The sequence below is a fragment of the Trachemys scripta genome, chromosome 1 (genome assembly GCF_013100865.1).
Source record: "Trachemys scripta elegans isolate TJP31775 chromosome 1, CAS_Tse_1.0, whole genome shotgun sequence".
Classification (NCBI taxonomy): Eukaryota; Metazoa; Chordata; order Testudines; family Emydidae; genus Trachemys; species Trachemys scripta.
The window spans coordinates 40,486,009-40,549,107 of NC_048298.1; the positions used below are offsets into that span (position 1 = coordinate 40,486,009).

A 63,099-nucleotide genomic window follows, 5' to 3' on the forward strand; every position below is an offset into this window, starting at 1 on the left:
TAATTGTTTAGGACAGTGTCTGTTCTAGTTGTTCAAAAGTCCTGTCAGCAGTCTAGGACATGAAGGGAGCATGGCAAAACTGGTGATGAGCAGATGTGTAAATCTTGCCTGGTTGTTTTCAGATTTAAAAATCAATGCTGGTGAATTGAATAGGAAAACTAATGGGTGTCAGCCAGTTTGTTGGAAAACATGATGCCCTTCCTATAATATGTGTAAGATGACTATCCCAGCTAATTGTATTGTGTGGCCTCACAGCCTCTTCCCAAGGGTTAGCACACCAGGGAGAGTCCCTGGAATGATGACATAGGCATGAACTCAGGAACAAAAGAACATGTGTTTATTACTGGAAGAAGGTATGTAGGCAAATCCCCTCCTGCTGCTGACTTTGCCTCACCCTGGCTGGGAGCACCCCTTCTGACCTTTCTATCAGGGTTACTTCCTGAGCCTGGGGTCCTTCCCCTCTGGAAGGAGCCACCATATGTGCTGCGCACACACAGACCCAGCCATCCAGGGGCGGCTTTAGCTTTTTTGCCGCCCCAAGCACGGCAGGCAGGCTGCCTTCAGCGGCATGTCTGCGGGAGGTCCCTGGTCCCACGGATTCGGCGGCATGCCTCCGGGAGGTCCGCCGGTCCCGCGGATTCGGCGTACCCGCTGCCGAATTGCTGCCGAATCCGTGGGACCGGCGGACCTCCCGCAGGCATGCCGCCAAAGGCTGCCTGACTGCCGCCCTCACAGCGACCGGCAGGGTGCCCCCTGCGGCTTGCCGCCCCAGGCATGCGCTTGGAGCGTTGGTGCCTGGAGCCGCCGCTGCAGCCATCACAGTATCCTTGTATAGCCTGGTATCCCATTAAATAATTATACTAGCCAATCCTGCTGTTTTATCTGCAATCATGGAAAATCCCAGCTGCTTCTATCTCTTTCTAGTAGTTTTGCATTATTGAAACTTTCCACCTATATTTTTTTCAAGAGACTTTGTGACTGTTCGTGCCCCTTTTGTGTTGGCTTCCCATGAATATTCTAGTGAGCAAATTTATTGACCACAATCATTGAGGAAGCAGGAAATGTTAAGTGAAAATTGGAGAATTATTTTCAAAAAGTGAATCTTAAATGCTTTTCCCCTTAGCATTTGCACTGGGAACTTGATTTTAAGAGTTACATTCATCCAGTCAGGAAAGAAAGAGGCACCACATTACTTGGGAGTCCAATCACAGAAAGAGGCATAAATCCATTGACTATATTAGGTTGAGTTATCTGACCAGCTCTGTGAAACATGAGTTGAAATAGAATGATTTTAATTAAAAATGCAGATATATTGTAACACAATTAAAAACATTGTGTGATGACTCAAAGGACAGGCAAACGCTGGTTGTTTAATGCAGTGGTTCTCAAACTTGGACTGCCCCTTGTTCAGGGAAAGCCCGTGGTGGGCTGGGCCGGTTTGTTTACTTGCCGCATCCGCAGGTTCAGCGGATTGCAGCTCCCACTGGCCGTGGTTCAACGCTCCAGGCCAATGGGGGCTGCAGAAAGCAGAGTGGGCCGAGGGACATGCTGGCCACCCGTCTTGCGAACCACTGGTTTAATGGAGGCTGCCTTCTATTAAAGATAGAGCAGAAGTGTATTCAGTACCTCTGGTGATACTTTAGGGATGTCTCTCCACACAGGAGGTTTTCTCTTGTGCATGTTTCACTGTATGCAATAAAATATTCAGGAGATAGGTAAGCCACAGTGTTCACTGTATATTCAATAGTGCTGTTCCCAATAAGTACACAAATCAAAATAAATATTTACCACGTACTAGGCTCGTGAGAGAAGTCTTAAAAGCAGTGGGAGGTTCAGAATTCTCCACTTCAAGTGGCAATAAATTCCACAGAAGTCTTGACCCCTCTATGACTGCTGTTTAAAACATGCAGTACTCGCAGTGTTGTAACCCCAAGCTTCAGAACTCATGAGCCAGACCTCAAAAGAATTATGGGACTGGTTTAAAGATTGAGATTTTTTTAAAATAACTGTTGGGTTTTTAATTAGCTTTCTGGGTTTTGAGCCCTTAGGGTTCACATTTTCAAGCTTTTCTCTACAAGCATGCAGGCCAGATGCTTACTTTTTTATATATAACCCTTCTGTCCGTCTGAGTTAGCAGCAACAAGGGCCAGGTTCAGTGTCTAGGGGTTCCGTTTCAATAATGCAATGCAAAACTGGCTCAAGCCCCCACCCAGTGACCTGGAACAATTACATACCACCCCCCAGGCGCCTCTAGGAGGCCATACTTCCCCTCTCGCAAGCACTGAGTCTGAGTGTAGCAAAAACCTTTTAATAAATGAGGGAAACAATGCGACATTACATTGGGGAAACACCACAAACAGGATTCATAACACAAACCATGAGCAAAAGACCCACCTCCAAGGAAGTTTGGCAGTGTCCTTTTCCCCTCAGGGTCTTAAGTCCAATCACCCCAAAGTCCAACAACCCAAAAGACTCTGTCCCTCGTCAGTGCCACCCCAGAGTTCAAAAGTTTATCTGCAGAGTTTTACCCCCCCAGCCTGGGTGGAAATGGGGGGAGCGCACACGGGGTGTTAAGGGGCACCTTACGTGTCCAAGACCGACTGCCACGCCTCTCCGTGGAGTTCTGCTGCAGCCTTCACCACGAATGGCTCCGCTCTACCAGCCGCTCCGCGTTGCTCCGCTCCTCCAGCTGTCCTGTGAACAGTTCCAGCCGTCCCCGCAAACTGCTCCACTCCACCACGGTCGCTGTTCCGTGGGCCGCTCCAACCCTCCCACAAACTGCTCAGCTTTACCAGCCGCTCCACTCCCCGAGCCATTTTATGAACCACTCCAGCTGCCCCTGCAAACTACTCAGCTCTGCTCCGCTCACTGTTCCATGGGCTGCTCCAAGCGTCCTGCAAACTGCTCCACTCTGCCAGCTTGTTAGCAATATATCTTCAGGCTCCCCCACTAGTTAACACAGCACTCAGTGATTTCAGCTTGTAGTAGGGGAGCCCCAGTGCTGGTGCACCATTGGCCCAAAGTGAATTCAGCTCAGCAACCTCTAGCTAGACTCTTGATGGAAGCAAAAATTAGCTCTGCTATTCAACAGTGGAGAGCAGGTAGTGCAATTGGTGTTCTAGGCCCTCAAAGGAAACCCATACACATACCTGTCCCCAACCTCTCAATTCACTGGGTTTTGGAACCCATGTCCCTTGTCTAGCAAGTGCTACTTAGGTGATGGTGAGACCCTCTGTCATAAAACAGTTTCATTGTCCTTGATTCACATAATCAGGGTAACAACACTTTATTCCTCCTGCCCCAATAACAGAGAAACTGGGGATCCCACAGCTGCCAAAGTGACCATTTTGGGCTGCCGTGGGCTCATGCTAGACGGGGTGGGTGTGCCTATGCAAACAAGAGCATCCTCTAAAGTTCTTTTCCACACGCCATAATTCACCACCAGATGTCAGGGTAGAGCTCATCCTGACTCTGCTTATTTCTAAATGAAAGCTGGGATTCTCATGCGAGCACATATCTCCATCAGCTAATGCTTTAAGAAAACCCCCAAATGTTACAAAATTGATCATAAAATCAGAAGGGTTGATAACATGTGTGCTGATATACACCAGCTGAGGATCTGGCCGGGAATTGTCATGAAAGCTCAGCTGTCAATGTTTCATCTCCATTTCATAACAAGCTACAGGCTAGAATCATATGGTATGTCTTTCCTTTCCCCTCTTTATATTCCTTCTTCCTGCCTCCAAATGCTCTGTCTGAATCCAACTACAGCACTCTAGAGCCTGTCACTGCAGTGCTTTTACTTGCTCAGATGGGTTTGCCAGTGTGGAAGATAGTCATGCAGAGATATGTAAGTGAAGCAAAAGCTTTAAATTCAGTTTTCAGCTCCCAGCTCCAATTCCAAGCTAAATGAGCTTTGTATTTCATCTCGCTGTTGCCCTCTAGTGCTTTTCTTTCAAATCTTTCCTATAACTATTGCTATATTGCAAGGGATGAACAATTTAATCATTACAAAATTCAAAAGCAAAGATATTCATTTAAAGGTCCTGTGTCCTCCAGTATTGCACAGGAACTACCTTGCTGGGTTCATTAGACCTACTATTTATTTAATGAAACAAATTTCACTGAATACAGCTTTGTATTTTCATAGCCCTTGTAATAGAACTTATTAGTAATAATATTGCTTCTTTGTATCGCACTTTCCACCTTCAGTGTGCTGTGCCAACAGTAACTAATGACTGCATGTTCTAGGAAATTGGCCCATTTGGATTTCATGCTCCTAAGCAAATGGCTTTAATCCATGGGGAAAGGAAGGAGAGCTTTTTTTCCTTGGAGAAAAGTGATGTTCTTATAAAGTTCTGTAGTACTCCCAGATACTACAGAGGTCACCACCTCAGAAATAGACATAATGGCCATGTCATTCCTTCAGTTTGTACAGAGAGAAGGGACCAAGCATAGGAGGATCTTCCCCTCACTCATGGAAAGGGGGAGTGCCACCTCAATGGCCTTACCTCCTCCTCAGAACCCGCTGGGACTCCTCATGGAAGTGATTGTGAGATCTTTCAGGTGGGAGGTGTAGAGCATGCACTGACCACAGACCTCCAACACCTGAACTAATGGTAACAGGAGTAAGCTGATATCCTTGGTGTGGACCAGCCACTACAGGGAGGATGAGATACACACTTTACTGTGCACAGAAACCACCTGTGACACCCTGGCACCCCAATATTCACCACTGTCATGTAATTAGGATATGTTTTGTGCAAAGTATACCTTGTGAGGTATCATTCTAAAAGTCATGATCTGCTCGACATTAATATCTAATTGGATTGTATCATCATATGTGAAGCTATGAAGTTTGGCTATGTGTGTGTTACTGAAACATGTTGTGAGGTTGAAAACACCCACAAGCAGCCTTTCAGGTACAACAGTAAAAAGGCCAAACAATGTTAATGGCTTATTGAGGAAATGTGCACAAGCACAAGGATTACCCTAAGAACTGTGTACAATAGAAACCTCTCAGAGATAGCACTACACAATGGGAACTGTTTGACCCAGGTCACAACAAAAGAGCTTTCTAGCAAGTGGGAAGAAGATATAAAAGGGGGAAATGACATCATGATGGTATCTCACTCTTCCTACAACAATCCACCTGGAAACGCCTGAGGGGCAAGTAGAACTGTGGGACGTGATGGTCCCAGGCTAGAGGGATTTCTAGCCTGTGTTTGAAAACCTGGGAAAGCCAAAGCAACTTGTGCCTTAATAATCTGCCAGCCTGTTTATCACTCCAGGTAAGAATTTGCTAATTCATATCCTACCTATATCTAGTGTGTTAAGGTTAGTTTGTGGTTTTATTTATTTACTAAGATAATCTGCTTTGATATGTTTGCTATCTCTTATCACTTAAAATCTATCATTTGTAGTTAATAAACTTGGTTTGGTTTTGTTTAAAACCAGTGTGTAGAAATCACAACTTGGGGCAGAAAGCTGTTGCATAGCTCTCTCCACATTGAAGGAGGGGGTAAGCTTCATGAGCTTATGCTGTACAGTTCTCTGTGCAGTGCAAGGCAGTATAATTTTGTGTTTACACTCCAGAGGGGGGTGTGCACTTGAGTAACTGGGTAGTTCCTTAGCTGAGCCTTCCCATACACACAGATGCTGAGATCAGCTCTGTATAGCTGCAGCTGGTGTCCCTACCTGTATGTATGCTGGTAAAGTGCAGTCTGAAGCCTGAGGGAGGGCTTGGCTTGCTTGCCTCAGCAATACAGTGTAAAGGGAGCCCAAGCTGGTAGGTCAGGCAGACTCAGTGGTACCCCAGTCCCAGGTGGCACCCTGAAGAGGGGAGGGGAAGGAACCCATCATACCACCATTACTATTTCATTACTTGCTGAAGATCTCAGTAGAGAGGCCAAGGACAGAATTGACACTTGAATTCTATTTTGTAAACACCAACCAGCCTTAAGTTTTAACTATTTATTGGCCATTAGCCTGGGTTCTTTTTTTTTTTTTTTTACATTCAGGGTCAGATTCCTAGCTGGCATACATCAGAAACACTCCTGTAAATTTAGTGGTGCTACTCTGATGTATGCCAGCTGGGAATCTGGTCCATAGTTTTCAAAGAGCTTAAAATCTCAGTAGGAGTTTTGAGCACTGGTGTTAATTATAATTATATTATATAAAAGATAATATATTATAATCAAACAGCTGGACAAAATGGGAAGTATCTGAAATAAGAGCATTCTTTACAATATTCTTTGACATAAAACATTTCTTGCAAACGAGAAAAAATACATAGAAATACCATTGAAGACACTGCTGAAGTTTTTTCCAAAAACAGACCTGACCAACCCTGAGTTCTGGGAATAAGGGTTGCAATGTAGAATCAAATTTTGCATTTTTGGCCCTTCTCTGGGGTTCCAGTGTGTTTTGTTTTGTTTTATGGGGGGGGGAGTAGGTACAGTCTTTAATACCTCCATGGAAGTGAGGCCTCCATCCAGCTCCCATCAAAACCAATGGAAAGATTCACATTAACTTCAGTGGGAGCTGGTTTGGTCCCTTTGTGATGTTCAAAAGCCCCATCAAGAGTACATGTCATCTATTTGGAAGCAGCGTAGTACATTTGTTGAATTTTTGTTGGATTGCACTTTTGCTTTTCACTGTGTTCAACTTTTTAATATTTAAGACTGAATTATTTTAATGAAAATTCAAAGTCTATGTGGCCCTGGCAGAAGTATAACAAAAGGTTCTAGAATGTAGGGAAAAGATCTGTGATGTTCCAGAATCATCATGCCCTCTTTGATAACAGAGGGAGGTGTAGTCTAGATAGTATGAGCACAGAACTGGACTCCACAAACTCTGGGAGGCGGACACCCAGTTTCTGCTAACAACCACAGTTCTGAGCAAGGCTTTTGGGGGAACGAAAGGGAGTAACTGCTTCTTGTTTTTCCTATCAGTCCCTTTCCTGATATAGCTTTTATTACTTCTTTTAAAGCCTAGAGAAAGGTAGAGCAGTAATTGGGAGAAGCAAAGGATGTGCAGTAATCATTTGTGTTTGTGCATGGAGTAGAGTAGAGTATGGAGTACATACATCTGCTGTACCAGTACTCGTGAAAAAAAGCAAACTGTGTATTGGTAGCTGTAGCATAAGGAATAGGGGTAGTAGCTCTTTAATTGGTTTGTGAACCCTCTAGCAGTAGTCACAATGTTCTATGTTTCAGAAGCCCCCAGAATTCCATCAGAGCAGTAGTAGTATACATGTAGCTAGGCCTCACATTTGTGTATGTTTAGTAAACATAGTTGTTTCAGTTCCAACTTTGCCTGTTTGGTTTATTCATATTGTTCTTGTTGTGTAAACATAAAAGAAGAGCTAATCAAAGGACCAGAATAAACAACAAAGAGTCCTGTGGCACCTTATAGACTAACAGACGTATTGGAGCATGAGCTTTCGTGTATCCGATGCATGTATCTGACGAAGTGGGTATTCACCCACGAAAGCTCATGCTCCAATATGTCTGTTAGTCTATAAGGTGCCACAGGACTCTTTGCTGCTTTTACAGATCCAGACTAACACGGCTACCCCTCTAATACAGAATAAACAGGGCTCTCATCTTGGCTGTGGGAAAACTAAGATCAAATCTCTGCTCCAAATCAGGTAGAGCAGGAACTTGAACATAGGTCTCTCACATGAGTTTGGGTTGGGTGGGCCTTTCTCTCTTTATATTTACCAATGAGACGACAAAGGATGTATATAAGGACTCCCCAGCCAGAAGAATGGAAGGAAAATTGAGGCTCCAAGAGAACAAGGCTGGGTCCCACACCTATAATGCTTTGCTATATATACAATTTTAAATATTATGAAGATTGAATTTAGTTTTTAATTTGTTGATTTAAATTAGGAATCTGTCTAGAGTACCAATTGTGTTCACACATTAGTTTGCACACCCATTGTCTTGCAGGCTCAGGGTCTTGATATGGTAGAGAAGAACCAGAGCTCAATTAGATAAAGATTTGTATGTCCTTTGTCTGATTTTTAGCTGGGCCTGTCAGTTACAGATAGTGCCCTAGGTGAGCCCTTTGTAGATTCAAAGTTGTTAATAAATCATGAGTTTAGAGTTTAAATACATGTAAGCAGAGTCAGGATGAGCTCTACCCTGACATCTGGTGGTGAATTATGGCGAGTGTGGAAAAGAACTCCAGGGGCTGATCTGGTTTGCATAGGCACACCCACTCGCCTGGCATGAAACACCAGCAACTCAAAGTGGTTACTTTGGCTGGTGTGGGATCCCCAGTTTCTCTATTATTGGGGCAGGAAGAATAAAGTTTTGTTACCCTGATTCTGTGAATCAAGGCCAGTGGAACTGTTGTATGACAGAAGGACTGAGTGAGTCCTTCACCATTACCTAAGTAGCACTTGCTTGACAAGGGGCATGGGTTACAAAACCCAGTGAATTGAGAGAGAGAGAGAGAGAGAGAGGGAGGGAGGGAGGGAGGGAAACAACAACAACAACACCACCACCACCACCACCACCACACACACAGGTATTTATATCTGATGGGATGGGTCCCTCTTTGAGGGTTTGAAACACCAATTGCACTATCTCCTCTCTCCACTGTTGAATGTCAGAGCTAACTTTGATTCCATTAGAAGTCTAGTTACAGGCTGCTGAGCTGAATTCACTTTGGGCCAATGGTGCATTAGCACTGCGGCTCCCCTACTAAGAGCTGAAATCACAAAAGAGCTAAAGTTATTAAGAGCTGAGATCACTGAGACTGTGTTAACTAGTGGGGGAGCCTGAAGCTATATTGCTAAGTGGCTGGTGGAGCAGCTAGCCGAGTGGAGCCTCACGGGGACGGTTGGAGCGGAGCTGAGCGACTCAGGTCGGTGAGCAGGGTGGAGTGGCTGGAGAAGCAGTGAGCAGAGCAGAGCGGAGCCTTGTGGGAGCGGCCCAAGGAACAGCTGAAGTGGAGCAGAGCTGAGCGGCTCACAGGTTGGTGAGCAGAGCGGAGCAGCTGCCAGAGCAGTTCGTGGACGGCGGGAGCGGCTCACGGGATAGCTAGTGGAGTGGAGTGGAGCGGCTCATGGAGAAGGCTGCAGCGGAACCCCACGGAGAGGCAGCCAGTCGGCCTCGGATCACGTAAGGTGCCCCTTAACACCCTGCGTGCCTCCCCCCCCCCCCCGCTTGAACTCTGGGGCTGCACTGACCAGGGACAGAGACTTTGGGGGGTTGTTGGACTTTTGGGACTTTAGTGATCCTTGGGTTGCTGGACCCAAGAGACTTTGGGGTTGTTGGACTTTTGGGACTTTGGTGATTCTTGGGTTGCTGGTTTCAAGAACCAAAGAGAAAGGACACAGCCCAATTTGCTGGGGTGGGTTTTTGCTCATGACGCCTGTTTGTGTTGTTTTTCCAATTTAATGCTGATGTCGTTTACCTCAGGTTATTAAACATTTTCTGTTACACTCAGACTCCGTGCTTGCGAGAGGGGAAGTATTGCCTCCTAGAGGCGCCCAGGGGGTGGTATGTAATTGTCCCAGGTCACTGGGTGGGGGCTCGAGCCGGTTTTGCATTTCGTTATTGAAACAGAACCCCTAGATACAGAACCCGGCCCTTGTTTGCTGCCAAGTTAGATGGGCAGAAGGGTTACATACAATAGGTTTGTTTGACTGTAATTTTTTCAGAAAGGACAGAGCTCTGGCTTGTGCTCCAGTAAAGAGTTAGGCTGAGGTACAGGCAAGGGAATCTAATAGACAGGATATATAATTTCCCCACATACCCCAATATTCTGTAGCATCTGAGATTAAATTACTCCATGTGACTATAACATATTGTACTATAAATCAGGGTACTAAGTCTCAGTGTAAACAGTATAAATAAAAATGTTTTAACCCATGCCACACCACAACCAAAAAAATTAAGTTAAAGCAACTATATTGTGTATCTGTCTGTTAAACTGATATGCATCAAAGGCCTTGCCAGAGCACCCATAATTTGGGATTAATTTCCTGCTAAACTTTTCTGATGCCCACATCCAAATAAGCCAAAAGGGATGAGTAATGAGGGAAAACCTGTAACTCTCGCTTGATTATCTAGCCAGGAGTTTAACTGTTTAAATCAAGAAGATGTAATAGTACTCTGATGTAGTAGTTGGGAGGAAAATAGGCCCAGATCCACAAAGGGCTTTAGGTGTCTAAACTCCAGATATAGTTGCTACTATGATCCACAAAACCCCAGTTCAGCTGTTGCCTAAACTCACTCAGCACCTACATTTTTGCCATAAAAGTTCCATAGGCACCTACGTTTCTGCTTCTGTGCACAAACGCAGTTGCCTTACCTTAGGCATTTGGATACCTATCTCATCCCTAAGCTCTAGTGCCATCTTCAAACCAGCTCAGAATAGGCCTCCTATCACCCCCCATGAGGTCTGATCCAGAAGGAGGAGCAGCCTCCCTTGTGACTATTAGCCCAGTAGTTAGAGCATTCACCCAGCATGTGGGAGACCTGTATTCAGTTACCCCTTCAGGAGGAGAAGAATTTGAACAGTGGTCTCCTGTTTCTCAGGAGAGTACCATAACCACTGGCTGATTTGGGGGGGAAAAACCCCCTCTGTCTCCTGTTGAAGCGCTTCCATTTTGAATACTTAGATAGTCTTGGGCTACAGAGCTTATGAAAGAGAATAGCACTATAGCCTGGTGGTTAGGGTACTCCTCTACAAGGTAGGAGACCCAATGTCTGGTTCTCCTGCTCCAATGACTATTTAATTATTTATCCGTAGTGGAACTGCTTCAACAGGAGAGAAAGAGAGACCCCAGCTCAGAATATCCTAGTGGTTACAGTATGCTCCTGTGAGATAGGAGACACCTGTTCAAATCCTTTCTCCCCATTAGGCAGAGAGGGGAATTAAACCTTCTGATGAGTGCTCGAATCCTTGAGCTAAAGGTTATAAGTTGAGAAGCTGCCACCACCGCCTCCACTTCCTCTGGCGTGTAGTGTTAGGTGTGCACCAACACTGTTCTTACTTAAGGCACCTCCCCACTGTGGATCACAAGCAGAGAGAGGCACCTCCTTGCAAGCCCAGATTTAGGTGCCAAACTCCCTGGGAGGGGCAGGAGTTAGGACACACCCCTTTCATTAGTATCTCCCATTGGCTCCTCACTTGGTGTGTTGGCTTTTGTGAATCCGAATCTCAAGTGCCTGTTTCTTCCCATGCATTGTATAGGGAGCCTAAGTGCCAAACTCAGGCTTAGTGGATTCCAGTCATTTTCCAGCTGCCTAAAAGTTAAGTGTTGCAATGCTGAATGTCACAAAGGCTAAGTCCCTTTGTGGATTTGGATCCAAGAGTTTAACAATGAACCAACTAACCAAACTGTCTCAGATTAGGAAACTCTGTCTTTGCTGGGTCAGACAACTGGTTTATATTTTGATCCAAACAACTCTTTTTTCCCCTTTTGAAATAGAATGAGTGACTCTGTCCTCTGACGTGCAACTAAAAATGCAGAAATATCAGCATCTTTCATAGTATTTGACCACTATATATTTGAGTGACTGCCAACCCCATTATTATTAGGTCCTGATCCGGTAACTAGGTCTATCTGTGCAGGATTCTGCCTGAGCAAATCCAGTTGAGGGATCAGGACCCACATTTATAAACCCATGATTAGAACAATTTTCCAGGCTCCACCATCTGTTCCCCTGCCTTTTACCATGATGATGGGAAACTGAAAAAACTAATGGCATTTTATTCAGCTTAGACAAGTGGGCAAGACTGGACTGCATGTCTGAATTAAGGGATAACTGATACCACAAACAGAAATTTTAAATCAAATTGAAGACAGAGCTAATATCAGAGTATCTCTCTCTACAGGGACTAGTATTGTCAGAGAATAACAGAGTTCTCACTTTTTGTTTGGGTACAGCAAGTCAGATACTTTATTTTCTCTCTATCAATTGCATAGAGGGAGAGAGCTAAATGGGTCTCTCAACAGGTAAACAATTACAGCAAGCATTTATACCTTTTGTTACAGACAATGAGCAACAGCTGCATTTTGTTTATACATAGGTCATTCTGAGATCTTGTTTTGCTCACTAATTTAGATTCTTAGTCTACATTCCATATTATCTACACAAGGTCGCAACAACTTCTCACACAGTTCTTTCCCACTCGCCTCACACATTCCTCTGTCGTACAGAAGAACTGTCATGCATTGCATCCCCTTCCTGTCAGTTCTTTCTCTGCTTCCACAGTATGTAGAATAAAAGACACTGAGAATATATCCTTCTGGTAACAACATCACAATACTCTGCCCACATTTTTCTGGTCTCTTCTGATCTAAACCTCAGCATTCTGTTTCCCTGTATCCCAGCCAAGTTCTATACCCCAAAACCATTTTTTAATAACCTTGGTTACCTTTGCTAGCAGGCTGCACATACAGAAGATCTCTGCCAGACTGTTTCAATAATTAAGGAGTTAAATGCTGTTTTTATGCTGATTGTTCAATGGTTGTTAGCTTCCTAGATAAATGAAATAATAATTATGGTTATTTTGGTGTCTGGTGCAAATCAATAAATATTCTCAAATACCAGCTCTAATACATAATTTTTAGCTATTATAATCCTTTTAAGCATCTTGTCAAGGCTTCTGACAACTTTGATAACAAGGAAAATGGTATTTTGGTATATTTTTGTAATAAATGTCCTTAAGAAATCAATAAGCCTTTCTAAATCCTATTTCCCCCTAAATTTTATGTGATTCTGCAGCTGATCTATTATAGAAGAATTCAAGCATGAGAATAAGAGAGGAGTTTATGAAAATAACAAGGACACTAGGTGGCTTATGTCTGGATAGTTTTCAGGCATGCACATAGGATTTGATTCAGTGCATATTGAAACCAAGGGAAAGAATCCCACTGACTTCAGTGGGCTTTCGATCAGCCTGTATTAACTGGAATACTTTATTTTTAATTACACTATTTTTATATGTCATAACTGAGCCACAACCAGCTGCACAAAGAATAAAGTGGGAAATCACAAATGTATATTGTAATAGGAGAAAGTGTGTTTACATGTTTTACTCTCGAGATAGGAGGATGTATTATTTTAAATATATAAAGTAAGATTAGTGGGTTTTGTAGCTGCCACTTAGTGAGTTTAATGATCTACATTGAATTTTAATTCACATTAAAGAAAAAAAACTACAGTTAAAATAATTTGTTCCACTCTCTTTTGTTATGGCATGTCATAATACATACTATTAGGCTACGTCTACGCTACTGTCTCTGTTGGCAAAATTTATGTCACTCACGGGTGTGTGAATATAACATCACACACACCCCCGAGCAACATAGGTTACGCTGACTAAAGTGCTAGTGTGCACAGTGCAAAGTTGGTGGGAGAGTTTTTCTGGCTGACGTAGCTTATGCCACTCACAGAGGTGGTTTCTTTATACCAATGGGAGAGTTCTCTCCTGTCAGCATAGAGCTTCTTCATTAGATGTGCTGCAGCGGCACAGCTGTGTCGGTACAGCTGCAGTGCTGTACATGTAGACATGGCCCAAGTTAACCAGCTGTGTAGTTAGCTTAATATAAAGTCACTATATTCTTATGGCAATCTTTAAACTATTACATTAAGATCCAGTTCTGATGGGAAATCATATTTTTTGGTATAATTCTGTGGTGTGTACCACATGTCAGGAAACCCTGCCACTCTTCCTCTTCAGAGCCAGTGTGCTCATGTGGGAATGTGTGCACATGCAACAGTAACTCCAGCACATAAACAAACCTCTAAACTTTCTGATCAGAGCACTGATTTTGTCTCCAAATGAGACAAATAATGAGAGCTCAGCTCTTCAGAAAGTAACTCAGAGTCTGAATGACCACCAGACACTTTTTGAATTAGTAAGAAGCAAGGGGTTTAATATACAAAAACCAGGGGCAGTAAAAGTCTAAAGAGGCAGCATTCAAGTTAGGGAGCGTCCTTCATGGAGAATGGAGGGCTTTGCCAGAGCTCTCTGCCTATCCTCTCCTAGCTCCCTGATAAAAGGAAGCTAAAGCCCAGCTCCATGAAGGGATTTAGGCATTGCAATGCCTAACTTTTTTAGACCTCTAGAAAACCACTGGAACAACAATGGCATCCACAAAGCCTAAGTTAGCTGCCAAGGTTCCCTACACAATGAATGGGGAGAGATAGGTGCCTTAGAATGGAATCCACAAAAGCCAGCATGCAAGGTGGGGGAGCCACCTAGAGAAGACAATGAGAGATGCCAATGAGAGGGGTGTGCCCTAAGCCTTGCCCCCTCACTGAGTTAGTTGCCTATGTCCAGGCTGCAGGGAGATGCCTATATAGCCTAGCAATCCACAGCCAGAAACTCGTCTCCTTGCAATCAGGCGGCTTAGGTCCCTCAGTCATTTCTTGTGTGAATGCGTTGAGGCACCTGCCGCACTCCACAAAAAACCTGTAGGAGGAGCCCACCAGATAGCTTTTAATCTGGTGGTGAGAGCACTCACAAGAGATTCAAGGTGTGAACAGGGGTCTTCTACTTCTCAGGAGGGTGCTGTAACCACTGAACTCTGGGATGTTCCGATGTGGGGTTCCCTCAACCTCTCCTGTTGAACCTTTTCCTAGGTGGATTAATAAGTAAAGAGTAAATGGGCCACAGAGACAGAGCAAAAGGTAGAATGATTTTGTAGCCCAGTGGTTAGGGCTTCTGTAGCCCACCAGGGAGGGAGCAGATTGAGGGTCCACTCCCCCATTCTGATGACTCTTTAATTATTTATGCACAGTGGAACAGCTTCAACAGGAAAGACTGAGAAGACCCTGCCTCAGACTATCCCATAGCTCAGTGATTTGAGTTTGACACCTGTATCCCATATCCTGGTGAGTTCTCTAATCAGTGGCCTAAAAGTTATAAGGCACCACCAGACCCACCCCCTCTGGTCAAATTTTGAGCATGCCTACCAGCCTGGGCCCTCCAAGTGAGATAGTCACTCCTCCACCTATCTTCCTTCAGTTTGTGGATGGCTCTGGGGCTTGGGTGGGAGGTAGGCAGCCAGATATCTAGAAGGAGGTAGCAGTGCGTGTGCTTAGGGACAGAACTTGGGCTCCAAGGGGACTCTTACCCTAGAAATTTGAGAGCTGAGTAAGTTTAGCAGCCTACGTGGTTAGGCAGCAACTGACCAGGGGTATTGTGTTTTGCAGCAGAGCCTAACACTGGATGTGTCTACATTGCAAAGAAAATCCACGGCACCAAATCTCAGAGCCTGGGTCAATTGACTCAGGCTCACAAGACTCGTGTTGCAGGGCAAAAAGTAGCAGTGTGGATGTTCTGGCTCAGGGTCTCACACCATATCACCCTCACCAGGTTTTCAGCCCAGGCCAGAACATCTACACTGCTAATTTTAGCCTTGCAGTCTGAGTTCTGTGAGCCCGAGCCAACTGACGTAAACTCTGAGATTGGGCACCATGAGACTTCTATTGCAGTGTAGACCTACCTTTAGGTACTTAAATCTCAGGGATCTTTATGAATCTGGGCCTTAGGCACCCAAAGTCGAGATTGCAGTGTCCAAGTACCTTTGTGGATCTGGGCCTAAGATCTTTGAGTCCTGCCTAAAGGGAAATCATCAGGCTAGAGTCCGAGGGGCAGAGCATCAGCTGGTGTAAACTTACACCAGAATTTACACAAGTTTAGGATTTGCCCTCAAGAGAGGGGTGATTAGAGGAGAGAGGGACTGCCTCATCCTGCCCTTCTCAGAAGCACCTAGAGCTCTGTTCCAACCAGAAGAATGGAAATTGTGCGTATAGCTGGGTAACCTCCTGCCACGGTTAGTGTTTTAGAGTGGACTCCATAATCCCACCCTTACACACAGCCTCAATGGCACGTTGATGTCAAGGGCTCCACACTGATTTACACCAGTTAAAGATCTGGCTCAACACTGTTCCCAATTATGGAGATGCTGAAGCAGTGACAGATTTTTCTCTGATATCTTTTTAAAATTCAGTTTTTGCAGTATGTTATACAATCCTGCACATAATTCTTTAGCTATCTAAGGTATTATAAGTAAGTGCTTTGATTTTCCTTGAAGCTTGGATAAAGCTCTTCTGTGTTAAATTACAGCTTTGAAACCTGGACATTCAAACAATAGATAATAAAGAAAGTAACACCATAAGTTGAAGGATTGTATAGAATAATTCTGAAAATGTCATGAATAGACCATGTAACCGGTGAAAAAGTGGTGGAGATGATTGGATCTCAGCAAACACTAGTCAGATTTTATGAAACAAAACATTCGATTTGCTGGGCATATTTTAAGGGGTTCAGTAGGAGTTTCATGTTTCTGGGCACTGGAAGAGAAATTTGATGGCAAAACAAAACGAGGCAGAAAAAGAAGATCTTGGATGGATGATGTAATATCTTGGGTGGATCAAAAGGCCTATTCATCCACACGGAGATTAGCAGAGGATCATACAGAATGAGCTACCATGGTTGGAAATCTCCACTAATGGTGATGTCACATAAGAAGAAAGCTCTTCCTTTCCTTGGACATGTGTAACTTTCTCTGGAATTTTGAAGTGGGGGGAGGAGCATTAGAAGAATTTGTTTAGATTACTCCAAAGATTCTCAGTCAAGATTGTGGAATCTCCATCTCTGGAGATATTTAAGAGTAGGGTAGATAAATGTCTATCAGGGATGGTCTAGACAGTATTTGGTCCTGCCATGTAGGCAGGGGACTGGACTCGATGACCTCTCGAGGTCCCTTCCAGTCCTTGAATCTATGAATCTATAAGGGAAGAGAGCAGCACAATGCACCTATGGTTTGCTTTGAAAAAAAGGAAAAATTATTGCACCTGTGCCAGTAAAGAGTAACTTTATTCCAAGTCCTCCTGGTATCTGCAGTTTTGTTCAGACATGCTAAGAGGTGTGGCTCCACATTCTTAAGAAATTCAGCATTAATGCCACAGATTAGTTGTTTTTCCAGTCTTCAGCTTCAAGGCTACAGGGTATTTTGAAAAAAATACATTCAGAATGACAGATGGTATAGAAGAGAATATGGGTAGTCTGGTTCCCCACTCATGGGTCAATGCATGCCTTAAAAAAAGCTAACACACTTCTAAACTGAGAACATTGAGGTTGTATATTATTTGTTTATAAACTGGTGGCTAATGGTGGAAACCATCACTCATCACTGTGCCCTATTGTAACTTTAGAACATGTAAATATTTCCTCATCACAGACAGTAGCTACAGCATGATTAAATGCCATATTTTTGTAAGTGTTCTTAACAGAAACATTGAAATATTAATAGCAGTAAAACAGGTGTGACAAATCAAAGAAACAGGAAATTAATCTGTCTTTAACTGTGTGTGCCTTTCAAACATCATTAGGTGACGTTCCCTAGCGTACCGTGCAGTATGTGCTGCAATACCTAGGCACATCACAACATCTCACGGGTAGGAGCTCGGTTTAAATAGCTTTGTAAAAGAGTCAAGACCTGACTGAAAGTGCCCAGTGTAATTCTTATTTATTATTAGTAGCATTAAGGGTGTAATACAAACCAGAAAGCAAGAAAAATTCAAAGTTAAGATTTAACTAAATGCTACTCAGGCGTTATTAGGAGACATTCTGTGCTATATAGTATTTATTGCAATCCTTGGACATAACAAGGTTAGTTAAAGGTAGAGAAGCAGATTTAATCATGAATTTCCTTGCTTTTGTCACCTTGTTTTACAATAGAAACATTCGATGATTTTTTTTGATTAAACATATTTTTTATATGATCGTAATGTCCAGGAGCCCAGATTAAGGTCAGGGCTCCATTGTCCTGGGTGCTGTACAAACTGTAATTGCATATCTACACTGCACACTAAGTCTGGGCTCTGACTCAGCTTTGAACCCAAACCCCTCTTCTGTCCACACACAAATCAGTCTGACTTGGGTCAGCAGGCACTCAGGACCCAGGTGCTAGGACCCGGCTAGAAAGGTGGGTCAAAGCCCAAGTTCCAGTGTGACCTGGATCCAAGCCATGCCATTTTGCAGTGTGGATGTCAAGCTGCAGACCCAAATCGGAAGGTCTGCATAGAGCAATATGGATGCATTAACATGGCTGCAAGGTCTGGGTCCAGCACTTGTATAATGCAGTGTAGATTCCCTGCGCTGAAGAGTAAAGTGATGTGAATGTGCACAAGAGCTTTCTCGCTAATGGAGTCACTTTAGATTATTGAGTAAAACCAGCCTCACTCACAATTTTTTAACAAACACTAATGGAGTCTGCACAATTCTTTTTTAAAGACCTTTACATGGGAGCTGGCCAGAAAATGGAATTTCCATCTCAACATGCCAAAAATTGTTTTTGTTCCTAATCAGAACAAAAAGTTGAAATTTCAAAATGTACCACAGAATGAAACTTCTGAAAAAAAAAATTATTTGGAAACATCAAATCATTTTTTTTCAATAATACTGAAGTGTTTCATTTAGACAATGCTGAAACATTACAATATAATATAAAACATTAAATAATACATAACATATAATAATAAAGTCAAAATGAAAGAAAATTGTCAAAATGAAACATTTTTACCTTATTGAAATGAAACATGTCAACATTATCGAAATGAAAAAAGAATGTCAAAATTATTAGTTTCAACACTTTACTGGGGAAAATTTTGCTGAAATTGATAAATTCCCACAAAACATTTAGATTTTGACACCATTGCATTTGCTGATGGGAAAACTATTCCACATTTTTTTCTATCAATTCTAGTTGCTAGCAAAAAAAAAAAAAATTGCTTTAAAAAGTTCTTGGCAGTTCTTCTGCACTCATTTATTAAAAGAAATATTCTTCATTTCATCTGTGTTTGTAAAATATAGTCTTAAACACAAGTCTTGCTTGTCTGTTTTTTGGCCTCCCTCAATGGGTTTTGACATATTTCATTCAACAAAGGAGTACAACCGTTCTGTCACAGATTTTCTATGGCACTTACATGGTCTCCATTGCCAAAGGAGCTGAGTGCCTCACAATCCCTTTTTTAAAGGTTTATCCTGACAACACCCATATGAGATAGGGCAGCATTAAAATATTCTACAGATGGGGAATAGAGGCACAGATTCCTCTATTTCAATGGCAGTTAGGAGCCTAAATACCTTTGAAGCTCTGCACCTAACTGATTTTTACCCAAGGCCACACACAACATTTGTGGCAACGCAAGCAGTTGAACCTCCATCTCCTGTTTTGCTGGCTAGCCCCTAACCACTGGACCATCCTTCTTTCCAGTACCTTGCCTGCTGTGTAATGACATAATTTGTTGTGTGTATATTTTTAAGAATGCATGTCATTATTCACCAAATAGATTGTAATTGCTCCATTCAAATAAATCCACATTTCTACACTTAACCCTAAGAAAACTGTTAATATCCACACATGCAATACTGTGAAGACAGGCCATTTTCCAGAAGTTTTTGAATAGGCGCAAGAGATGTGTGTGCTAGGACGGAAGGAGAGTTTCTGGACTCTGGGAGGCAGGGCAGGTTAGAATGTTTTGGAAAAGTGAATACCACAACATTCCTTCTTTGCTGAAAACATCCCTCAATTTTCCCTCCCAGTCTGCCCCTTGACATAGCCCATCTTCTGTAGCCAATTCCTGGCCTTTCTTTTGCACTGGGAAGCAAAAGACAGCAGGGGGAAATGGCCTGGCTGGAGGGAAATGTATTATACAAGGAGAAGGGGAATATTCTAGGATGGGTCAGGACAATGGGGAGAGGTTTATTTGGGCATGATGTGAGTTGAGAAGCAGGAAGGGAGTTGCTAGTTCCTGCTAGTGAGCAAGAAGATGAATTAGGGTTTCTAGTGATGCATTAATTTGTCAGCAGAATGTAAATCTTGACATGTAGTATAACATAGATACGGAATTTAAAATAACATTTAACCCCTGGTCCTACTATGCTGGGTAGAACATACATAAGATCTCTTCCAAGCCAAAAAAAGGTGCCCGATTCTGTGTTGATTGATTTTAGGTAGCACTCTAATAGTGTTTTCATTGCTACAATATCTCACTTGATTTTTAAAAGACAATGGAGTATTGTCATAATCTCTCTTATCAAAGTTGTTCCTCTGAACCTATGGAATCTAGAAAGACTGTATTCAGTATGATTACTCACAAGTTAACACTCAGAAAATAGAAAGGCAAAGAAAGCAAACTTATCATTACTAATGTTCTGGGTAAGAGGAAATCTGCAGAACTTCCAGGTTGCTTATCTGAAGTCTGAACTTTCCGGCAATCAGCTCCTTCATAGCCCTGATAACAGTGACAGATGAATTTCTGTGACATTACTTCCAGGTCAGTACTTGATGCTTCTCCTCTCACTGTAAATTCTTGGTCCTCTGAAGCTTCTATTTTGAAGTTTTTAGGATTCAAATGAAGGTAATCCAGGGCTTTCCATTTTCTTCGTATACATCGCCCATTATTCTGACAAAGATGCTTGCTGCACACCTCTGCTGCTTTGGTCACATTGATGATGTAGATCCCTAATTCAGTAGCAACAAATTGTTTCACCTTTGTACAGTTGCCCTGTAAATAGCAGAGAAAACAACTTAGCTGAAGAGAAACTCACTAGTCTGTACTCTTTGTTCAAACTGAGAAATATGTAAAATGTAAACAAAAAGCTTTACAATTGGAGCTAGAATTAGTCAACATAATTTCAATTTTAATAATCTATCTAAAATAGTACTAGATATATACACTAAGAGATTGTTTATTTTAAAAAATAACCTGATAGTGTCTCATTAAGATCTTTTAATTTGATTGGAGCCACAGCTCTGTGTTCAAATAACTGGCTTCAGAAATCGATTTCAATACTGACAGTTGAGCATATCTACTTTACTCCTGGGGGAATTCTGTGCCACTGCACATGCACATAATTTATGTCCCCTGTAGATTTCTTTGCTTCCCCACAGAAAAATGATTTTTTGATGGAGAAGCAAAGGGATGCCACAAGAGCAGTCATGCGACCCTCCCCAGCAGTATGGTTTGGGTGCCCTGGGCAGCCAGCAGAGATGTAAATCACTGTGGGGCAGAGGGTGGGACTTGGGAAGACCCGGCTGGTGGCTCCTTTCCTGCGCCAGTTTCAGCTGTTAGTCCTCTTCCCCTGCACAGCATCCGGGGCCATGTCAGACCCACCCCCAAATTTCTCCCCTGGCTGTAGGAAGCTCTGTAAACTCCCCTCCATGCTTCCTGCACACATCATTCCTCAGCTGCAGGGGGAGGGATTACTTTACAGGGAGCTTCTCCCGCATCCACCCAACTCCTGTGGATCCAGACCCCCTCAAACCCAGACCCTCTCTCTGAGCCTTACCCTCCTGCACCCAGAAACTGCCCCGCCCTTATGAGCCCCACTCTCCGTGCCACTGGACCACCCCAACGAGCCACCCGCACCCGAATCCCCACCATTCCATCATGATCTTGATTGGGTGGCTAAGGGGACTTTATGAGCTATCACACCAGCTGGAATTCAGAACTCAAAGGAATTGATGTATTTGGAAAATGTTGTTCATATAATGGAATGAAGATATATGCTGTGCTAGTACATTTGAATTAGCATTATGGCACTGACTTACCTCTGATGACGTTAAATTCATATCTCCCCAAATAACAATTCCTGAAGCTCCCAAGGCAGCACTTTCTCCAATAGTGCTAATAAGATCTTGCTACAGTGAAAACAATAAAGACATCACTGTCAGTCTAATTTATTGCTTTCACAGTTTGTGGTTATTAAAGCCAGGCAAGTGTTAGCGTTAAACAAAATGTAAGTGTTATACAAAACTCATGGGACTATATGGATTTCTAGTCCAGACAAAAATAGAATCTTCTTGATATTTTATTGAAAACACTGTGCATACTTTTTATTGCATTCACCTCTCATTTTGTAGTATGTGTCACAGTGCTAGCTCACAAAGGGCCAGCTCCTCAGTGGGTGTAAATAGACATAGCTTTATGGACTTCAATAGATCTGGTCCATAATTTCTGTAAAGATCTAAAATGCTATTGAAATAGGGATGGACTCATGATGTAAAATTGTATCTCAGATCTGGAACATTCCAAAGTCTTGGGATGTTTGGATCCAAGGTTTTGCTTTAATTCATTAGGACTGCAGGATCAGGCTCATCTAGGGAATATTTCTTGGGTGGAACATCAAGAGAAAGACTTTCTGTTTCTGATGGCAGGAGAGTGGTGCAAAGTCTATGTAGATAAATATGAAACAAAATTTAAAGAAGATTCTTTTTGAGAAATTGTTTGCCCACAAGCCTTAATTTTCTGGATACAAAGATAATTAATAAATATCATTAAATAGATCCTTGCAAATGTACACTAATTGCTGGCATAGTGATGGGGAATTACTGAATTTTTCAAGTGAACAATCAAACCAGGGAAAATAATTTTATTTTCATTTATGTTGGCAATAGTATAGTATTAATTATTTACTACATAGTGTAGTACATTTACTAGAAGTCCTGAGATTTTTTTTTTACATGAAAACTCCTTAAAGAGTTCAGCTAATAAATCTTGGCTAAAAACAAGGGAGAAGCAGCCACTTCTGTACACCAATCAGTTCCAGTCTTTGTCAGATTTAGAAAGATGTAATTCCAAGTCCAAGGTCATGCATTGTCCTTGCTTTTTTTCAGTGTGAACTCATTCAGGCCTTCATATAAGATTAGCAGTTATCATGAATGGACAGCAAATTCAAGGAGGGAGAAGACTGGCATTGTATAACTTAAATAAAAGAGAAAGTATGACAATTTGGGAATCTATGTGAATTTATAAATTCCATTCTGATTTTATGTTTATAACCTCAGCAATGTCTTCCACTGTATCCTTACATCATCCCTCTGGTATCAAAGGGAGGGAATGTTGCACCTGGGGATCTATCTCTAAATGGAACAGACATTAAGGTCCATTAACAATTGAATAGCCTGGCCCTAGTAGAACAATGGAAACTACCAGCCAAAGGCTATTGACTTGCTAATGACTCCTGTAACAAACATTGGGGATGTTGAAAGCCACAATACATTGAGGATTGGACAGAGAATGAAAAACTGCAAGGGAAGTACCTGAAGAGTTAAGATGTTAGGAGCTTCTGTTTAGAGGGAAACCAAAACCATAAGGCAAGACTGGGCAGAAGGCGTAGGGGTGCAGGCAGACCCTGGGTTCCCTGAAAGATGCTGACTAATAATAATACCTAGTTCTCATATAGCACTTTTCATCAATAGATCTCAAAGCATTTTACAAAGAAGGGTAAGGAAACTGAGGGAGAGTCTTATGTGCAGGTGTTTGTTATTTTTCTACAGACCTATATATCTCTTGTGCTTACCTATCAGTAAGATGTATGTTTCAGAAGTTCCTTTGCAAAGTGTGTGTGTTACTTGCTTTAACTGTCAACGTCCCCAAAGGGACCCAGTGTACCCATAAGGGTAAAGCTCTGGAGACAGCATGTGAGCCACTGGAGAGACTCGGGAGGGCCATATTGGTCTTGGTGGCCTAGCAGAGTTAGGCTGTGAGGTCCCACATCCCAAGAAGGTGTACAAGCCTTGGACTATGTTCCTTGGGAATATGCCTGAAAGGCTTTATGAAGTGCAGTTGTAGCCATGTCAGCCCCAGGATATTAGCGAGACAAGGTAGGTGAGGCATATCTTTTATTGGGCCAACTTCTGTTAGTGAGAGAGACAAGCTTTCAAACTACACAGAGCTCTTCTTCAGTTCTGGGTGAGGTACTTAGAGTGTCTCAGCTAAAAACAAGATAAAATAGATATGCTAAATTATTTAGCTGTGACACGCTGAGTACATTTCCCAGACTTGAAGAAGAGCTTGTCTCTCTCACCAACAGAAGATGATAAAATGAAAGATATTATCTCACCCACCTTGACTTTCTGAAAGGCTTGTGTGATGGGGTGTTGGCTTCACACTAGCCTGTAGGGGATTGATAGAACCCTAGGGAGGCTGTGCAAGAAACAGCCAATAGAGGAGGGGCTGTGAGGAGCAGCCAATCAAGGCCCGGCAGGCCCATATAAAAAGAGCTGCAGGGCAAAGTGGGGTCAATTACTCCTGGGAGCTCAAGGAGGGAGGACTGGATGCCTTGCAGGTAGAAGAAGTGGGCTGTAGTCCACGAAAGCTTATGCTCTAATAAATTTGTTGGTCTCTAAGGTGCCACAAGTACTCCTGTTCTTCTTTTTGCGGATACAGACTAACACGGCTGCTACTCTGAAACTTGCAGGTAGAAGGAAGCTAGCACCCTGGACAGAGCAGCACTGGGCAGGACCGGGGGAGTGAGAGGTAGCTCCTGGCTGGCTGCTAGGACTGGCATGCTGAGGCCCTGAGGTAAGGGCAAAGAAGGTGCTGGGGCTGCGGGGAAGTGGCCCAGGAAAATATACTGAGGAGTTGGAAGGAAGGCAACACCTGACTGCCATCTAAAGTGTCGGGACCCAGGGTCTAGCACCCCTACCTCAGCCACTGGGGAAGTGGCTGGACTAGAAGTTAAACTCCCCCAGAAGGGGGGATCACAGACAGTGACACAGAAGAAGATGCTGCGATTCCTGAGGCTGCAAGAGGGGCTGCAGGCTGATGGCGGAGATTGGATGACGGTGTGCAGACTGCTGATGGTGGTGTCAGCGTTGAGCTAATCCCCAAGACAGCCAGCAGGAAGTGCCAGCCCAGTGTGGTGAGTGACATGCACTGGGACAGTGTAACATACAGCCAGTGTCTGGATACTGCTCAGACTCAGTAAGCTTAAAAACCTGTGGGAGCCAAGGTTTGAGTCTAATACAGCAACCTGGTGGCTGTCGATAATGTGGAGTTCAGCCAGAGCTGTTACAAGAAGATTACGTTTGTTATTAAAAAGAAGATTATCTTTTTCTGAGAGGATCTCTGTACCCAAAAGAGAAGAATGGTCTCATATAAGGCCCTGATCCTGCAAACACATACACACGTTTCACTTTAAGAATGTAGTCCTACTGGCTTCAATGGGACTGCTCACATGCTTAAAGTTAGGCACTTGACTAAGTCTTCGTAGGGTTGGGGCCTGGGGCAGCAACTCCCAAGTTTGAAACCCAGCTCCCATATAGACTACCTATGTGGTACTGGGCAAGTTGCTTAACATCTCCTCCTCAGTTTCTCTCCTGTAAAAGGCGAATAATACCTACCTAACAGCTATGAGAATTAGTTAATAGCTGTATAGTGCTTTGCAGAAGAAAAGCATTTTGTGTTAATTTATTAACCATTTGCATTCCAGCAAAGTAAAATCTGTAAAAATTCTCTAGCTTTCTCATATCCTGACAGGACTATAGCACAGTGCTGAACTGGAGAAAAATATATACATTACAAAAATGTTAGAGATACATAGTGGCTGAGGTAATATATTTTATTGGACAAAGTTCTGTCCACTGCAGATTTTTTTTTTTTTTTGTAGTGTATTTCAGATGTTTACTGCTGAACTTTGGCTGTTTTAAAAACATGTAGTCATTTAAACATTAATCAGCAGAGTAGACCCATATACAAGCCTTTACAAATGTACAAAGCATCTCTGCAATAATGATGATTAGATCTGTTAAACAGCCTCCATAACTCCTAACGTTGGCTTACCTTAGAAAGAAATAATAAAGGATCATCTCGGTAACTTAGTCTAGTATAGACAAACACAGGCAGAGCATAGTCATGAGATGTCATGGAGGAGATCCTCATGGACTCAGTCACCCTAAATTGTGAGAAACGTAATATGTTTTCACTGTTTCCAAGGGTTTTCTTGATGCCAATGGAAGGATACAGAGCTGCACTGCTATCCCAGAGCCAGGAAAGTTCATTGTTCCTCAAAACTTCACTCTCTGGGCAGGAACCAGTGTAGTCCTGGTCATGAAAATTATAATTGTGGCAATCAGGGTATAAATAGTATCCCCAGAGCCCCAGAGGTCTGCTTTTAATCCCTAGCTCAATTGTCTCCTTCATGAAAGCCTTTGCACTTTCTTCAAAGGAGAGTTTGGCCAAATTTTCAATGTCATTTGTTGAAATATTGCCTTGCATTTCAGAAATGAGCTTCCGTGACTTTCGCCTGTAAATATCTTTTGTGTTCCAGTTGCGTGCCCACTGAGGCCTCCAGTATTCCCAGTCTATGACAGCTAATCCTTTAAAGTCCTCAGCAGGAATGTAATATTGAATGTCTTGGCCAGCTTTTTCCAGATGAGTTTGCAAGCTGAAGTTTTGAGGTAGGCCACCATTTACAGGGATTTCCTGCGATGTGTACCATGGGTAGTATCCCAGTCTATTCACATAAAATATAGTCACATTCTGCCCTCTTGCTCTGGCCAGTGGGCTTCCAATCACATGGAACATTTTCAGGTTCAGAGTTATGTTATATTTCAGTGAGCATTGATCTGTGGGTGCATTCCAGGCAGCTATAAAAGGTTTTCTCTGGAAAACTAGTGGTTGGGCTGGTTTCATTGCAAATGTGGAACTCCAAATAAATGTAATCTGTAGCCACACAATGAGCTGAGCCAATTGGATAATATGTAATAGTATCTCACTTTCAAACAGTATTCTCATGATGTAAGAGGCTACTGTAGAGATCTCCTAGTTCAATATTGTCTGCAAAACATAAGAGAAGGGGCATTATTTGTTCTTTACACAGTATTAGAAATGTGTTGAGGTATTTCTAAGGCATTTGCAACTGTAGTACTTGAGAGCCAAAATGTATATGATACTTTACAGACAAACTAAAAACAATGGGCCAGATTCTCAGCTGGTGTAAATCCATGTAGCATTGTGGAAGTCAATATTACTATGGCAATTTATAGCAGCTGTAAATCTGCCCCACTGAGCCAAATCCTGATCTAATTGAAATTAATAGTTTTGCCATTACTTCACTGGAATCAAGAGCTGTCTCCCTGTCCCTGCCCTTAAATATTTACAATCCAAATTATCCACATTCATCTCCCTTTCAAACATTTTTTTTCTTTGGAGAAGGGCAATCCCCAGACAAGTGGATTTAGGGCCAAATTCTGCTCTCAGCTACTCTATGCAACCCTCTTAATTTTAGCTTGGTTTGATTTAACTTTAATGGGGCTGCAGGAGTACAGTCGAGAACAGAGTTTGGCCCGTGCACTTTAATGTTAATTTAATTTCTCCTGTGCCTGACACAGTAATCTTGTAAGAATGCAAAATATTTATGACAAGATTACTATGAAGAATTGTGGGCAAAGAGAGGATGTTTGTAATTATTTTTAACAGTAGGAAAGAATGAGTAATGAAGTTATTTTCAGTTTTGAAGACAATAACCCTAGCCACTGCTTATCCTGGGGTCCATTCAAGTACTCTCACTACACTATGTCCTCTCTCATTTTCTTCTGCCCATACTTGGTGCCTTTGCATAACATGAGAGCTCCATAAGTTGGCTGTCCATGCACTATTATATCAAAGTTCAGCTTCTTGTTGCTTCCTTCAAAGCTCTATAGCTCTGCCCCTCCCTACTTAAGATGTGTTGCTTCCACCTCCTCTTCTCTGCAGATGTTCCCATACTCATCCACCTATTTGTCAGCTTCTTGCTTAATTGCCTCCATGTCTTGTACCACATGCCCCCATCCACATATAAGTCCCTCTTAAAGACCCACTTCTGCAATGCTGCCTGCAGTGAATCTATTTGACTTGTATTAAAAAGTCCCTACCTCTTGTTCCCCTTCCCCTAATCTCTGTTTACCTATCTGTCTCTCCTCAGACTGGAATCTGCTTCAGGCAGGAACCATCATTTCTTCTTGACTGTTTGGAAAGTGCCTAACACATCGTGGGTGCTATCATAAACTAGAAATTATAATTGGTTTATTGCTCAACAAGCATTCAGGTTGTCCTTTCTTGACCTCAGAATAGAAACCCAAGCATGCTAAATTCTACAGGTCCAGATTAACCCATCACTGGGACCTAGGCAAACATACAATTCTGAGCTCCTCTACTGGCCAGCTAAACTAGATACTCCCACAGTATGGATGCATTTATATTAACCTTGTCCTGGCCAGCACAGATACAATAGTGATCTAAAACCCAAGCATGTCTGGCTTCCACTGCACAGACGTAGCTTAGTTAACCCTGTCCTATAGTGACTGGATGGATGGACACTGCCCTGTTAACCCCATCGTGTCTGCACCTGCAGGGATAGGTTGACCAGATGTCCCATTTTTAAAGAGACAGTCTCGTTTTTTGGGACTTTTTCTTATATAGATGCCTATTACCCCCCACCCCCGTCCAGTTTTTTCACAGTTGCTATCTGGTCACCCTATGCAGGGATCTCTGCCACCCCTCTTCTGCTGGCTCCTGTGTGGGCAGTCTGCAGTCCCCCATACTTGTGGCAGATCTTGAGGCTGTCACTGAGTGACTCCTGTGGGCAGAGCAAAGGGTATATTGGAAGCAGGATGAGGCCAGGCAGGCCCCTGTGAGGGATCCAGGGTGCAGAAGCTGGCCTCTCAGCAATGGCAAGAAGGAGAAGTGCTTCCCACCCTGCTACCCACTCAGATTTGACCCAACCGCCCCAAAGGAGAGTAAATGGCATTTCAACTTGCCTGGAGCAGCCGGGCCAAACCTAAGCAACACTGTGACTCTGTGCGCAATGCCACTCTTTCAAATTCAGCCTGGCCACACTTTTGTCATGAGGAAGGGAGGGCCAGGCCAAATCTGAGACAATGGCATCACCACATGGGGTCATAGCACCACTTAGGTCAGGTATGTGCCTAGTTTGCCTGTGTGTTTGCCTTTTTATATGATCCCTATCACTGTAATATTTGAGTGTTCCATAATCTTTAATGTATTTATCATCACTACACATCCGTGAGTAGGGAAATGCTATTATACCCATTTCACAGAGGCACGGATTTTCAAGACCAGTGTAGGCAGTTAGACATCCAACTCCTATTGAAAATCAGTAGCAATTGGGCACATACGTTCCATTTGTGCTTCTGAGATCTCCCACAGAGAGACTATGGTCCAGAGCCTGAAAGGTATTAAGCACCTAACTCTCATGGACTGGCCTAAGTGACTTGTCCAAGGTCTCACAGGAAGCCTGTGGTAGAACAGGCTATTGAACACAGGTCTCCCATGCCACTGGCTAGCACCCTAACTACTCAACCATCCTTCCTTCTGGAAGCATAGGCCATCCTGCACGTGGGACAGCTGTGCTGTATTCACACAATATTCTGACAATTCAGAGAGAATCACAGAAGTTAGCAATGGGGACATCCTATTAGAGGCAGCCAGTCCATCTCCTTGCACATACAGGATTGTTCCCTACTGTCAATTTTCAGGTGTCCTGTGTAGTTTAGTGTTAAGCCACCATTGGCAGAACCATATCACTTCCCTATTCCTCTCCTTCCTGGCCTTTTGAAACTCTAACTTGAAAATGTGTCACTGAAGATGATTTGAGTGTATACTCCATGTAATTCATCCTAACCATTGATTTTTGCCACTAGGTGTCATCATGCACAAAACTCCACGGTGTTTGCTTTCTAATATAATACAAACGAAGGTACATCAGTTTCTTGCAAGAACAGCTTATGTATATCTTGACTTACATAGGTGAATAGCTAACCTAAGCCAGCCCACTTACACATTACATTGAAACATGGTTTGTTTTTCAACATACTTGAGTTTTGCTATGAATCTGAAGCGGCAATTTTCAAAACTGCCACTTGTCACTGATTAGCACTTGCATCCGGGTCAGGGTGAAGTCGGTGTAATTAAGTATAGGGTCTTCTGTGTTTGGTATTATTTTTCTTCGTCAGAATACCTTAGATTGCTGCTCAGTGAAAATGAATATCTTATTGAACATTGGGGAAATAGGGCTAGCATTGCACTGTAACAGTGTGAGCTGATCAGCTGTAAACATCACCCCTGGGCTGAAACTTATCATAAAGGGTCATAAATGGAAGCATACTTTTACCCTCTCTTCTCTTTTGGAAATTGCTGCTTTTTGTGCCTGCTGATTGGCCCATCTGGAGGCTGGATGTAATATACACTTAGTTAATATTTTGTGTTTCTGCATGAATGCATAAATAAGTTTACTCATTTTTTATTTTTTTCCCCCTCCATCACACTTACACATAAACATCCAGCCTCCAGGTGGGCCCAGAGTCTGAAGGTGTTCATTTGCAAACTGCCTACTAAAGTCAGGTGCCAAAGTCCTACTCTGCTGCCATTCTTATCTCTTACTCACACTTTTGGAGTCAATAATTAGTAATAAACTGTTGCAGAGTTACTGAGCACACAAGAACCTTTGTTTCCTCTTCTCCACTGCCCATTGTGTCTGCTTATTACTGCTGGACACTAGAATGAATTTACCCAATTAGGACCTGAATCTTAAGCCATTCCATCGCAAGTCTCTGAACAAAGTGACTACAGAAGCAGACTATTCTGTCCAATGTCAATCAGCAGGCACAAAGAGCAGCAATTTCCAAAAAAGAAGAGAGAATAAATGTGTCTCCTGTAATCACTAAAACTGATAGCTAGGACTAAGCAAGAATTGACCTGAAAAAAAAGTTAAGCATTTGTGATAAAGAGGACATTAGTGTCACAAGATCTGAGTATCCTGCTGCTAAATAAATGATGGCAAAGAAGTCTAGGCATGGATTAGATTATAAAAGCCCCCAAATTAATCTATAGTTGAGGGATTTATTTTCAAACTTTACGATTTATCCTGTAACAAAATTTCTGTTCCAGTGATTTTACTTTATTCACATCAAGGGATTAGGAAAACTGCAACTGATGAATCAATAACAGCGATTTTTTCATAATGGGCATAGTTGAAGTGGGGTGACATTGGCTCATTGCATGGTTCTTGAGAAAGTGAATGCTAATTGGCCAATTAACATAATTTTATTCATCAAGGTACACATTTAAAAAATCACATCCCAAATGTGTAAAAATAAAATAACCCCCTGAATTTAAATTGTAATTAAAAATTATTCTTTCATCAAACTTTTATCTGCAAATTAAAAATGACATGCTCAGAAATATGAGGGGCTGATGCAGGTTTTATTGAGTTTAAGTTATGTTTGGTGCTAGGGCAAATCTTGCCTCCTCCATAGGATTTAAAGCAGGATTTGAGGGGCAGTTGCTTAGGGGCTGAACACCCAGTGGCATAGGGGACCCGGGGAGGCTATGAGGTTTTGGAGCAGATTGAGCGAAAGAATCAGAAGTCCACTGTCAGAAGTCAGGATACTAGGCTAGATGGACCATTGGTCTGACCCAGTATGGCCATTCTATGTTCTTATGACAGTGCATTGTTGTTACATTAGCCCTATTACATTATGCCATCATTATACTCTTTGTGCTGGAGAAATTCCCAGTGGGTAGATCCAGTTACATTCTGGCTCCTTCTGCTACAGAAGCAGCATAGCTGGGTTAAATGCAGTCCAGAATCAGGGCCCATTGTTCTGATTTGTAGCAAGGACACAGATTTAACTGAGTACGTACGGTGCAAGGCAATGGTGAATCAGGCTCTCGGGGTATGTTTGCATCTACACTGTAAATGAGAGGTGTGATAGCAGCCTGTGTAACAGACTAGTTTTGATGTAGCTAGCTTGAATAACCATAGCAGCGAAACTGCAACACCCTGGGTGGCAGGACAGGCTGTACAAGCCCATCCTGGCTATGTAATCCAGCAGTTAGCTCAGGCTGCCACAATTTCACTGCTATTGTTATTTGAGCTAGCTAGATCAAAGCTCACCTGGGTGTGTCTATATGTGCTGCAGTCACACCTCTGATTGTAGCATAGACATACCTTCCATGTCTTCCTTTCCTTACAGTGCTGCAACTACCAGAAGGCAAGAGCAAATACCAATGGATTTCTGTGTATTTTGCTCTCCCACCATTATTATTTACAGCATTTTGAACTATGTTGAATTGATTGCCCTAAAAAATAGTTTCCCCCTTTGTTTGTGTTCCTGTTCCTAGTTATATGGTGAATCTCAAATGAAAATCACTTAAGCAACTCTTAGAGTAGCAGCCGTGTTAGTCTGTATCCGCAAAAAGAACAGGAGTACTTGTGGCACCTTAGAGACTAACAAATTTATTAGAGCATAAGCTTTCATGGACTACAGCCCATTTCTTCGGATGCACTTCTTCACTTATGCATCCGAAGAAGTGGGCTGTAGTCCACGAAAGCTTATGCTCTAATAAATTTGTTAGTCTCTAAGGTACCACAAGTACTCCTGTTCTCTTTAAGCAACTCTTGTTGTTCCTAATATGGTCTTTAGCAGAAATTAAACAGAAGTTTATCACTGTTTAATAGTAACGGGCTGATTCGCCTCTCACTTAGCCCCCATAGAAAACTGGTGTAAGTCATTGACTCCAGTAGACTTATTCCTGATTTGCACCAGCATCAGAACAGAATGAGGTCTGAAAGCTTTGAGTAATTCAGAATGCACTCCCACATGAATGATTATAGCTTGCATCCAAACCCAGCAGCCTTGGATGTCATTCCTTTCTTCCTACTCCAACAGACTGAAAAAACGTAACTTGCAGGTTTTCTCCCACCTGCTGCATGTTGGATTAGCACTAAATATTATTGTTGAGAGAAATGTAACAATTCCCCTTTGTCAGCCAAGGGGATTATGGTAATTATTTTGAACCTGAAATCATGTAAACCTCTGTAAGCCTAGTGTATGGAATTTATTCTTACTGTGGTGTGGGGTTTGTTGGTTTTTTTTTTTTTTTTTTTGAGCAAATCTATCAAGCTATCCCAGTTGTTGCACATCTGCTGTGCATTCTTTCTGCTCATGTCTCTTCAAAGTACTTGAGTATAAACATAAGGAATTGGGGACTGTTGCTGGCCAGCCTGAGTGCTTGGTGACTGAAAGAAAGGAACCGTATGGTACCAGGCTAAGACTAAAAAAGTGTAAGAGGAAGGAAATGATCTGAGGGTGAATAGACAAAGCATATGTGAACATTTGAAGCCAGATCCTCAGCTGGTGTAAATATGTGTAGCTTCATTGAAATCAGGAATGCTGCACTAATTTTAATCCCTGAGGCTTTGCCCCTTGACGAGCAGAGAAATCATTACAGAACTGCAGTAGAGCTCATATTCTGATAATTGTGACTTGAGTGTGTTTTCTATTAAATACGATTAGGAAAAAATTCAAATGAGTATTTTAATACCTTGGAGAGACTCAGCAATGCCCCCCAGACATGCCTGGACCTGTGCTCCCCACGCACATGGACTGAGGGTATAAAACAGACAGAGTGGCCACGTACTGGGCCCTTCGCCTGCCCCCACCTATGCTGCAAGCAACCAAGACACTGAGAAGAAGACAAGACTCCACACAGGAGATTGGCCCAGGAATAAACCTGTATATTAAGGACTGCAATATCCAGTGGGGTGAGAAAACTGCTTAGTCTAGTTGTTGCCCAGTCTAATAGGGTTGAAAGTTTAACCTGGGTGCTTATGTTTTATTTTATTTTGGTGACCACTCAGACTTTTTGCCTATCACTTAAAATCTATCTTTGTAGTTAATAAATTTGTTTGTTTATTCTACCTGAAGCCGTGCATTTGGTTTGAAGTGTGTCAGAGACTCCCCTTGGAATAACAAGCCTGGTGCATATCAATTTCTTTGTTAAATTGATGAAGTCATATAAGCTTGCAGCGTCCAGTGGGCATAACTGGACACTGCAAGACGGAGGTTCCTAGGGTTGTCTGGGACCGGAGATATTGGCTACTGTCATTCGGTTGCAAGTAGCTGGGAGCAGCTTATATGCCAGAGGCTGTGCGTGAACAGCCCAGGAGTGGGGGTTCTCACAGCAGAGCAGGGTAAGGCTGGCTCCCAGAGTTAAGGATTGAAGTGATTTAGCAGATCACCAGTCCAGACAATACCAGAGGGGAACGTCACAGTAAGATGCTACCCAACATGAGTAAGCATGGCAGAACCTGGCTCTATATAAGGGAAATCTGGGATGACGTTCTCAGTTACTGACTGGCAAATAAAGAACAAAGGTAAGCAGCAAGCAGAGAGAGAGAATAAGATATTTTAATGTTCAGGCCTAAAAAAGCCAACCTCTGAAAGAGGCCCCTAAAAGAATTTCTGTTAATAATCTGTCCTCTGTTTGACTGAGAGGATTCTTGTTAGCATGGAATCTTATTTTATTCAATTCTAGAAGTTGCTCACAAAGATTAAACTATTTGGCTATCAAGGGGAGGACAGGAAGAGAGAGCTTGGTGTATTCCTTTAAACAAATGTTAGAGTACTGCAAGGTGATTCTGTTGTTTCACTTAACCTCAAATTAAGATCAGAAAAATCTATTTTATAAGGAAAAATATTGCTCAAACATCTATGAATCTCTACCATGTAACAGACTGCCAATATGAAGACACATTGCTGTAGAGAAAAAATATTAATTTTCTAAAGAGATCACTTTTAGTAATGTTTGTTAAAACAGAGGGAATAACTCAAAGTAGAGAACACTGAAATATTGTCATTTGGAACACCATCCATTTCTGCTTATTTTTAGATTGTTAGGTGCTTTTATCTCCTCTGCAAATGAAGTTACATATTACATAAAATCTGAGTCTGAGCACAAACTATAAATGCCATATAAGATTATGTAGCTGCCTGTAGCTGTACTCCTAAGGGATTTAAAAAAAAAAAAAAAAAAAAAAGCATCACTCGTGTGTCAACTGTCTTGCTTCTTCTACATCATTTTTTTTTAAAAAAGAAATTCCATTGTTCTTTGATTGCCACTTAAACAGTATATTCACTGAATCAGAAAACAAAGACATGGGGATAAATTCAATGGTATTAAACCAGAGATGAACTGACCTATTGCAATTAGAGAACATGGTGAAGTTTAACTACAAGTACATTCTTATTATTATTTAGTGTACTATTTATTTCCACAAAAACAACCCACTTGCTTTAATCATATTAAACAAATTCGGACATGGGGTTTTTTGAGAGGCCTGGATTTTTGCCTTTGAGAAACCTTATTGCTTCCAGCCTGTGTCATCCTTCAAAGTGCACAGAACTATCATTTCCAAATTATTTTTAGAATAATCTGTGTTTGCAAATACTCCCACTGTCTGAGCCTGGCACAGATTGACAGGAAACTACTTTTCCTGTTACGTAAACAAGAATGTGTTCTGGCGGCCACTGCATGCTAAGTATATCAGAGTTCAGGCAGGCAAAATACTCTATAAATGTCTCATTAATCAAAGTTTTATGATGTAATTCTAGTTTACAGAGTAAACTATCATACTTCTCAGAAAAAAACTAGTGCATTTTTAATATGCTTATTTGAAATACAGTTTACATTTAATGAGCACTATAACTTCTTTTTACTAGGGATTATTAAATAAAAATTTCTCGCAGACACACTTACTTGCATGTACAGAGTCATGATTCATAACTGATCTGAGCATTCATTCCATTTTATTCTCACTTTTGTTTTCTTTTAGATCTCCTTATGTTCTCTAACCACATTATTCCTATTTTCTTCTCCTTAATATCTACACACCTCAGCAATGAGGAAAAAGTGGGTAAAATGTAAAAATAGTCATACTGTTAAATTCAAACAAGCCACTCTAATCTCTGGCCCATTAAATTTGGACTTTAAAAGGGGACTTACCTGACCATTTTTAAACCTTCTCACAGCTCCACTACTTACTTTACATTCGTAGCTTGAGCAAAGCACACAACCCCACATTATCAAATCAGCTGGCTAAAATGAATTTACTTTTCATGCTTATGACACAAACAACCCTAATAACAATTCAGACTTCATGGTTTTGAGGTAAGTCACCTTCAGACATGGAAAAGAGGCAGTTTATAGCACTGGAAAAAAACATAGTGGGACAAATTCATCCCTGGGGTCACTCTGTTGACCTCAATGAAAGTTTTGGATGCAAGAAACTGGGTCTCCAGTTTGTATTACTTCTGTTCTACCCCTTCCTGTTTGTGGGTGATGATTTTGTTTATCTTTGCTTCAGTTTTGGGGGCACAAGAAATGCAGGACCGGGCCTAGAACTGTTCAGTGCTTGAAGAAAAACCCATCAGCAATGGAATAGAAGACTGGATAACAAACATTTTTGTTGCTTAGGTGCCTCAGCTACAGCTAATCAAAAAGACAGGGGGGAGGAAATAAACAAAACATTTTTCTGAATTTTACAATTTGAGAAAACTAATTAAAATGCAAGTGTACCAGGAGAGCAAACATGTAATCTGAACATGCAGTTGTGATGATATTGCTAGCCCTTTGTTGTGGGGTAGTAGATGTCAGGGCCTTGCAGATCAGCTTCCTGTTGGAAGAGAAATCAGTGACATGTAGTCTGTGTATATTCATTGTGAAACTTGTTTATTACACACTATAGATACCAGTCCTGGAACAGAGGTGGTCACACATGGGCAGCAGAAAATTCCCTTTTTCAGAAATCTCAGCCAAAACACCAGTGCCCAGATCCCAGGGAGAAATTGTGCCTAAAGAATTTATTTAGCAAGATTAAGCATAGAGGAAATTGTCCTGCTGCTTGCCAGGACATACCACTAACAACAATGAAGCATTTCTTCAAAGAATGAAAAGTGTGCACATGCTAAGAAAAAGAACTTGTAAGACTATGTACAACAGCACCATCTGGTGATTCCCACCATAATAATTATGGTGGTGTAAACTGGCTTGGCTGAAAGCTGTGATTTGACTGGCTTGTGAGATCTCACTACTTCCTGTTTATTATTTGTACACTAGTACCTGGATTCTGGCTTGATCAGAAGTATGGCAAGAAGGCAGTAGTACAACCATACAGAACAAATACTGGTAGGTTGATACATGAGTGATAACGTGCAGATCGCAACCACATTGTTGGACATCAATGAACTAATAAAAAATGGTGAGGTGATATGCCCCTATATCTCCAGGTGGCTGGGTTTTTGCAAGAAAGGCTATTTACATGGTATGTCTGCATCTGGTTCTACCAGTATCAGCAAAGACAGAGGCATGCATAACAGGGCAAAAACATTAACCAAATATCTTTAAACTTCAAAGAAGGTTTACATTTTTAGTTAGTTAGTTTTAAGCCCCTATATTTCAATGGGGAGGTAGGTCTCTAAATACCTTTGAGGGTCTGGGCCTCAAGATTCACATTAATTTAATGTCAGTTGGAAATAAAAGAATGTGTAGATGCTTATGGCCAAAAAACCCATCCTTCCCACCCTTTAACAGCCAGACTCTGACAAGCAGGAAAGTTCAATAGATGTGGTCCCTGCACTTGAAGTTCAGTAACCACCCAGTTAGCAGCGCAAAAGAGGAGAGAAGGAAGGAGAGGGGGTGTTGGCTTCACCTCCCTCTACACCAGCCTTTTCTGTGGGAGTTGGCTGGCTGCACCTACAGGGTGATATGAGCTATATAGTCCCGCTGTGTACCAGGCCACTGGCCAAGCTCCTCACTGCTAAGTAGGGGACAATGGCAGTGGCTGAATGCCACATTATAGGCCATTATGGTCACAGCTTTCAATGAAAAAGTACAATAATACACCTAATGCTCTGTGGCCTCTATGGACATATTAGGGTTGTTATAGTTGTGATGAACTGGAGGTACTATCTGTCCCACTTCTGAATTGCGGATAATTTTATGAAATTAGATCATGAAGTTATTGTCTCATGGAAAGCCTATATGTATGTGGAGCCACAATGAGTTATCAGGGTTGTATCAGGTCTCTGCCAGGCCAGAGACAACTATGGCTGATCAGCACTCAATGATTGTCTATTCACAGTAAAACACCTTGAGACAATGGGTTTGCTGTAGCCAGGAGAAGACACTCCCTCCTCTTGTCTGAAGGGAGCAGGGTTGGAAGTAATGGAAAGTTATCAGGAGGAGAACAAAGGAAGCGGGTGACCCAATGGAAGGGTAAGCTAGTGAAGGACATTGTATTTATGATGTTCTATTCTTTTATGTGATCTGTACTCTCCTGTGCTTTACATGATTGAATGTAAAGAGCATAAAGTTGATTGAACAAAGTGTGTGTGTGTTGCCTGCTTCACAACTACTGCATGCCCCTGAGAGAATTTAACTGCAAACCAAAAGCTTCACACTTGTTGGGTGGAGTTCTGGGAGAGGGGTGTGTTTAAGTATTCAGGAGTCAGGGGCCCGCACTGCATCCAGAGGGGCTAGGCGGCTGGACAGTGGGTTCCAATACTTGGAGGGGGGTGCCAGATAGAAGATCTGCACCTGAGAGTGTGCCTAGTGAGCCAGAGATTGGGGTGGTGGCTGGGCTCCAGAAGCTTAACACAACCCATGGAATCCAGAGCACAGAGGTTTAGATTCCCTTCACAGCACTCCTAGTGCATGGCCAGGAAGTGGCTCTTGCTAAGATCTGTCACAATAGTAACAGAGCCCCTTAAAGCAGTAGTGGTTCTTCGAGTGATTGCTCATGTGTATTCCACAATAGGTGTGCGTGCTCGCCATGTGCACCAGTGCCGGAAGTTTTTTCCCCAGCAGAACCTGTAGGGGGGAGTGCCCCCCACAACCCTAGGAGTGGCACCTGCCTGGTGCAGTATAAGAGGAGCTGCGCGCTCTCCCCACCCTCAGTTCCTTCTTGCCGCCAGTGAAGGTGCATCGGAACTGCTCTGCTCCAGCTTTGCTGTAGCTCTGCCCCAGAACTGTTCGAGACCTGAAAGGTCTCATTGACTCAGTGAACTCCTACAGATATAGCTTGGAATCACCTATTGTGGAATACACATGAACAATCACTTGAAGAAGAAAAAACAGTTACCTTTTCCATAACTGGTGTTCTTCGAGATGTGTTGCTCGTGTCTATTCCACATCCCACCCTCCTTCCCCTCTGTCAGAGTTGTCTGGCAAGAACGAACTGAGGGTGGGGGGAGCGCGCAGCTCCCCTTGTACTGCGCCAAGCAGGCGCCACTCCAGGGGTCGTGGGGGGTGCTCCCCCCTACGGATACTGCTGGGGGAAAAATTTCTGGCACCGGTGCATGTGGTGAGCACGCACACCTTTTATGGAATAGACATGAGCAACACATCTCGAAGAACACCAGAACACCAGTTACAGAAAAGGTAACTGTTTTTTCTCAACCTATTTATCATTGCAGGCCACATATGCAGCCTAAACCCCTCTCTCAAACTCCAGTGCTCAGCGGCTTCCTCCCAGAGACCTCTTCACAGAGTGGGGGTAGGAGTGGAGAACTGGGCGTGCGACAGGGACCCTGACCTGGACCCTGCTGTACGGGGACCTCTGACCTCCCGCTGTGCAGGGACCCCCAACCCGACCCCTGCCGTGCAGGGATGGGGGGCAGCCAGGACTCTGACTCAGAGCATGCTGAACCCGGATCTCACTGCGTAGCAGGGCAGCCAGGAGCCTGCAGTCTTTAGCACACAGCTCAGCTGTGTGCTAATTGGGCCACATGTTAAGAATTGCTGCCTTAAAGAAAACCACTTTCTAACTGACTCATAATTATAAAATCCTTCTTCTTACACCAGGAAATACTCTAAGATTACTAAGCAAAATATAAAATTCAGATCTGTAAAATCACACTCAGTTCTTTGTTCAGTTCCATTAGTGATATTAAAGAAGTAAAAATCCCAGGCCAAATTCTGCTGATAACAACCAGGGAACAGAACCGACGTCTGCTAGAATAATTTGGCTCATAATACTTCATAGCAGTATATGGGACAAACCCTAAAGACTTTTACTTAGTCCCAGGCAAACCTTCCATTGAGCCTGACTCTGCTCTCACTAAACCTGATATAAACCAGATGTAACTTCAATGAAATCAGTGAGCTACACTGCTGTCAAAATGGTAAATCAGAGCAGAAACAGGGCTTTGGGCCAGATCTTCAGCTGATGTTAATTGACGTACTTCCAAGGACTTCAGTGGCACTATACCAGTTTACACCAAATGAGGATATGGCCCTTTGACTAAAATGGGAATTTTTGCCTGGATTAAAACTTTGGGATTTGGCCCCCTATGTTCATACTGTTTTATATAAAACATTACACAAAGTACCAGCACTTTTTTCATGGAAGATCTTATGTTAATTTCACTTAGTTTCATTTATGTTACCAAATAACTTGTGTATATTGTTAAGTATATTAAGTATTTTATTCTTTAAAATCTGTATAAATAGAAGAAATACTTTACAGTATAAAATATGAAATAAGCTAAAAATAAACACTACAATTTAAGTGACACTTAACATATGCCTAATAACATTATATTTCTCCCCCCAGTGTGGATTATGAAAACAAATTAGGTTACTCTTCTACAATACAGAAATGTCAAATCCAAAAGCAAACCTGTTACTTATGACACATATTTAACAAAATTAAGCTTGTTGTTTCAAATGTTTGTGTTAAAATGAGGTGGATTGAATGTATGCTTCACTTTTCTTTTAACTTCAACGAACACTGAACATGAAAAGAACTAAAGAACAGTATACACGAAAATTTAAAAATATAATGACTTCTAGGCACAGTACTAAAAGTTTTCCTTTTAATTACAAATAACCCCTCCAAGAAAAGATTTTTTACCTTCAGATTTGCTGTCAGCCATTCCAGTTACCTGATACAAAGTAAAAGTTGAGTAGCGAACCTTTATTGTTGCATTTCAGCACAACATATCATTACAGTGATGACTCAGAAAACTAAGGCTTGTACTAGATCTCTATTTAACTGAAATCAGTCCCACTTACGTGTCTTGGTTTAAACTGGTCATTGCAACCTTAAAATATCCATTACAATTCTGTTATGAGCTAGATTTTTAACTAGTGCAAATCTGAGCATCGGAGCTTTCACCAGCTGGGAATCTGACTCCTATTTTATAGTAATGGTTGGGGATAAATTAAGGATGTACAAACAACACAAAATATACAGAAGAATTGTATTGTGCTATATGCAGATTAATGTCTTAAGTAACTTGCCTTACTTGAGTAAGACTTAGTCCAGTATCAAGAATGGCCTCTAGCTGAGGGCCAAATTCTGCCACCCTTACTTGTGTTGAGTAGCACCTTCCCCTGAGAGTAGTCTTACTGATTTTAATGGAACTACTCTTGGAATATGATGCTACTCAACGTGAGTAAGTTGGCAAAATGGCAACTTCTGTCCATGAATAATCAGTATAAACTCTCAGATTGCTCAGGGTAAAGGATTGTATACCATATTCTCTTAGATCCAAGCACAGGTCTCTCATTATTTCAGTGCACACTGCTCTAGGCGAGTACTCTACACAGCCCATCATTTGCAAGTTTCAAGAGAAAACAACTTTTATATTGTACCTAGCAACTCAGTTCAGAGAGAGAGAATTTTTCTTAGTTTTGTCACCCATTTGATCTAGTCATTTATTTATGACTTTTAAAAAAACTTACTGTATATAAGGTAGTATTTTTGGGAAAATATATGCATTCCTGTGAGAAAATGGGCCAGTGCCTTATTTTAAATTAATGTTTTAAAATATAGTTTCAATTGAAAAATAGGACTAGTTCGATGGGCCATTTCTTGGATACTATATTCACCAGTAATTATTCAGTAGGTCTTTCCACTAGCCCTACTTAAAAGAGGATCTGGTTACAAAGTGCTGACCGTACCACCTATATCAGGGTCCTCAACATGGGAGGCAGGGCAGAGCTTGTGGGAGGTGGGATGCTCCATTTTTTCCCTCCTGCCTGAAAGAGGGGATGGTGTGTTCCCAGAGGGTTTCTGTGGTGGCTGCTCCCCATTTCGTGCTCTTGATGAATCTCACTAATCCACTAACTCAGTCTGGTGATGGGCAGGGCAAGTGGAGCATCAGTCACAGGAGTGCTCTACCAGCTATACGTGGATTGAGCAGGGTGGAAAGTAGGGAATTCAGTGCCCAAGAGGCAGTGAGGAGCACACAACCCTCCCTGGCTGGAAGGAAGGAGAGAATGGAGCATCCCACCTCCCAGCAGTCAGGAGGAGGAAAGAGTGGGACTGTCTCCTTCCAAGTTGCAGGAGGGAGGAAGGAAAGGAGCATGTGGAGCTTACCCTTGCCAGGAATCCTATAAAGTGCCAGTGCCAGCACCTCTCTCAAAGACTGACAACATCAGACCTAAATGGATTTTAGAGGTAATTTTTTTAATGACTAACAAAGGTCGAACTGGGTTATCAGAAATTGCAGACAGGCCCAGTCTTTAGTCAAACAGCAGCTTGCAAATCAACAGGACAAAACTATCACAGAAAGTGTTGATACTCACTGAATTAACATGTGAGCCGAAATATAACTGAGTATATCTGTTCATATTCCAAATATTTAATGTGTGAGTTTATGGAGAATTCCCTGTGCCTTTCAAATCTTTATGTAGGAGCTGCTATACCAGCAGTGACATCCACAAACTGAAACCAGTTTGAGTCCTGATGCTACATTATTGTACGCCCAAAACTCCATTTGACTTTCATGGTGTTTAAACACAAGAGGAGTACAGACTAGACCCCAGTCAATGGGAAGATCCTCAAAATTAAAGTGTTCTAAATCATCCAGCCTTTGAAATAAATGGTCTTTACATCCTTTTTTTTTTCTGCTTGTCTAGGGACAAATCCTGAAGTCTTTACTCAGCTTTATTCAGTTCTCACTCGAGCAAAACTCCCAGTGGATCAGTAGAGTTTTGACTGATTAAGGAATGAGATAGAACAGTACGAGTGGGGCCAGTAAGAGGGAGATGCATTCGAAATCTCCTTAACACTCTGTGTAAAAATGCTGCCTTGCCCAGTAGGATTAGTACTTAAATGGAGAAGAATGAAGATAAAGCAACAGTCTGCAACACTATTTCCCATCTGAATAGAAACTTGCTAAGCAAGGAGATCTGAAGTCTCAACTGCAACGTTTCTTGCTTCCTTGTAAGAAACATTAGTGTATAATGAGAAGCAGAAAAACCTGCATGGATCCAAATAAAAGAAAGTTGAGCATTTTATTTTTTGATCTGTTAAACAAAGTGTGAGCCCATTGTTCAAGTAGACTTCGGTCAGGCAGTTCACAAAATATCCCAGTCCAGCCTTGGTAACACTGACATGTGAAGCTCTGCTTCATGGCCTTTATGTCTTCTGGTCTAGGTTTTCCAGTCACAAAGAATCTTGGGCCTTTTTCAGAATGGTGGACCCCAATCTCAAAACTATTGGGTGACAAGTGCAGATAAGCAGAAGAGTCACCGATTTTACGGATGCATCTCCCATTTTTCTTACACAGAACTTTACTGCAGAGTTTGGCTGCTGAGGTGACATTAATGACATAATGTCCTAAGGGGCCATCTATGTATTTTTTCACAACTGAACAGCTCTCCTGTAGGAAAACAAGAGTGTGACATGTTAATCAGTAACCAGAGTTATGTCCAAGTTACCATATTTTTGGTAGAATATTAACATGGAAGCACTGCTGGCTAAAGTGATATACTGAGATAAATCCTGAAGCCCTTACTCATGTGATTAGCCCCTGGCTTAATCTGCATTCATGGGAAGGCCAGTAAGATATTGACCTTTATTATAATCTTGCTTTTCTGTTTTGGGTGCCTGGTAGCAACATATTGAATGTTTTATTAAAAATAAGGTTTTCTAGTGGTTGTTGAAAAGGAACGATTTAAAATAAAAGAGGTTTAAAATATTTATTGATACATTGCTTTAGCACTAGGGATTTCTACACTGATCACCATAACCCTTTAACTTAGTAGTTACTAGACAATTTTCACTGGCTGGTGTGCAATGTGGAAAAATAGCTTTTGGGTTCTTCAGCTCCATGTTAAGCCACTGAACTTGTTTGGGAGTTCATACCACACCACTGCAGTCAATGGGAGTTTTGCCATTGACTTTGATAGTAGTAGGGTCAGACACTGAAAGAGGTTGCATCTTCCTGTATTGCTAATGTCCTATCAAAGGTCAGCTTGCCTTCTCCACCTGCAGCCTTTCTAAGAGTGAGGCTAGGGAGCTGGCCTATTAGGTGCCTTGCAAAGATAGACAATGCAACCTTCTGTCACCTTTGGTAATTACAGGAAAGGGGTCTATAAGACTTCTTTAGGTGAGTCCCAGGGCCTTGTGAGGAGGAGCAGGACTTTTCTTAGGTTGGGATTATATTCCACCAATGACTCTGTTATAAAATTTAGGACAAAGCTCAACATTTGGTCTGTGAAAAATGTTCCCCACCTCATCCTCTGCCAAATCCATAGCCTTGTGTTTGGTAACGTACAGATTATGCAAGCAGAACACTGCTAAACAGACTGTTTACATTTACATTTCAGTGTTTCAAACCGTATCTTATTATCTTGGTATTAGTGCTATCCGCTGCTATGGATGTCATCCATGTTTGGCCCTGGATGTGGTTCCTAGGAAGCAGTGGCTAATTTAAGTATGTTGTTAACAAGATGAAAGGACTCCCAAGCAGTCATCTTCAGCCAAAAGACTGGTGACAATGATGGGTGAGGGAGAGCTTCATTGTAAGGATGTAAAATGGTAGAAATGAGGATGGATGGGGAGAGAGGCTCTTATCAAGGACATAGCACTTAACCCGTGAACGTTTGTAAATCCACCCCACCTACCTTTGAGCTGGCATACTGCATGCTTCCCCAAAGGACAACCCCTGCTGCCCCCAAAGCAGCACTCTCTCCAATAGTGTTCACCAGGTCAGTCTGAAAGAGGAAAGTGTCAAAACTGGACATTGGAAAAGCATCAGAACCCATAGCACCAAATACAGGAGAGGACACACTAACATTTAAGCACTACTTTTTTCCAGAGGCGATGTTGATTTGTGCTGTAGAATCTTCATATTCAAAAAGGCCCCTAATGAGCTCCCTACTTCTTGGGGCAGGGACTTTTATTCTACGCTTGTACAGCTTCTAGCACAATGGGGTCCTGGGCCCTGTCTGGAGCTTCTAGGTGCTATCACAATCAGGGCCGGCTCTGGCTTTTTTGCCGCCCCAGGCAAAAAAGCCTCCCGCTGCCCCACCGCCCCCCGGCGGGGAGTGCAGCAGGGGAGGGCGCCGAGCCCGGCCGTGGCTCCGCTCTCCCCAGCAGCCGGAGCGCCGGGGGGAGGGCGGTGAGCCCAGCCGGGGCCCCGCTCTCCCCGACCGGCCAGAGTGCCGGGGGAGGGCGGCTCCGCTCTCCCTGGCTGGCCGGAGCGCCGGGAGGAGGGCAGCGAGCCCGGCCGGGGCCCCGCTCTCCCCGGGGGCCGGAGCACCGGGGGGAGGGCGGTTAGCCCGGCCGCGGCCCCGCTCTCCCTGGCCGGCCGGAGCGCCGGGAGGAGGGCGGAGAGCCGGGCCGCGGCCCCACTCTTCCTGGCCAGCTGGAGCACCAGGGGAGGGCAGCCCCGCTCTTCCTGGCCAGTCAGAGCACCGGGGGGAGGGCGGTGAGCCCGGCTGTGGCCCCGCTCTCCCCGGGTTAGCGCTGCCCCCCTCCAGGTGCCGCCCCAAGAACATGCTTGGAGAGCTGGTGCCTGGAGCCGGCCCTGATCACAATACAATTAATAGATAATAACGACAGTAGATCCAGGGACTCTCTGAAGGATTTTGAACATTGACTTACAGCAGAAACTGCAAAGGGGTGGGGTGGAAAGAGGGGAAGGAGTTAAAATAATTTTTAAAAAATGTTTTGCTTATTCACACAAATAAATGTACTTTCCTATCGATGTTTCAGTGTGTTATAGTATATTCAGAATGCTTCCTCCAGACAGACGGGAGGAGCAGAAAGGCAGTGACACTTTTGTGAACTGTAGTGCCTTGGACAATTTGTGTAGAATACTCTAGTACCTCTTTTGCAAGGGATTATAAATATGATGGTTTGTCATTTAGTCAGTCCATGAGTATTTGCAGTTCTAAGGCCTTGTCCATACACACAGGTTGTACCAATTTAACTATACTGGTATAGAGATTGGCAGACACAATTACACCAGTAATAACAGCGCATACACCAGGTAGAACTGTACAGGAAAGGAAATAAACCATATCAGTATAAGCACTTTTATACTTGATGATTGCCTGTTCTAGTCATTCCTTCTGAAGCACTTGACATTAGCTGTTGGAACATGGGATACTGGCTAGATGGACCACTGATCTGGTCCACTATGGCTGTTCTTATGTATTGGCATAACCTAGTCCGTGCTTGGGTTGTACTGATGTAACTATTTTGGTAAAAAATCACGATGTAATTATACCAATACAAAAACTGTGTTCAGACCAAGCCTCCTTAGTGTCACTTCAGCAATGTGTGTGAGCACTTCATAATACCAGAAAAAGAGAGGCTGGGGAGCCCTCCCAATGTAAAAAGATGCTATGGTGAAATGGCGCATTCAGTAAACTGCTACATTTAGCAGGGAAGGGAGGAAAATAAATAAACAAAACCCAGAGCAACTACCTTTCTTCCCCTTCCCCTAGATCCCTAGCAAGTGGCTTTCATTTGGGAATGTCAGGAATTTTCCTCCCATCCTCTGCAGCCTTTACAAAGAGAAATACAAACATCATATAAAGAACCTGCAAATTTCATAAACTCACTGGTACTCGATAGTATATTGATACGGTTTCCTTGTCTGCATCACTGTGAAATCATCCAAGGGCTCAGGAGATGATCATGTGATGGCAGTAGGTATATTAGAACTACAGATAGATAAAACTAGATGACTCCATTATTATTACTATTTATTATTTTTTTTAAAAATCACACACAACTCTCTTAATGCACTGAGCAGTTTATAAATAAGGACTTTCCTGTCCTGAAATGCTTCTTGTTCAAGAAAGTGAAGACACAAATCAGTGGATGAGGAAAAGGAGAGAGTGCTGAATTATTGAAGAAGCATATGAGGAGGATTCCTGGGACAAGTGAGTGGTGGAGGTGACCTTTAACTAAAGGTCAGATAAAATAATATTGGAAATCATGGAGATATTTTAAACAACAGGGTTTGCCTACTGGTCCGTCATGTAGGTTTCACAGTACTATACCATGTTATTGGGCTCACCTGCAGTTCATGGTGCTGCTGATCATCCAAGCAGTTCTTGAGAGCACTTTATTATCACTAAAATCATATAGTTCAGTGCTTTCTCCAGAAGAAGAGAGTAAGGTATGCCACTGGTGTTACTTTCATGTTGAAAATGGTGGTGTATTTTTTACTGGATTTAGTTTAGCAGTAAAAAAAAAATGTTTGGCTCAAAAATCAAACCTTGAAAAGTTGAGTGACTTTGTGCTATATCTAGAACTCTTGGTAATGAATGATCCCTAGCCCTTTTCTTCTGCAAAATACTTCACAAAGATTATAAAAACACAAATCCTCGACCATGACTGTTTTAAATCAACCACCTGGTGGTACAGTGAACTAGCATGACACACAGTTCAGCTCCTGTTAACAACTTGGTGATCTCTTCTCAGTCAGACAAAATAAGGGATCAATACATCAAACACATTTGAATGAACCAAAAACTGAACAGAGAGGGTTATTCACCTTGAGCAGTTACTGAGATTCTTCAAGATGTGTCACTATGAGTGCTCCACTTTAGGTGTCAGTACGTCCCTGCACTGTCAATTGGAGATTTTCAGTAGCAGTGTCCGGCAGGGCTGCATTGACACCTAAAGTAGAGCACCCACAGGGATAGCACTCGAAGAAGAATAGAAAATACGGACTTTTAAGGAAGTATGGTCCGGTGGTGGGCTCACTGGCTTCAGTGTCAGGAGCTCCAGGGTTTAATTACCTACTCTACCACAGACTTCCAATGTGATGTTGGGCAAGTCACGTAGCCTCTCTGTGCTTCAGATAATAGCACTTCCTTTCCTCATAGGGTGCTGTGAGGCCAAATACATTAAAATAATGTGAGGTTCTCAGATCCTATGGTGACAGTGGCCACATAAGTACATAGATAAGTAGATGGGCTAGGTAGTTAGCTGCCCTTCTCCTTGCTTTCTCCATCTCCACCCCTAGAGGAGCCATATGGAGGAAAGAGAGGGACTTGCAATATTTTAAAAGCTCCATTTTATAATATGCTTGTTTATCTTCCCTCACCCCCAAGCTGCTCAACATCCCCTCTGTGACTCAATAGCTGTTTAGCACACCAATATTTCCCTGCAATACCCTGGTTCCTCCTCTCGCTGCTGATGCTTAAGATCCTGTTCCAAGTTTTGGTTGCTGTTTCCAGCAACCAAAGACCCTCAAGACTCTGCTCCTGTGCTGGTGTTCTGGACTAGCCCCCTGGGGGAGAGTAGAATCCTCACTCCATATAAACAAAAAGGGAATTCCTCTCTCACCAGGGCTCCTTCCACAAGCTGATTAGCTGGGTGATTTCATTTTGTATTGAAAAATGGAAGGAGGAGCACTAAACTGTTCAAATTTATCAACATGAAAGGAAACTGGTGCTGCAATTGGAGCTGGTCGCATACAACAAAAAATGTTTGTGTTCTTTACTTCAAATTCTGAATGGCTCTTTGTTTCAAACTAGTCATATGCCATCTTATTCTGTATGGGAGAATATTTGTGCAAAGGTGGCTTTGCTCATGGGGAATGGCCTTTGTACAAATACACACCGTGACATGAGGACACGGGTATTTCTACATGAACAAGAGTCGCTGTTATTCATTATTCATCATTTATTTGTCATTCTGCTTTATGAAAAGATTTGTTCTTCCAGTCAGGGAGCAGAAACAATGCCATGTAACTTCAATCACTGATCACACATTATTAATAGCAAGTAGTCTAGCGGGACAGTTTCTGAACACCCTAGAGCATCAATATAGAGAATCATTTGCATAAATTATGTGGTGAATACTTAGAGATAAGAGAGCCATTCATAGAAGTTAGGATCTGTTGGCAAATGATTTGTAAAGAGAAATGAGGCAAGGGGGACACAACTGCAGGGACATTCCTGGCCTCTGGATTTTAATCTTTCGTGGGGCTCTTATACCTGCAGCTCTTTCTGATGGTTCCCACAACTGTTGCTTCAACTTAACTTCTTTCATTGTGGTGCTTGCTTTATCTTTAGCACTGTACATGTTAGGGCTTGTGCACAACATCTTATTTTGTCAGCAACCAAACAAAAGCTAAATTTCCATAGGGCTAGATTGTCCCACTCAGCCATGGTAGCATATAAGGGGGAGTAAAGTCCTTATTACCCCCTTGCTCACATTATGACTATAGCAGGGAGCTACTCTGCATTGTTAGCAAGGGGGGGTGGGGAATGTGAGTAGATTTGTTTCTGTTCCCCCTATATTTGCTGCCCAGAGTAGCTGACGGGGGTCATAGGAAGGTGTAAAGTGCTCCAGAAAAGAAGTGAAACTTTCCCCAGGTGCTGGGAAGGAATCTCTGACTCTCTGAGCTACAGTTGGATGTCCTGTCTGCTACTGGAGCAGTGCAGAGTGTGAGATTACAGTAGGTATCAGTGTCCAAGTATGTTTCACAAGAGCTGATATAAAATCATTTGAGGACATCAGGGCTATGAAACAATAGATTTAAAACATTAAAGCCATGAACATTGTTTTCCTGATCATTGGAGCTCTTTCCGGTGCTCTATCTATAAAAAGCCTGCCGGTTCCCAAGCTCCACTCATAGAGCTCATGCTGCCAAATATGTAGTCTGGAGAAGCTACAAGCCTGGTACCCATGATCAGTCTTTGAAGACATATATTTTGTTTTCACTACAAAATACATATTTGAACATTCCTCATGGGGGATTCCCCCTGCTGTGAATGGGCTGTGCACACAGGTGCTGAATGTTTTAGAAAAGATCTCTGAAACATCCAGGTCTGAAAAGAAGGTGATATGCAACTAAAAGACAGCTCAGTGGATAAAAGGGTAACTTATGGGCAATATTATTTTCAGTTACTATTATTGAATGTGGAAGCTAGTTCAAGGTAAACAATTAACTTTGTACAGCCTCATATGTTCGAAAGCTTGCATAATATATAATTGTGCTAGATTTCATATTGTAGGATGTTTAGCTAGTGTTAATGGTATTTTTATTTTAATCCCCAGATCTATGTGTGTTTATGATGAACATACCTATTAGAGCCAACGCTTGCCGAAGTATTCACTAACTTTGTGTGCCTATATTTTGAGTTCTCAGGTGAAGAGACCTTGGCTGGAATCCTAACTGCTGAAAAAAAACTAGGAGTCCTTGTGGCACCTTAGAGACTAACAAATTTATTTGGGCATAAGCTTTCGTGGGCTAGAACCCACTTCATCAGATGTATGAAGTAAAAGATACAGGAGCAGGTATAAATACATGAAAGAATGTGGGTTGCTTTACCAAGTGTTAAGTCAGTCTAATGATATAAATCAATTAACAGCAGGATACCAAGGGAGGAAAAATAACTTTTGAAGTGGTAAGAGAATGGCCCATTACAGACAGTTGACAGGTCAGTCCTCGCTTACAGACAGCCCCTCAACCTGAAGCAAATACTCACCAGCAACTACACACCACACAACAAAAACACCAATCCAGGAACCAAACCCTGCAACAAACCCCGGTGCCAACTCTGTCCACATATCTATTCAAGGGACACCATCATAGGACCTAACCACATCAGCCACACCATCCAGGGCTCGTTCACCTGCACATCTACCAATGTGGTATATGCCATCATGTGCCAGCAATGCGCCTCTGCCAGGTACATTGGCCAAACTGGACAGTCTCTATGCAAAAGAATAAATGTACACAAATCTGACATCAGGAATCATAACATTGAAAAAGCAGTAGGAGAACACTTCAACCTCTCTGGTCACTCAATAACAGACCTCAAAGTGGCAATTCTTCAACAAAAAAAACTTCAAAAACAGACTCCAACGTGAAACTGCAGAACTGGAATTAATTTGCAAACTAGATACCATCAGATTAGGCCTGAATAAAGAGTGGGAGTGGTTGGGTCATTACAAAACCTAACTCTAATTTCCCCAATACTAATTTCGCCCTACTGTTACTCACACCTTCTTGTCAACTGTCTGTAATAGGCCACTCTCTTACTTCTTCAAAAGTTATTTCTCCTCCCTTGGTATCCTGCTGTTAATTGATTTATCTTGTTAGACTGACTTAACACTTGGTAAAGCAACCCCCATCCTTTCATATATTTATACCTGCTCCTGTATCTTTTACTGATGAAGTGAGTTCTAGCCCACAAAAGCTTATGTCCAAATAAATTTGTTAGTCTCTAAGGTGCCACGAGGATTCCTCGTTTTTTTTTTATACAGACTAACACGGCTACCACTAAAACCTAACTCTGCTGAAGTCAATAGCAAAATTCCCATTGGCTTCAGCAGGGCCAGGATTTCATCCCTTGGTGCTTGACTGTCAGAAGTGCTGAGGACAAGCAGTTCCCATGGAAGAGAATCCTCAGCATCTCTGAAACTCTGATGTCTCACAGAGAAGTCTCCAGCTGAGAATTAACAAGCTGAGGCACACAAAGTTAGTGAAAGCTTCTGAAAAGGTGGCTGTATACCTTGTATTTCCTCAGTAAGCAGCCAGAGAGACTGACTGGGTCTGCACAGCTCCAGCAGGAATCCCCCACTCATAGCTCCAAACTGGACCAGTCAAATGGGAGCACTCTGGAACCTGTGGGATTGAATATGCACACACACCCATGGCAAGTGAGAGTAGACGGACACAGCCCTGATATTGAGCCCACATCACTCCAAGCCACCAACCACAATGCCATTTTTGTAGGGGGAACACCACAGCTCTCCATGACCCAAGAGTGGGCTGGGAGGGAGGAAGGAGAGGGGCATCAATATCCAAAGAGGGCTATTAATGCTGTCAGGAGGTAGCTCCCTGCCCTCCAACTGTGTCCGCACCTCAGGTATGGATCAAACCAAATCCTTCCATGCCCAGGGTAGGACAGCCTATAGCAAAAGGCTATTTAGGAAGCCATTCAGGAATTACATGCTCTGAGCAGTTGCATAGACAGGATCCAAAACAAAGTTTATGATTACCACAGTTATCAGAAATCTTAATGTCTGTGTGTATATCTCAACCACCTATTTGTAACCTGCATATATTTATTGTATTTTTTAAAATATTTCCTTCAATTATCATTGGCTGAAGAGGCATCACATGACACAGAAATTGTATTTCTGTAATACAGTAGATTTAAAAAGCCAAAAACCAGATACTCAGTTACTGTGCATAATCAGACATACTGTACTTTCAGAAAACAATATGGCCAGGAGAACACACTCATCCTTCCTCTAGGAAGCCTCGAGGAAGCCTGCTGTCACATTCTGCCTCTGTGCAAGTTTTCTCATGCAGGAGCTAGGAATGCCAAGCTAAACTTGGGCTTACCTAGTTGATATGTCTAGTTCATTTCTGTACCAAGTGAGCTTCCATTTTGGGAAGAAAACAAATAAACTCAACCCTGAGATTCCTTTCTCATGAGCGTTTATCTTCCCTTAATATTAATGGATTTCAAACTTCACTGAGATTTGTCAACTCCATTTCTCAAACTGATGAATTAATTTGAAATATTTAATTACTTAAGGAAACAATTGCTTTGTACTTTCTTCTAAATTTCTCTCATAAAAAGAATACAACATTATTCTACAGTAATAGACCAAACCACAGCAGGATCACTATTGAAAGCTGTAGTGTTTTGTACCATGACTGTAGTGTCTTTCTTTACCAGGATAGTTCTATATATGAAACACAAATGCATCTATAACTGTTATTATGCAAGGAGAAACTCCTAGGAAGTGCTTTTTCCAAGAGATTCTAATCTTTAGATTTCTATATATGTCTGCTTACCTCTGTCAAAACATGTAAAGTATAGGCATAAAATGGTCTGGAGTAAACAAAAACAGGCAAAACATAGTCTTTTCTAGCAACTGAGGCAATACGTATTGCTTCCTTAACCCGATAATGAACGAACTTCAGAGCATTTGGACTTGACTTCAATATATAATCCAGATAGATGGATGGATAAAGAGCGGTACTTTCTTTCCACAGCCAAAGCAGGAGATCATTGCGGGACGATTCAATGTCTGGGCATCTACCTGTGTATACTTTTGGATGTTCTTTGTAATCGTAATTGTAGCAGTCTGGGTAAAGATAATAACCCCATAGACCATTCGGTCTCATGTGCTCAGCCAGAAGGATAGTGTTGTTCATAAAACTCTTGCCAGCATTTTCAAATTCTTCCTTAGCAACTTTCCTAATTTTGTCCTCTGACCACTGAGGATGGTGTCTCCTAACCAGTTCGAGAGACTTATTTCTATAAATGGTTTTATTACCCCAGTTCCTGTCCCACTGGGGCCTCCAGTTTTCCCAGTCAATGACTGCAAGTCCTTGGAATTTCTTCATGGGTATGGAATGGTCAATGTCAGACTTAGCTTTGTTAAGGTGTTTTATTAGACTCTCATTCTGTGGCACCCCTCCATTGATAGGAACCCCATTGTCTAAGTAATAGGGGTAATGCCCCAAATGAGTGTGATAAAAGATTGTCACATTGGAGCCACTCAAAGTTTCATTGGTGTTTGATGCAATGTCAAAAACTCTGAGATCTAGGTCCACCTTGTACCGCAGTCTGCACTGTTCCGTAGGTGCATTCCAAACAACAATGAAAGGTTTGTGGAGTAGCAGTGGGGCCTTTGCCTGCTTGAGCAGTTGGCCATCAACCATAATAAGCAGCATTGTAATTTCTATCCATTTAATCCACAGATTACACATGGTATGCTGTTTTCGCTGGGGCTAATGCGATGGTTTCCCTGAGAACAAAAACAGGAAGAGACTTTTTTTAAAAAAGCAATATTCACAGCAAGGACAGATATTGTGTCAAAGAAATGGCTTTTATTTTGGGTTTCTTTTTTAACTTTGTACTCACAACAGATATGGACAAAGACAAAACTATAATCAGGACAAAAATAAGTCAGCGTTTAAATGCCTTCAAGGATGAGGTGCGTACCTGGGGAAACTATTCTACAGATTGGTAGATCTCACTGTCAGGTCAGGAAGCACTTTCCAATACTCAGCCTTTTCTTGATTTCCATTCTGCCAAGACACTTTCCTGTCTTCATTCAAACCCCTCTGAAAGACTCACTTCTTCCATGAAGACACAAGAATTGACTTAATAATATAATAATATTAGAATATTTTTAAAACAAAAGCGTCCTACTTATTCTGTGTTTCAGTTTCCCTGAATATCCTGTGTACTCACCATCTGTTTTACTTAGGATGTAACATTTTGGGATCTAAAACTGTCTTTTGGGGACATCTAGGGGTCATCACAATTTAAATAGTGCAATATATACATAGTGCAATAATAATAATAATAATTATTATTATTATAATTATAATTAAAGCTTCTTAGTGCTGGAACGACCTGAATTGTGTGCCAGTTCAGTACTGAGCATATTGTGAGTAGTTTTTTCACCACTTTCCCTGACTTTTTTTGCTGCCTTCTGCCTTTTGTCATTGGAAAGAAGTTAAAAAGTGAGTGTTTTTTCACAGCAAAATGAAACTTCTCCAAAAAATGTATTCTGTTTTTTGTTGACAAATGAAAAATGTCACACAAAACTAAAGTGGTTTTGTTTCAAAAGTTTTCACAGACTATTTGTATCTTTGTGCAGCTAGCTGTAGCCAGATTCACCCTGTTTTTCCTGTAGCTCTGATCCTTTCTGACACTCTGGTTCTATGATTTTTTCTTCTTATATTACCCACTGACTTATAGCTCCACATCAATGGAATGGGAGAAGGTAATTTAAACAAAAGCCATGATGGAAGTGTCTTTCTCACTGAGATTAACCAAGAGAACTCAGATATGTGGTAATATATACCACGTGTCTAAGAAAAGAATAAGGCCCATGTTTATTACTATCTACTGTGGAACAAAATCATCATTTTTCTAAAGGAATAGGTGGAAGAATTATGATCCCTCAGCAGGCCAGAAGAATGACATTATTAATGACTTTGGAAAGTGTGAAGGCTAGTTGTTATACTAGATTTAACTTAGATATCAGTATGGTAAAGAGAATTAATTATATTAAACTCAACAAAGCATCCATGGAAGTGTCAAGTACCTACGAAAAAGTGGAACTGATTTTTGTTTAAAATGTTAGTGGAAGTGAATGAGTATTGTGAGACCAGATCTGCCATCAGGCTGCAAGTGCACCCTCCCCAATTACCCACGGCAGGTACAATGAAGTAGAAGGATATCCAGTTTGTACATTATTTGAAGAAGTGTTGCCGCTTGCAAGTGATATATCTGGGACTGGGACTCCCCTAGTCTTTTGTGCCTCCCTTCCATTTTCATCCTCTAGCCTCTAGTATTGTGTCTCTCTCCCTCTTCACCAGTCCCCTCTCCTAGACTTTTGCTTTTTCCTCTTGATTCCACTCCCTTGGCCTCCGGTCTCTGATATAGCAACCATTTTCCTCCCCAACCCCTGTTTCTCTCTTTTCCCACCCCCTCTCCAACTCTTTTCCTTTCCTTAGCCAATTGCTACAGTAAGGAGAATGGGAAAGACAAATGACAGAATTAGTACTAAGCTATCAACCTGTTGACAGGTTTGAGGAGGATAACAAGGAGGACTCCTAAGATGAGAGCCAAACTTCCTACCCTCCCCTACAGATGACACCAGCCAAAGTGTTGGAACACACACATAAAAATAAATGGAACGTACCTTTCATTACACTCTGAAATATTTTGACAGCGGCCTTCTCTACCTCCCCTTGGTCCTGCAACTTTCCTGCCTCCTTCTCCCTCTCTTTATCTGAAATTATCTGGTTGTTTGTACAGTGCCTAGACCATGGGGACTTGATCCCTGATGGGGATCCTGAGGCACTATCACAACATAAATAAAAATTTTTATTATTCAAGTCCCATTATAACTGTATTTTCTCCTTGCTTATAGCTAGAAAAAAAGTTTAATTTGCACAGAAACCTTCAGGAAAGCAAGGAATTCTTTCTCCAGAAGGCTCTCATCTGTTCTCAGTCAACATATGTTGAATACCTTTAACAGGTTTACTCATGTATATTGTGGTCGCAGGCATTGTTCATTAAAACCTCTCACCATTAGACACTGAAGGATAATACTTTGTTGATGAACAGAAAGAATTCCTAAAACTCTTTGTATTGCGAACAAGAAGCAATCAAGATCTATTGACTTAAAATTGGTTTTTGCAAATTGTGATTTTATTGCAGATGTTATTTTTCACTTCAGAACAATGTTTAAGGCCAAGTGGAGCAAGTCTTTACAAAAATAAATAAGGTTAATATTTGATGCTGAAATACTGAGGGAAAACACAATTATCTACTATTTCACAAATGTGCCACACAATCTCCTAAACATGAACAAAATGTCTTTTATTACTGGGGCCACTGCTGTTTATCCAGACTGTGAGTTTATTGGTCTCATGCATGAGCACTAATTGGACTACCTCAATCCCAGCTCTATAATGAGCACAGGCGCTAACAATTCCATTTTGCAGTTCATTTTCAATCTTGGTTCAAATTCGCCTGTTTTTCTCATTCTGTGACACATTGTCATAGTTCATTTAACTTTCAAAGGACGTGCCTATCTTTCTTTGTCCCTGGAGTGTTCTCAAAACAGAATCTGCTGTCAATGTTTCTGCTCTATATTCTAAAAACAAAAACAGCCCCTCATAAAAAAAGAGTTCAGGGCTTGATCCAAAACACATTGAAGTCAATGAGAGTCTTTCTGTTGTCCTCAAGTGGGCTTCAGATCAGGCACTCAAAGCACAAAATTAAGTGCAATTTGCTATTTATGTCTGCATATGTTGTTGAAGTTTAAGATGGTAAGGCTACTGGACTAATTAGAGTATATCCTTTAATCACTGATAATTGCTCCTCAGTGAATAAAAAAAAGTTGATACATTTCTGTGAGTTTCCATCACTATTTATGTAAATAAAAATGTGCAGAATACAGTTTTCTCAAGCAAATTCTGTTAATTTAAAATAAACTTTTATATCCACTGTGCCTAAATATTTTCCATCAAAGTATGCAACTTGCAATGGGTTGATATCAGCTGAAATTGAGAGGGAGGAGGGGTTATTCTGAAATTGAGAGGGGGGGAGTTATTCTCTTTTACTTTAAAAGAAACACCTTTATGCCTAATCAAGACAATGTAGACCTCCCCCCCAAAAAAAAAAAATTATTGAAGTGCACTTTAAGCACTAATAAAACAATACCCTCCTAAATTGTGAATACATCTAACTTGACTTCTTCCATGCATGCAGTGTTGTTGTAGCCATATTGGTCCCAGAATATTAGAGATACCAGGAGGTAATATCTTTTATTGGACCAACTTCTGTTAGTGAGAGAGACAAGCTTTCAGGCTTACTCAGAGACCTGAAGAAAAGCTCTGTTGAAAGCTTGTCTCTCTCACCAACAGAAATTAATCCAATAAAAGATCTCATTCACCAGGTCTCTTTGATCTCTTCCAGACAACCAACTGCTACTTGGTCTCTTTTGTTGATTATTTGAGCTATTTGGACTCCAACACTCCTCATGACAGTTGATATTTCAGTGTCTAATTTATAATATATTAGCCCTCTGATGTAATCTCCCATATTATATTCCACCATCTGTATATTGACTTCTTGAGAAACTATAATCTATACATTTAATATTAATACATTTCTATTTTTCTATTTTACAATCCTTGTTTCTAATTGTCCTTGAATCTCAAATGTTTCCATCTCTACTGGATAAATGAGTTACATTTATGGACATATTCTCTATTAAAAAGTTATTCTGGAATAACTGGAATAATTTTTTCACCAACACAGATTGATCATGTGTGGCATTTTGTGTCAAAGAATCACAAAAAAAAAGACTTTTTCTTCATTCAAAGAATTGCTTACTAAAACTTGAGAACTACCCACCATGTATTTTAGTTAATATTCAGTGTTCTAAAGGTAACATTATGATGTGATTTTTATCTCATTATTATTTTTGTCCCTGTAACTTAAGGACCCTTCTTTCTAAATAAGGGATATCCAATCCTTTCTTTCTACTTACTGTGAGGTATGGGTATTGTTTCTTCAAATCAGTAAGCCAGAGCCAGGCAGGAGAGGGCTGGCAAGGTTCGAAGCAGAAGCTTTGCAATGAAGCAGAGAGAATAGCTTTAGGCTACTTAAAGGTCATATTATGTTATGGACATATTAGCTAGCACATACTAACTAACATGTTACAAAACTCTGGGATAGACAAGGCAGTGTGTGTTTTAATACATACTGAGCTGGTTGAGTTAAAATCAAGGGGAACTTAGGCTTTAAAACAAGCTTAACAACATGTTAAAGTAATCACTATCTTGTCTACACTGGACTTAGAACATGTTAGTTAGCACGTGTTAGCTAACACACCTTTAAGACCTAGCCTAGACAAAATCTTAGGCATGACCTACCCACAATGTTTGTACTGGTATAACTATTTAAGTCAGAGATGAGAATTTTTACCAAAATAGTTACACTGGTACAACCCCTCGTAGTGTGTGTGCAGTTATCCCAATATAAAGGTATAACTCATGGAGGTGGTTTTTTTAGAGCGCTGGGAGAGCTCTCTCCCAGAGCTGTGCCGCGACCAAACAAACCACGTTAAAGCACTGCCACAGCAGCACTTTAACGTTGTCAGTGTAGACTAGCCCTTATACTTGGATAGCTTATTACCTACACTGATAGAGGTACATTTATACCACTATAATTTCATCTACAGTGTTGTACCACTCTAACTACACCCGTATAGTTAAAAGAGTACAACTTATGTGTGTAGACAAGGCCTTAGAAGGAACACTGTTTTCCTTATTTCCAATAGAGTTCCTTGCTCTGTGTTAGAAGAAAGTGACTTGTTCTGTGATTCTTTGCCAGTGTCACATAAAGTCCATCAGTGACAGTGTATTATGTGCTTTATTGTTATTTATATTGTGTTTGTTGAAACTAAGATATTGAAGTATTGCCAGCTCCTATATTTCATCAGACATCAGACAACCATGAGATTAGTTTAAAAATCATGAGATTTTAAAAATAACACATTTGGATTTTTTTTTTAAATTTGGATTCTTCTGGCATTTGAGCCTGTATGTTTCATGTTTTCAAGCTTTTTTCACCCACAACAATGACGGCTAGAAATTTACACTTTTTTTTTTTTAAATGAAAGCTGATATTCTCATGTAATCGCAGGACTGTTGGAGCTAAGGCTTTGAAGAACCACCAAATATTGTGAGACTCATGATAAAATCTCATGAGATTGAAAAAAGTAAACATCAAAAAAAAAGAGCATGCATGTGTTACTGCTGCCTTGTGATGGTAGCTCCCTTCATGCTCCAAGCTATACTATAATTCACTTTATAAATCCAATTTTGATCCCTGGACCGAACTTTCTCACACATAATCCCACCCCACCTGAAATTTTGTATGTGCACTTTGATGCCTTATATCTTACTTTTCACATACACTATTCTGTTCCCATCCACTATCCAGATGTCATCTGGAAATCCCATGTACCCCATTCACCCTTCCAGTACTGATCAGAGACCCTAAACTCCAAATGTAGGCAAGAGATTAACCTGCATTTTGCGCTTCCTTCACATGTGGGCAACAGGCTCACCTCTCAGTGCCGTGTAAATCTTTGCAAAACTGGCAATAGTTCCCCAGCTGTACCTGATAAAAGGGTGTGCATGGGTCACATCATCAAAGACCCATGCTGTTGTAATCTATGATTGCAAAATGAAAATATAGTTGGGGACGAGAGCACAAAGATGAGGATGGTACAGGAATCTTAACCTTGAATTACATAAGAATGGCCATACTGGGTCAAAATCAATGGTCCATCTAGCTCAGCATCTTGTCTTCCAACAGTGGCCAATGCCAGGTAGTCAGAGGGAATGAACAGAACAGACAATCACTGAGTGATCCATCCCCTGTTGTCCACTCCAGCTTCTGGCAGTCAGAGGCTAGGGACACCCAGAATATGGAGTTGCATCTCTGTCCATATTAGCTAATAGTTATTGATGGACCTAACCTCCATGAATTTATCTAGTTCTTTTTGTAACCTGGATATAGTTTTAGCCTTCACAACATCCCCTAGCAATGAGTTCCAAAGGTTGACTGTGCGTTGTGTGAAGAAGTTCTTCCTTTTGTTTGTTTCAGACCTACTTCCTATTAATGTTTGAGCATTAATGAGTTTTTAAAATTACAATCCTCTATTCACATTTTTAGAAGAGAGATATGACAACCTTAACAAATCTTTTGCGTCTGCAATTATGCATGTTTTACATAACTATTTAACTGTTGCAATATAAAAGAATTAGTTAACATAAGAGTGGCTGCAATTAGGTGATATTTATGCTACCACCAAGTCACAGCACCTTATTAAAGGAGTCCAAACTCACCAATATACCACTTGGCCCATACATTCTACTGGTCTTTCAGGAACAATGGACTAATCCTGGTCTTCTCTGCCCTATTAAATGAAAGTAGTCCCACTGATTTCATTGGGACTACTCAAATGAGTACATTGAGTGGGATATGGCCAAATGTATTTTTAAACTGTCTCATTTCACAGTTGTTAGTAAGCTGAGATGTAATATGCTCTATGTTTGCCTGTTCCCTTTTCAGTTGACCTTCCTATTTTTCAAACTGAAATTTCACAAAAAGAAAGGGAAAGAGGAAGAGTATAAATTATGGAAGGACACTTACTGTATCTACTGGGCACCCTGGTCAACTGCTGGAATGTTCTTCATATTGTTCACTTCTACTTTCCCTGTTGAATTCTGAGAGTTAGCTCTTGCCACCTCTGGAAAACATTACAGATTTGCAGAGACCAGGTGTCTAAATACGTAGCTTTTTATATTTCAGGTTCTCTGTTAATATGAAAAAATATGTTGGAAGAAATTATACACATAACAGGGCATTCAGAAGTTGTGCTGTTATTTGATACATCCAATAACAAAGAATTCCAGATCATGCTTTGTCACACTCTGATTTTGCCACGTGTAACAAGAAGTCATTGTTACTGAAATGACATTGTCAAGTATGCATGTATTTATTTTAAACCCCTTTTTCAGTATTGATGATTTCCTTTTAGAACCTATTTTAGAACATATAGAACAGATTTTCCTTGCAGTTTTCTCATGTTACATTTGGAAAGCACTAATTGTGTCTGTGTTTCTTACAAAGCACATATCAAAAAACAGATACAACTCTCAATACACACAAGGATGGGCCCAGCATAAGAATATGAAGAGAAGAGCAGAGAAGAGAAGAGAAAGTGTGCTCTTCCTTGTTTGTACAGAGACAATGAGTAAAATCCTGTCTCCACTGAAGCCAATGCCAGATTTTCTCATTGACTTGAATGGAGCCACGATTGATAGCTATACTGTTAATATAAATCTGGGGTTACTACTAGTTCATGTAAATGTTTACCTTGTCTAACTGCTAGTTCTCTAGCAGCCAAATAATAAACATATTATATATTTTTTTAGCAAGAGTTAGTGTAATTGTTTAAGGGTACACTATTTTGGAGGGTTGGATGTCTGAGGTGATAACATACAGAACTTTTCACCTGTGGAACCCTGGTTCAAATCTGGCCAAGGGAAGTAATTGTTGAAATCTAAATGTTGGACTATGTGAAACGAGCTCCTGGTCTCAGTATAGTTCCTAGTGGCAGATGTCCACACTAGAAAATTGCCACCACAACATGCAATAATTTAGCTCCTTTTTGTAGTCTCAGCAGAAAGGCTGAATGTTGAAAGGACATTAAGAATTTACCCTTGTGTCCTTTAAATGTGGTTCTACGCTGAAAAGCCAGTATGTAAAAACGGCAATTTCTTACTCAATTTTGATCTGCTTCTTGTTTATATGCAGAGTCATATCTGCATTCTGCACATTTCAGTGATCACAAATATATTTTACAACTTTTCACTCCTGTTGGCCCTACAGAGCCAAAAATATAGCGGAGAGAGAGACTTGGATTCTGTTTCTTCTTGTCTATCATCAACAAATTGTGAACTAATGACAGTCAATTATGCTTGTGCACTGAAGACAGAATAGTTTTACTACATTTTTCTCCTGTAGCTGAAGGCATCATTTGGCCTGCAATATCTTTGTTACTGAGGATGAGAAGGAAAGAAAAACACCTGGACTTTTGGATCCTGGGAGTGAGGGGGAGAGAGGGTATATGACTAACACTTTAAACAAATGGTTTTTACTTATAAACTGAAAATATTTGGTGTCAAAATTAGTTAGGGACAATAAATATGGACCCTCAAATTCTATTTTTACAGAGGGACTTTTCAGAATGAACTATACTTTAAAAGTGGCCTGTAAATAATAAAATGTGAGTTTGTGCCATTTCTTTATATATATATATTTTCTGCTTTTTAAAAATAACTTTGGAAATATGTCAGATTTTGCCCTTCCTAGTTTAACTGCACGACCTGGGAAAGGGGAGAGAGGAGAAGAGTGGATCAGAAGATGTGTTTTATGAGTTCTCACAAGGGACAGAGGAATAAAAGATATCATTATTTCACAAATGCTCCAGTTACTATTGGCTTCCAGGCTAGACAAGATCTCTTATTTTTAACAAGCAGAAAAAAAATAAAAACCAAACCTTCCAGGGTTTGTTTATAAACCACTAAGAAGCAAAAAAGAACATATGACCAGTTTTTTTCTTTTGCACATCAGCTTTAAATTTGCACTCTTTGAGTCAGTGCTGAGACATAATGACAAGGTATGGAGTAGCATGTTTTCCAACTTGTACAGCCATTTACAACAGTGCAAACCCTGGGCAGAATGGCTGTAGAATGCTGCCATTCTCATTTGGTAGCTCTTTAAACAAGTGCAAGAGCCGATACAAGCTGTGAGACAATGGGGAATTAGGCCCAGCATGTCTTTTCTGTGGCCAAATAGTTTTCAGCACTGTCACTCCTTTCATGAGCAGTGAATTTATTTTAAAAGCAAATGAAAGATACCAAAAGCAGGGCAGGCACCAGGCACCCAAGCACATGCTTGGGGCAGCACCTGGTAAGGGGCGGCGGGGAGAGCGCGGCGCGGCATTCCGCGGGGGGGCGCTCCAGCGGCGCGGCACGGCACTGGGGGGGGCGGGCTCCAGTTGCGCGGGGCTCGGCGAGGGGGCGGCACGGGCGCAGCGCTGGAAGGGGGTTCCAGCGGCGCTCGGCAGGGGGCAGGGGCGGGCTCC

General features: G+C 41.7%; 2 protein-coding genes across 2 annotated transcripts; both read right to left on the minus strand.

The window, feature by feature from the left end:
- Positions 1-20,138: 20,138 nt before the first annotated feature.
- Positions 20,139-26,567, minus strand: HYAL4 (hyaluronidase 4). The gene is made up of 3 exons (XM_034752770.1): positions 25,614-26,567; positions 21,599-21,688; positions 20,139-20,552 (listed from the first exon to the last, which is right to left on the minus strand). Exons 1-3 carry the CDS (start codon positions 26,565-26,567, stop codon positions 20,139-20,141), a joined length of 1,458 nt encoding a protein of 485 aa, XP_034608661.1.
- A 15,924-nt stretch (positions 26,568-42,491) lies between these two features.
- LOC117868042 (hyaluronidase-1-like) lies at positions 42,492-60,678 on the minus strand. Its single transcript, XM_034753666.1, has 4 exons — positions 60,600-60,678; positions 52,694-53,652; positions 44,532-44,621; positions 42,492-43,285 (listed from the first exon to the last, which is right to left on the minus strand). Exons 2-4 carry the CDS (start codon positions 53,612-53,614, stop codon positions 42,857-42,859), a joined length of 1,440 nt encoding a protein of 479 aa, XP_034609557.1. The 5' UTR covers positions 53,615-53,652; positions 60,600-60,678; the 3' UTR covers positions 42,492-42,856.
- Positions 60,679-63,099: the final 2,421 nt, after the last annotated feature.

Coding starts and splice junctions, on each gene's coding strand:
- HYAL4 (XM_034752770.1), bottom strand. CDS start 26,567: ATGAGAATACTGTTTGAAAGTGAGATACTATTACATATTATCCAATTG. Junction 21,689..25,613: donor CTTTATTATTTCTTTCTAAG/GTAAGCCAACGT, acceptor TTTTCACTGTAG/CAAGATCTTATTAGCACTAT. Junction 20,553..21,598: donor TGAATTTAACGTCATCAGAG/GTAAGTCAGTGC, acceptor TGCTATTTACAG/GGCAACTGTACAAAGGTGAA.
- LOC117868042 (XM_034753666.1), bottom strand. CDS start 53,614: ATGTGTAATCTGTGGATTAAATGGATAGAAATTACAATGCTGCTTATT. Junction 44,622..52,693: donor CTTTACATGTTTTGACAGAG/GTAAGCAGACAT, acceptor TTCCTCTTTCAG/ACTGACCTGGTGAACACTAT. Junction 43,286..44,531: donor TGCAGTATGCCAGCTCAAAG/GTAGGTGGGGTG, acceptor GTTTTCCTACAG/GAGAGCTGTTCAGTTGTGAA.